Below are 72,089 nucleotides of genomic sequence, written 5' to 3'. Positions count from 1 at the left end.
TCCGGCGCAGTTTCACCCGCTCTGCTCAACTCCTATAGATTGCCGCGTGATGTTTTATAACCTATAACCTCTTTCGATAAACGGCCTATTCAACATATTCATAATTTATTCATTTCGGACCAGTAGTTCCGAAGATAAGAGCATCCAAACAAGCAAACAAACTCTTAGGTTTATTGATAAGTACCTACCTATATTATAAGATAAATGATAACGTTAAACTTAATTCAATCATTGAATGGAACCAAAAGGCCCAACAAAACCTAGACAACATTGCATCCCTAAAAATTCCTAACAGAACGTAAACGCCTTTATTTTACTAACTTCCAAGCTTTACGCTGATACCTACTTACATAAAACCTACACAAAATCTTGTCAGGGGAGAGGAAATTTTCTAATAAACGTGTCATGCACTCAACTCACGAGCTACGACCGAAAATACACGAAGATACGACGGTCCTGTGGAATTTTTAATAGTCTCACCCCTTCTTGCGTCACCGCCTAATGTATTTGAAATCTGTCTCGAAGCTTTATCTATTGGAAATGGCTGTTTCGAACTACTGTTGGCCTTACGAACTACTTTTAACTACGAGTAATAAATCCAGTGTAAGGCTGGGTACCAGCTCTGCAACTCTGCATAGCGGGGAGAACGGTGTGAAATAGCCACTTTGATTTACTGGATATTTTTCTGTTATTGTTGTTTATTGGCGTTGTGTGGATATTACAGTTCGGTGGACGCTGTTTTGTTGGTGTGAGGGCTATCTATTGATTTTAAAATCATACGGATTTCAGCTATAAATAATACTAAACTATTTCTTTTATTAATTATTATTATGTTATCGGACCTCGACTAGTTTCAAGTGCGCGACAATCGCCGCGTTGTGTGTCGCGGAATGCTGCACATGAATATGAGCATGGCTTGAAACTAGTCGAGTTCCTCATCAAACAGTTACATGAATAAGCCAATATGTAGTATAATAATTAATTAGTATGTCTCACGAAAGTTATTTCTTTTATTTTAATCAACAGCTGGTATTGAGACTCAGTCTGTGTCAAACGTATTTCGTTTAACGCTTTCTTTGAATCTTTTTTGCTTACATCACTAAACTCTCTTTATAAAGTTAATAACGTTTTACATCAAGTTTAATGTAAAACTAACTCAGACAACAAAGAAGTACTACAAAAAGTAATTTGCATACAAAATGTAATTCTCTTAGAGACCAGACACATAATTAAAAGAAAAAAAAACGACGGACGAACTAAAAACATCATAAAAATAAACTTGCCAGCTAATTCTTATTTCAGCCATAAAAGGAAAATTGTTTCCTTCAAGTGCTTGCATAATTAAAATTTAAACGTATTGTCCATTCTAGCCCGACTTCCCCATAGTAGTGTATCGCAGACTGGGGCTTTATACGAATCTCTCCTCTCCACGAAAATGCACATTAATATTAAATGGCTTGGAAATGCTGCGTTGTGGAGGAAGAGGGTGGTAGGGGGGGAGAGGTAGCTGCAATAAAAAAGCAAACGGGCGTCGATGATACACCGAAGGTGGTTCGAAACTCACTTGTTTCTTATTGTTGAAGACAATGATTCAGATTTCTTGAGCTTCCTTATTCATTAATGCGATCAAAAATTATTGCGTATTGAGTTGATAATAGGAAATGTATAGAGTAGTTACATAACGTAACACTAGATAAGTACATCGTGTAAGTATTCAAATAAAAACGTTATTTTTCAAGTACCGGAAAAAACTGATACCGGCATCCATTTATCTTCCATCCCCGTGTTTTATATCGTTATTCTCATGTCACATACCAACAAACGATTTAACTCAGAAGCGTGCAACTATCAACTCTGAAAATGTCAACCGAGCCATTTCCCTTACAAAGCTTGCCGTACGTGTTTTCCTTATATTAACTACGTAACACTATTCCCCCTTTCTCCCTACCCCCCACTAGTTACAGCATCCAATAAGAGATGGCGCCTGAACAAAACTAGCGTCAGTGCTCTCTTTCGCAAGCAATTTACTCCTTACACTAATTAAAAGAGCGAGCGAGAGATGCCACGCCCACAGCTGAGAACAAACAGAAGAGGGGATTCTACCCGCCAATGGGGAAGCTTGATTATTTGTAATTAGAACGACCCGCTCTTCCTTTTGCCAAGATGACCAATGGGATTTTGTATTTAGCGGCATTATTCTGTCGTCAAAAGGAATTTCTGTAAATAATTTAATTAAAATTTTCCACGATTGTGAAACGTTCTCATTTGTTGCGAGCAATCAGAGTTGCGAAATGGGCGTTATGTTTTTAGATTCGACCAAATTACTTTTTACGGTCCGTTGCTCCGGCGTTTTCTTTAATTGATGTCGGTCGGTACAGTCATTTACAGCGGTAATTTAAAATTCTGCTTTTATTACTTTTTCCCAAGATTACTTTTTGTTATTGTGGATGAGTGATTATAGCGTGTATAAATAGGATCTTGAAACGTTCAAATGTAAGTCAGTAACAGAAGGTTTTCATTTAAAATTTTACTTAGTAACGAACTTAGTCCTTGGCTACATTGTCGAGAATCGCTTTAATATTAAAAACTACCCCGCAATCAAAACTGAACTTTTCCCGAGCTCATAATGAAACAAGAAAATCAAACCTACAAAAGAATTCTGCAGAGCTGTAGCTGAACAAAAACTTTCTCATTCCGTAGACCATTGGAACAGCACAATCATTCAACTAGGAAGAATCAACCGGTCACAATGAACGGACCAACTTTTAGCTGCCAGTTTGCATATAGAGATAAAAGTGGGGAATATTAATGTGAATCGCCCCGGCTCCCTCCCCCCTTTTCTTGGGGAGGTAGTGGGATGGGAGGGAGGCACTTTCTTCCACGGAGGACCACGGGACAGTCGTGATTTTAATTATATTGCGACGTGAGACGAGAGTTATGGCTCCTACAGAACTTAGCAATAATTTTAGATGTTATGTTTATGCGACTGTTATTTGAGTGGATGGCGAGACTTGTTTTGCTAATAAATTAGTGTTATCATTAATTTGGTTTACTTTTTTATACATTTGCTTTTAGTGATATATTATAATTAATCTTATATACGAAATAATTTTCAGTGTGAGCCAGTTTGACTAGATAGCTAAGATGAACATTAATTTAATGTCGACAGTCTGGAATTAATCAACCATTAAATAAATAATACAAGAGTCCTTTGAAATCTAATCACACAAACATGATAGGTATTTGTTATAAGGAAAATAGCGACAAATGTAACAACAAAAAAAAAATATACTTTCCTTAATACGAAATGTATTTATGACAATGCCTTTATTCGGTGCGCCATCAATCCTGCAGATTCAATACATCACACGATTTATCTCATAAAATACGTAGATAAGCAACGAAAAAACTAGAAAAGTTACAACAATGGGGGCCCATAAACTTAACCCCTTATTCAACTAAACATTCAACTCACATAAATATCTTTCGACAAACTAATGTCAATGTAAGAACGCCATTACTTGAGTTAAACAAATTCCAAGATCTCTGCACGTATGTGTGCGAATGTGTAGAATTGCGCATGTGTGCTGTACGGTGCATATACGTCATAGTGGTAGACGCAGGGTTGGCAGACAAAAGAAAATTAAGAATAAGATTTTCTTTTTTGTTTTATGAATTGTGTTTTTTTTAATGAATCATTATATTATATTGACAAGATGTACAATCAGGAAACATTTCAATTTACATAGACAGGTTAAATCATATAGCTCTTCAAAGTAAATTTAAAATAGCATTGTTTATTTTGTCACCATTGACATGGTCACTACTGGACTATGAGCGTCCTACATAAGATACCACAATGTCCATACTTGGAAGTGCCTACTATGTTTCGGTTGCTGAGTTAATGTCGCAGTTTAAAAACTTAAGGTTTTGCAGAGAACGTTGCTACCTGGTTTCTATCAAATATTCAGTTGAATAATTACAGGTGATACAGATTGTAGATAGACGTGAACTAAACCTTGGACGTGACTGTACTAACACACAACCAAAGAAACTGGTACTGGTACAACCCTAGTTATAGGGTGAATATGCATATGTGGGAGAGTATGTAAATACGTAAACGTTAAATTGTGAGGATGTGTGATGTTGAGGCTCCAGAGCGAGAGGTCTCCCTCATTATCGACCTCGGGTCACGGCGCATGCTCCAACTTTAGTTTCAACCCTGCTAACGAACGCCTTATTGCGACAGCGGTTCATCGGCGTAATTGAGTTACGACTTTTTACGTAGCAATTTCGTTTTTCTCTTAGAACCGGGTCGCACGTTAATTGGGGCGAATTTTTTTTTTCTCTTGCTTTCTTCTTGAACAAATATTGGATTAGGCGCGTAATTCGCTTCAAATAGGTTAGTCTTTGAAGGTACAAGTATTTCGTTTAATAATGAAAGTTTTTTTTTATAATACATTTTTTTGTTACTACGTTAACTTATTATAATGTAATGAGTTGTTCTAGTCGATTTTTATGTTAATTTTTCTTTCGGTATTTTTTTTTATGAATGGGAAAGTTAAATAGCTAATTATGTACGGTTGGTATCGACGTCTGAAGCTCGTAGCGTCTCGTTTTCGTCTCGAGAGGTTTTCTCATTTGCGATCTGCTTTTATAAGCGTTTTTCTTTCTTTGTTGTGTGTCTGTAAGGATCGGAGACGAATGCAGACAAGTTTAGAATTGCGGGAAGGAGGAAAGAGCATTTTCTACGTCATGAAAATAAATGTTTTATTGTTTGTTTACGTTTTTGTAATTATTTGGCGGTACACAAACTTATTTTTATGGTTTATACCATATTCTTATTGCTTATAGCTGTATATATAAGACCATGATGTCAAAATGATTTACCAAGGGAATGACAATACATTAATGTAAATTTTCTTGAACCTAATTAATTGTCTATGAATTTTAAAACTTCTTTTAATGAAAATAGAATAAAAAAACCCTACATTATTCATAATTTATCCCAATAAGACGCCATTTTTTAATATTCCGTCCGTATGTTGTTTGAACCGTGTACAATTGATTCGAATGTGTCCAAGCAAGCGACCAGTGCAATAGGGATCAAATATTCATTAAATGACTACTGTTGGCTGTGCTCCGGGTTCATATTCAGCAGACGTAGTTGTTAATAGTTCGCCCAGCCTGCCTTATCTTCGACACTCAGACTTTAGTCTGATTTGAGAGTTTTAATACTTGTTTTGGTACTCTTTGTTGCTAAAAATGTTAAGTATTTAGTATTTTCTCTTCACTACATGTCATTGTGCTACCAATTGTATCCATAAAAACCAATTTATTACCTTTTTTCTCGTTCTATTCTACTTTTACGCAAACATTTGTAAACAATAATATTGATTAACAATTTATCTTATTATGCATGAAAGTGCGTGAATGGTACCAATGCACCATTTTCCGTATTATAGGTACTTTCTAAGATTATTTAGACACCACTGACAAACGGTGAACGTAAACCTCCTGAGGAAACCTGAAATCACCAACCACACCCACCGCAAGCGTAGTGATTAATGCTCAAACCTTCTCCACGTAAGAAGAGGCCTCTGGCCAACAGTGACCACTTAATATGATGATACATAAAATAGGTATTGGCAAATAAAACTGAACAACCATTTAAAATGAATAACATTGCTATATCGAACTATTCCAGGTAATAATGAAGTAGCTCATCAAAATTAAAATATAATAATTAAATCAAAAATATTTTTACTAAAGTATCAAGTGTAGTCGGTCGTAGTAAATTACTCCGTTCCTTACCTTATATACCTACCAAGACTGCTACAAGGGTAGCGAGGGATGGGGTTGTTCGTTTGTTAACCAACTACGCTGGCCTAATGTGGACATGACGGTTTTAGAAAATATTTAGCGATTTTTTTTTATACTTGATGGGTTGATTGTTGGCTGCTATCTCGCCTAGTGGTAAGTGATGATGCGGCCTACAATGGAGCACGTCTGTCCATGAGCAACCTAATCACTCAGGCATTGAAGACACCCAGTTTATATCAGGATATGTACAGATGTTTTGAATATTTATTTAGCTATTCAAGTTAAACAGACACTTTCTGCGTAATTTCTTTGTTACGGTCAACAGATATTATTCCACTAAGGAGCATCTTCGCATATATCGCGTAGACAATCTCAGATTTAAAAAAACGTTAGAGCTTAACGCTTTAATTAAAACAACTTTTCTTATTTAATATTTTCATACTGAATCTGTCTTTAGAGCATTTAATTTTAGCTTATCACATCCCTCCTTTGTGCATACTTGCAATCTTACCATCATGATTAAATTAACCACTATCTACACAGAATTAGAACTTTTCCTATTAATTAATCAAATACACGTTTCAACAACAAGTAACTAACATTCACCCACTTTAAACAACAATAAAAACATTACTCACAGTACAAAGTATCGCAGGAATATCCCCACAATGCTTTCGGCGTGGGAGGCTGTGGCGCGGTCAGTGGGGGCGTCGAGCGCAAATTAATCTCCATACGTTGCGCGCGCGCCGCCGCCCGCTCGTTACTTTTGTATTACAAATACTATTTGAATCATTTTTACAATTCAATTGTTATTTTTAAATCTTTCGTTTCTCTGTGTTTGGTAAGGATTTCTTTTGTTTTTAAGATTTTAATGTTTTTTTCTTTATAATGGTTGTTTTTGATTATGTTTTTTTAAAGGGATGATGTTATTAGTACCTACCTAACTTCTTGTCCTGTTGTAAGGTCTTTCTGAGTCTGTCCTGTTTTAATCTTGTACTTGCTTTTGAAATATGGTACAAATAAGAGTAAAATACTGACCTCAAACAATATCAAATGTGAGTACTGCATTCGATATCGGAGAACTTGTGGAGAAAAATGTAGAAGACATCTGTTGGTACCACCAGTCGTCTCGCGGGTAGCGTAAATACTGACTGAGGCTACACTCATCATTTTTATTTTGTAAGTAACCAAGTGCCGCACTCAGAAACAATTAATGATTACCTAAACTATTCCTTAGTAACGATTTTGTATCGAAAACAATTGCTAGGGACTGGTTTAAGTAACCTTACATTAAAAGGATGCCACATAATTCACATAATTCAAGTAAATACTGTCACAACATCAATAACTTTAAAAGAAAAAAACTCAGACACGTGTTCCTGTACCTCAAAAGAAAAAAAATATCATCGTAATCTGTTTATAAATAATCTTGTAATATCAACACAATGTATAAGTACGTATAATAGGTACCAACCCTACCGGCTACTGTCAAAACTTAAGTCTCAAGTACCATTTATTTGAACAATATCCACGACCATAATGTATGGAGATTAGGCGGAGGACAGACGCGCTTACCCGTCCGTTGATCCGACATGATACATCAACGTCGCACTGGACAGTGGACACTCCCCCTTACGCTCGTGTTGGACCTTCAAAAGGATTTTTGGATGCGGTATAAAGATTGTTGTGCTTGCAATTTAATGATATCGTCATTGGATAGATTACGCTATTGTTGTTTATAAATTGGGGCATATAGCTAGTTAATTGTGAAAATATTTAATATTTTTTTTTACAGAAAAACATCCTAATTTTTTGTAATAAAATAGAATTTCTAATGAATAGGTACCTACTCAAAATTCGACCATTCAGTATAATGTATGTTAATTAAATTAAAATTTAAAGAGTATAAGTAGAAGTTGTCTGCTAATGAATAACAAATAACAGTATATTTTTTATACAGATTCTACTAACAGTGAACAATTTATAGAGTCATCACCCTTATACATCTCATTCTACAGATTCATTTACCACATCCAAAACTTCAAAGCTCAATGTACAAGACTAATAGCAAAGTAGAGGTTTGTCTGTCAGCTTTGCATACTGGCCGCTGCTTGTTAACCGGAGAATTAGCGTCGGAACAATGATTAGTGATGCACATTACCCGGTAATGCAAAACGTGCTGACGTGTTAAATACGTTGCATAATGGGAGATGTCATTTAAAATATTAATTGCTTTGTTTGCGTATTTTTTGTTGGAAAAGCAGATTATGCTGTTGTGTGAGTGAGGTTACCGGAGACTCAGTAAGCTAGCTTACCGGGTTATACCATAAAAAATATTATGTTGAAAAATTTGGGAGTTGCCTTTGTTTTAGTAATCTTTGTTTTAGCAATTATTTCCGTACTTTTTGATAATCGACATAACGAGAGACTCAGGCAAGAGAATCTTTAGCGTTTCTAGTAAAAAAAAAAAAACAGTTAATCGTTTAAAATATGATTTACACATTAGATTAGATTTGGATATCAGCCATGATCGTCCCATCCTCCTTCCACTCTTCTCTGTATCTGTATATAATAATTGAAATGGAAAACTGCCTTATACCCAGAGCTATACTTAATTCCAAAGTATTGGACAACTCAAATTTCACAGTTATACTTGCCATAATTTATCAATCCTATAATCATTTTGTCAATAAAATTTCATTTGAACATTACATTGCCTTCATGTGACCTATAGAATTAGTTTTCCTGTTAACCTTCCAGCAAAAAGCATACATGTATGTATGTATGTATGTATGTATGTATGTATGTATGTATGTATGTATGTATGTATGTATGTATGTGTGTATGTATATATTGTAATATTTATTGTATATATAACCTGTTAACCTTCCAGCAAACAGCAAAAAAGCGCTTTATTTCTACAAGCCATAATTCCTTTACATTTGTAGCGACGTAATATTAACATTTGTTTATCAAAAACACATTGAAAACGTTCGCTGAACGCTGAAGCGCTTAAAAGCTTTCGCTGAAGAGGCGTTCAGTATAAGCTCTTTATTAATAAAAATACACCTCCAGCCTGCATGTTAGAAAATCGTGAGGGACATAGATGTACGCAGAATGGAATCGGTTTGGTTAAGTACAAAGGAAAGTAAGTACTGTACTGAGTAACCTGTAAAGTCAAAATATTACTTTGAAACTTTTGTTTTCTTGTAATTCCTGTAAAGAATATTCCTTCCTTAATAATTGTTTCCCACCCAAAATTGTTACTCAGGAATAGTTTAACTAATCATTAAATGATATTGAGTACGACAGTTAAAGTGCTTTTTGAAATTAGTAAAAAGGGTAAAAATCCGTTTTTAATTTCAATGACTTTTCAAAATCTTAAACCCAATTTGTAATATAAGGAACATATTCTCCGTCAATGACCCAGAATTCATTATGTAACAGACGCCTCAGTGATCAATGACGAGTTAAACCAACCAAAAACAAAATTATGGTCTTCAAATAGACCCATTTGCTACACTAGCGCCTCCACCGCCACCTCTAGCAACAGCCAGTCTATTCCAGTACATACACGGTAATGATAAGGGCACACAACAATGTTTTCGTTCGATCAGGAGCTCGTGCCTCTGAAATGAAGTTGGGTATTAGGAACGCTGCTATCTCCCGGACTATTTCCAATTTGTTTGTTAACATTTTCCTCAGTGAGCATACTACAAGTTTCTACGATAGTTACAGCTAGTTTGTCGTGTGTAGTGAGTTCGTGCGCGAAATTATGACGCTGATTTGTAAACTTGTTGCAGTTTTATTTATATTGTTATTATAGAAAAGTTTTGGGCTCGGTGGAGACGAAGATTTAGTTAAAAATGTTTATAATTAGAAATGATGAATTGTTACGGACAAAAATACTACGACAAGGATTGAACAAATCATCTAATAAAATTATACCCATTTCTATTATCATAGTACTAAATTACCTTTTTAATAATGATCAAAACCCTTAACCTGCTCACAGACAACGCAATAAACAACAATAACACCCAAACCAAATCCTGACAACTCAATTTCTATCAGACAAAGTCATAGGCACAAAGTGTCACAAATAATCGAAATTAGAATTTATTAGTGCTGCGTAGGGGTTGAATTTTGGTTCCGTGTGTAGCAATAATGCGTAAAAAACTCATCTCCGTCACCCTGCCCCCCTTCCCACTCCCATTCCCACCCCCGGGTCCCGGTGAAATATGATGTTTTCCCGGCCCGTGTGGACACGATTAGAAAATTCGTCGCGATGCGTTGTAGGCACTCAACACTACGCTGATAGTTTTCTTATGTGTATGTACATAGAGTTTCATTTGAATATTACTTTCGTGGAGACCTTTTTACCGAGTAAGGTTAAGTAAAGATAGGTGGAGTTGATATCTCGTGTCTGAGTATGTGGAGATAGACACTTTGAGGTTTTAGGAGACATTCAATCATTGGATTGCATTAGCTTGTAAGACTTGTAAAAATTACCCAATGTTACAATTTAAAAATTAGACATTCAATTTAATCACACCCAAACAAAATTTCCATCTCCGAAATGACGTCACGAAAATTCCATTACTTAACATCCTGACATCCTTACAAAAATAAACACAATATTTTCTAGTAATATGACGTCACCTATTCCTTTGCAATGCGCTAATGTAGGCATAAATCACACAGGGCTGCCCTGAGTCCAAGGAAGGATCAAAGCCTATATATCAAGCTAATGCTGATATGATATGTTAAATAAATATCGACGCCAGGATATTGGGTTTGGGTAACAAATCGAAAATGAATGTGACATGTGTACAAAGTGAAATACGTTATGAAATGTTTTCTAGTTGAGGAGACAATGGATTTTAGAATATTAATCTAATTGTTGTCAGATTGACGGCAATCGGCCAGCATATTGATGATTATGGCAAACCCTGTTTTGTGAAAGAGGTGCAAAGTCCATTCTATTTATGCAGATGGTAAGATTTTAAAGGCATCTCTATTTTTCCAAGCTACGAACTATCAAAATTGAAAGGAATTTGAAATACTGGACTCCTAAGCAACTATCAGGTTTGAGATACATTTTCAAGTCGGTATTTAAAATGTAGATCAGTCTTTAGAATACCATTTAAGAAAGCGTATGTCAATATCATATTTTATAATGTTATGCAGGATTATACTCTATCGATAATTTGTTAAACTATCATAACCCTAAAAGCTTCACAACAATTTAAACAATCTCCATACACCCTTTACATACATACTTTAATAGTATTATTGGAAAATTGGCTCCACGTCCCTACTGTTGACGAAATTTTGCTATCACTACACCGCATCACAGCCAATAGGGTGTGTCGGTTCACACTATCTACAAAAGAAATTACATGTTCCTCTCTATCAGAGGGGGGAGAGGGGGTGACGTCAGAGCAACGCCTCGAATAAATGTGATGGAAATTGGAGGATTTGTTTACCCATATTCTCACACTTTTGACACTAAAAGGTGGAGCGAGAGTGTCCCTGTGTGCGAGTGTGCCTATTGTTTTTCTTTGTTGGTGTGCGTGATTGTATTCGGTGGAGTGTTTCTGGGGACTTTCATGATGGTTAGTTAGTAAGATGTTTAGGACTCGTGCATACTGTCGCGTTTTAGAGGAATTTTGAAAAACGGTAATTAAACATCTAAATCTAATTTAAATGCGACTTAACAACGATAAAGTTAAGAAATAAAATTATAAAGTTATGATTCACAAGTTCACTTCATTCTGTTTATTTTCTGCTTTATGTTAAATAATCAATTTCTAATATCAATAAGTGTTAATTTAGAGAGGCCAGCAACGATTTTAGTATTTATTTATTTATCCTTACTAGGAATTTTACTAATTAACACTCATCAATCTCAGCTTTTGATAAGAGTGATCAAGAAAACATTTCAATTAAAACTTGCAGTAAGATCTGGAATTACCACTATTTATAGGTTTTCAAGCCTTTTGTCTTAGTAATTTAATGCTTTGTAAATATTTACGTGCTTATTCTAAACTTGTGAGGTGCATGGGAAAACCTATATAAAATCACCGTCTCCAAGAGAAAACAAAGGACATCTAAACTTCCTTATGTAAATAGAATTTCTTCCCCATCAACACCAATCTATATCAGTGAATAAATAGTTACATTGAACTTCCAAAACATATACGTCATAAGCCCATTGTAAGTTAACACCACGACACTCGGCACCCAAAGTCGTGCCCAATTCAATTTATTTAGCGATTTTCAGAACAAAAATATTTTTGGGCAAGCTATTTATCAGACTTCGGAGTCGTCGCACTACCAACACATTTATCCGTTACCTCACATACAAAACTAGAGTGCGATTACGTAATATATTCCGGTGTCGTGTGCCTCCAGCCATTTTTCTATTCGTTCCCGACTTTTGAAGGCGTGCAAGAGACGTGGTATTACGATGCCTAATTCAAACGAAATGTGTGGTATGAAAATTGTTATGTGTTTGAGGTAATCGGAGTAGTTTTGCCGTGTGAGTACAAGGATGGAAAAACAAAGGATGGTTGAGCTAGTGAAGTTGTATTAAAACGCGTGAAAATGTAATCTCCATCGTAGGATGGCGAACTTTTGGTAGGATTTTATCTGTGACCACAGATGGCCATTGATCTATTAGGCACTAGTAATGTATAAAATAATGCTCCTAATGTATCTATTGCTTTATAATTAAAATACAATTAAATATGAGTAGTAGGTACTTAAGAGATCACAGCAATTCAAAATATCCAGAAGACACTTTTATTTTTATGAGTAATAAAACCTATATATCACACTACTGCCTCATAACATATAATAATATCGCGTAAATCTAGTCGAAAGAAAGGACTTAATAGGGGGCTGGGCAGCAGTCCAAGCTTATCTTGGAACGCGTGAAATTTATGTTAATGACACTCCATAGAAAGGGAAGCGAGGCAAGAAGAAGGCATGTCGTGATAACACGTCCTCTTTAAATGAAGGAAAATGAAGGAATGGGGTGATAGTGAGCCGCTTGATTTGCTTAAGAATCATTTTTAGGTCTATTGTTTCAGTTAAAGACAATGGATCACAAATGCTATATTATTATGAAAGAAGAGGATCGTGGAGAACGTATGTATGTATTAATAAGAATGATAAATTGTTAATAATTGTTTCCTTCCCAAATATGAGAGGAAACCATTATTTCTAGTAGCTATAAACACAATTATAAGATTGGAAATATACCTCGTTACAAGTCACTTCAGATCACAAATAAACAAAACAAGTGTAACGTAACAGTGACATCACGGAACACTTCAATAACTTCCAAACCGTCGATTAAGAATTGCCTCCCAAACATAACCATCGGTTGAGACATGATAATCGTCATTCGTACATCTCCGCCCCATGCCACTGCCACAAAGATGGCCTCCTAAAAACTACAGAAGCACGCAAAAAACGTAGCTGGAAGCGGGCAATTCATTCGTTCATTCCTTCTCATATCCGGTTATCGCCGGTTTATCATACGCCCGGGGCCCAGTGTAACTTCTCCCGAGATTATTTTAAGCTTCAACCCTAAACGTTTGATTAAAGTACTATTCTTTGTTAGAATTGCCCCCAATTCGGATAGTTTGGCAATAGAGTGGATATTGCTAATGTCATTAAATCTCCTAAGGGACTGGGATAGGGAACTGGACAGTTGATAGTGCAAGTGCGAAACTGAAATTAGTTTTTTTGTAGGCTTGATAAAACATTATTGAATTTTAGATTTTTTAAATTTTCAATGATAGTCAAATGATGTTCAATCTATAACAACAAATTGACTTCTAAAATAATGGGACAAAAGATATTGCGTAAGAAAACGAGTTCCTTGTAATGTAGGTAAAATATAATTGAAACGCCTTATACATACATAATCTCATGTTAATCATACGACTTCAAAGGACCGAACGAAAAAACTGAAGGAAAGTCCCATTTTAAATAGAGGCTCGATAAAATTAATAGCATCACTCCGTCTGCCCTTTGGAAAGTGCAATCACGCGTGTAGAGCCTATGTCGCTTTGTCCCATCCTCCCCTTTTCTTTTATAATTTTCTCGCCTGAGGCAAAAACTCGGACCGCGGAAAAAATGCAAAGCCGAGAAAGGTTTTCCTACCCTAGTGTTGCAATTCGGTGTCCCGAGATGGATGTACTTACCGCCCCTAAGTTTCAAATACGTGGATAGGGTTTTAAACGTTTGAAGATATGGCAATAATGAGTTACTTTGAATATTTTATGGAACTTTTTTTCTAAAAGTAGTTTTTATTGAGTATGTCTGAAGTTTCGTAGGTTTAGTTATCAAACATTAGTAATTTAGAATTTGACTGACTGGTCTGGTCAAATTCTGTAATAACAACGGCACTGATAAAGGAACTAAAAATGAATGTGTATTTATTTATTATGCCTTCACTTAAAAACAATAAAAGGAATGGTAGGAAATGTAACGGATTGCTGATTAAGCTTTGTCAATTATTCTAATTATTACTCAAGAATAAAAGGAATTATAAAAGTTAAAATGAATACAATCACCAAAAGAAAAGCTATTTGTAATTACTAAATAGATCATAAATCCTCACATATATGTTTTTCTCCAAAGTAAAGTAACAACCGGGGAGATTTATTTACAAAACTAAGGTTTATTAAGGTATAATGATCCCAAACGTCCCATAAAGTACAGCCATTGATTTACAGCTCCAACACATTTCAACTGAATCCATTTGCAATCCGCTCCCACAACTATTCCAAATAAAAGGAATTCCTCGTACAAAAGGGAAACCTGGGAAAAAGAAATAAAAAATATAATAATTCAAAATGGCGTCTGGCCACTTAATAACTGGCTGACACCATTGGGAAATATAATTTAATTTTTCTTTAGCGCCGTACTGTTCGTTCGTAATTCAAATGTGTATTTCTGTCCTTGTCTGGCGTTTCCTCGGTTGTGTCCCCCTCTAGCGGCCGCCCCCTCAAACTTCCGTTTGTTCGGGCGCCCCGTGTCACCCAGTGTTCTGGACAAGAAATATTTGCGATATTGTGTTTAGATGATTTGTGTATTCGCATGTACGTGGTGGGAATTTATAGAACGTACAGTCATGTACAAATTGTTCGATGGTTACTTATAGTTAATGGTACACTCATCAAAAGTTTTTAACAAGCTCCAGGGCAATGTTGTCTGTTTATTCAGCCTCTGATGTATTCCATATTATTAGTATAAGTTTGTGATACGTACAAAGGGAATTTATTTTGCTTCTATGCTTGTTTGTAATAAAGAGTCACAGAAAATCATTATTGTCAGCTACTTATAATAATGTTACTATTTATTTTTTCAATGAATATGAAATGGAAGGTTCTGAGAAATTCTAATCAGAGGAATTTCGTAATAAGCATTGGTACAAAGTTATTGTTTATTATGAATTCTGTTATCATTAAGCTTGAAATTATGCTTAGTATTTGGTGACAAATATGGAGTGGCACTGTTGCGTAACATAAGTATCTAATATCTATTATATCATAATGAGTCCTACTAATAATATAGTTAGTTAGATTAGTTCTTTAAAAATCATACCATCACGTTTAATTGATTCGAAAATTAAAAACAGTAGGTACTGACGAAAGCATACACAAACATTTTTATGACCTACAAAACGTCACATATGTATACCCAACTACATACCACAACAAATAAATAATAATAACACATAGCTCACATAATCATAAATTACTTCGTAAAATCAGCATGTTAAAGCTCTCTAGTTGGCTATAAAACTATGCAAAAACTGTAGTGACGTCACTAGGGAACAGGTGTGAAAGTAATATTCTAATGTTGGTAAGAGCGTCCCCCCATCCATAATAATATAACCCCTCCCACACGTTTTTACATAAAACTAGATAATGTAGATCATATGTAAGGTAGATAAGTGGGCCGATCTTTAAACTGAGTTAGATAAACGAAGGTAAGGGAACTATTAGTATTCATTGTGAAAAGAGTCATGTCTATCTTTTATAGTATTTTTTTATGGTATAGGCCGGTAAACGAGCATACGGATCACCTGATGGTAAGCAATCGCCAACGCCCAAGGACACCCGAAACATCAGAGACATTAGAATTGCGTTGCCGGCCTTTAGCTGGTAAGGAATTTAAGGGTTGATTGGGGAATCGGGGATTGGGAAGATTGGGCCTCCGGTAACCTCACGCAACGCAACTCCGGTCCAGCCGACCTATTCGTGCCCAGGCATGGCTCTCCCATACATTATGGAATACTTTTAGGTAATTAGATTTAGGTTAACAACGACGCGACGGCTGCATGGAATACGTTTGTACTATTCTTTCTGCAACTTTCACTGTCAAATAAGAGATTACCTACTTATTAATTGACAGGAAACAGTCACCAGCACTCTCTAATTAACCTGAACCTTTTAATTTGCGATTTCCATTTCATAATAAAATTACACTATCAGGTATCACCTTCTTACTTCAAAAATGGTGTAGCGATTTTGTTGCCTATTTTGTCATAACTGAATAATTATTTTTTATGGTTAATTTAACACCTAACGCGCTGGTAATAGTTGTAACTTGTACACCAAGTAATTAAAAAATCTTCTGTAAAAAAAGTTTGCACATAACATTCGATGTGAAACTGTTAATATTGAAAAGCGCCATCTCGAAAATCCTACTCTAACTATTTTTGTTTGTAGCGGTTCGTAGAGTTCGTAGGCTAGCTACGTAGTTGTCTCGTAGCATTACTAAACGATCGCGCTGCCCTATGATTAAAGGATGACGCAACCTATTCCCTTCAGTAGTTCAGCTACAAGTTAACAGATGGCGTTATTAATAAAAACGTATTGATGATCGAGTTGATGTATTATAAAATTACGAATTAATAATACTATAATAGTTAACACGGCACTGTACTTGATTGTTTAAGCGAATCGTTTATATTTTTATATTTAAAATAATACAGAACATTGAGAACTCGAATCACAGTTACTTATTCGAATCTGTAAAAATAATCGAAAATTTCGATAGATCCAATACATCTAAACTAATAATTACAATTAAATGTCACACGTGATGTTAGGTACACTGAAAAATATGACTTTTATCAAGAGTTATTGAGCTATTGTTCGCTGACTATTTGTTTTACTTACGGTACTGTTTGATCTTCGTATTTACTGAGATAAGGTCTGCGGGCAATTGAACATCTGTACATGCTGTCATTGCGAAGTACTGGGAGATAGTAGAATTATTGCTTCGTCAACTACTATCGACAAAATGTATTGGTGTTAAGGATCGTATTTTTTATTTTTTTGAGTACATACTGAATTATTATTAATACTGATAGCTTTGATTGATATATTTTATTAGGAAAGTTGTATTGATGGTTGGCAGAAGATAGAGTTAAATAAATGTACTTTTACATTATAGTTTTCACCATTATATTTTTTGTAAAAGCATGTGACACTCCAAAAATAACTGAAGATTCGATTATATAGGGTGTCCCAAAATTAACGCAAGATTTGAATTAAATAGAAAACGCCATTTTTAGTCTTTTGATAGTTATATTTTTATTGACTCGTAAAGTACATAGGATAGGGTTATGTATGGAATAACACATCGGACAAATGGCCTCACGGCTTTGCATGCACATGCGCACTCTTTTGTTGAAATTTTCCATGACCATTCTGCATAAATGTGGCTGAATTTCGTTGATGCAGCGTTGAATCTCCCCCTTTAATGCACAGGTGGTTGTGGGCTTGTTGACATAGACTTGTGATTTCAAATAACCCCATAAAAGAAGTCTAATGGTGTTAAATCACTCGATCTAGGAGGCCAATTTTGATCACCGAAACGAGAGAGTACACGACCTGGAAATGTCTTTAAAATATTCTTTAATAATGAAGACACGTTGATCTATCGTGTAACGCTCCATTTTTAATAACCCTATACTGTTAGCTGTCAAATTGCTCTTTTTTCAGGGTTGCCAACACTTCACTGCACAAATGGCGGCAAATTCAAATCTTGCGTTAATTTTGGGACACCCATTATAAGGCCATTTGGCAAATTAAAACCGTAAGGCAAATAAATTAAAACAGTTGTTTGCTTAATTTATTTATTCAGTAATGTTAAACTTGTGGCTACCTGTAATTTGTTCGACTGTACATTGATGAGATACTGACATAATACGGCATAATACTATGTAATATTTTAATGTCAGTGTATTTTTCGTCATTTACGAAAGACGGACTTAAATGTTCACTGACACTAAGCTTACTTTTATTTTTAGTACTAAATAGATTGGGATGAATGTGGAAAGTATTAGAACCGCCTAAAAGTTTAACCTTTGCCTTTTTTTTGTATTAATTCACCGAAATTAATCATTTGTTTTTTTTTAAGAAGTAGGGAAAAACTGACATTACATCGACAACTCGTGCACCTCTGCGTAGTTCGTTTTAAGAGATTATAAGGCAATACGTGCTCATATTTATGACATGCAGTGAAAAACTACAGGTCGTTAAAAGATTACAACGAAATAATTAAATCTAAAAATAAAGATGTTTTATCTAAAAATGTAAAGAGTTATTATAGCCTAAATATAGTATACTTTATACTTGGAGCTGCGGACCTAAGGGGTTTAACGGGGCTCCGGAGAAACAGGAGTAGGAACAGGGGGGTTTTTAGTCAGTAAGAGTCTGACACTCCCTTTCTCCTCGCCTGCGGTAAGAAAAGTCATAATTTTCCCCCATGAAACAAAAAAAGTATACTTTATACTTAATAACGTCACTTATTTAACATTAACAGTACTATATAAATATAACCTATCAGAACAAAATCAAACACCCATTAAAATAGACCTTCACACAATTGGCGTTTAAACAGTTCGTCCTAGTATTTGCAAAAAGATTGAATACAAATCCTGCTTTTATCTTTAATATCTCTTATTATTGTTAGAAGACACATTGAGATAGGAACTGCTATTTGCGACACGTAATTAGCACTTGAAAGACGTCTATAATGTTGAAAGTCACTACCGTACCACCTGTTTCACCGATTTATTTCAATGTGGCTGAATATTGCTTGTTTGGGATCATATTAGGTGTTATAATAGGAATTATTGTGTATTATAATGTTATCAATAGAAAGTATGTTACGGTTGCTGGGTTCCTGTTCGGTGGGAAGAATATGTCTGTTATACCTATTACTTTGGCTCTTATTGCGAGGTAAGGCGTTTTCGTTAATTTTAATCTCCTGTGTTATACTTTAAAAGAGGTCAGGAGAAGACTTAGAATTTCATGTATCACATCATCAGTTTATAAGTGACCACTGCTGGCCAAAGGTTTGAACATTAATCCCCAAGCTTGTGATTTTAAACTTATAATTAATTAGAATTATAGGTTCAGGTTTCCTCACGATGTTTTCCTTCACCGTTTGTCAGTGGTATCTAAATAATCTTAGAAATTACATATAACTCGAAACAAGTCATATTGGTACTTGCCATTAGTAAGTTTTGAACCCAACTTGTACTCTTATGCATGAGAAGCGGCTGTATCAAACCTTCGGGCCACCACGACACACGTTTTTATGTAAACGTAAATGTAATTCTCAAGATGTTCCATGACAGCAAGTCTTTCGATTCTTGGGTAAAGGAATTTTGTTGCTTTATATAAAAAAAACAAGCTTTTACAATAATAAGTAAACTTCATTCCTTTTATGTCGTAAAATGTACAAATACTGATTATTTGCACATTGCAGATGTTTATCATCAATATTGTACTGTACTGCAAGAGATAAATAATGTAATCTCATTATAATCATAAACAATATTATCACGTCTCTAGTGCATCTTTCCATTATTTGTTTACTACTGTTACCTATGTTTGATGGATTATCGGGTTACCAAAGGAGTCTGTTACATATAATATATGAGACTCACCTTTTAGATTCGTGATTCATGGTCTGAATACTTGAACATTTAATTTCATAGACCGAGTTAGAAAAGTAACTTGAATTGCTAATACTTTTGAATTCTAGTCACTTGACAAGCATCACCCTTCTTGGTGTTCCCGTGGAAATATACCTGAGAGGCACGCAGTATTGGGCGTCAGCACTCTCGCTGGTCATCGTCACCTTCTTAACAGCTGTCATTTATTTACCTGGTAAGTTTAATACACTTACATAATATGTATAATATGATTTGCTAGTTGTGAGTGTAAAATTTTCTACGTAATATTATGTTAGACTGCATGGTTGGCGCGGTGGCTAGGCCATTGTCTGCTGCGTAACGTGTAGCGGGTTCGATTCCCGCACGGAGTAATCCACAAATTGTTGTTTCGGGTCTGGGTGTCATTATTTTGTATGTGAACCTGTATTTTCGTAAACGCACGCACGACACGACGACTCGAAAAAATGTGATGATTCCAGCTAAACAGTTAACTAAATAGTACTTTTTAGTCCTTAAAATTAAATTTATGATCTAATGTTTTTACACCATTCATTATTACTTTTATTGCAGTGTTCCACAAGCTCCAACTGTCATCAAGTTTCGAGTATTTAGAAATAAGGTTCTCAACACACACACGGACGATAGGTGCAGTGTTGTTCGTCGTTAGCAAACTGATGTTGCTTCCCATTGTGCCTTATGTACCACTCATGGCTTTTAGGCTAGGTAAGCAATCTAAGATTTCCTTTACGTTATTTTTGTGTAGACCTGCCAATTTACCATACATTATCATCATAATCAATTAGATCTTATTTCTGTGTGTATTGTGTTGAGTACTAACAGGAGTTTCTCTGTTATAAATGTACTTATCAGTTCAATGGATATAAAAATCGATAACAGGCAGAAACAACGGGGTTCAATGCATCCCTCGTTCGTACATACATATCATTTCATTGATAATACATAAAATTGTGTTCAAGCTTAACTTCAGTATTTTACAATAATATGCTTTATCAAGCAAACTTCAATTAGAGACACAGACATGATAAAGCCTTTTGCAGTGATTGTTCTTCTACTCTACTCTTTGTTATCACACCTTTTTCTTTCTTTTAGTAACAAACCAGTTAGCAGGACGTGTGACTGCAGTTCTATGTGTCGCATGCGCAACATTCAGTGCTGTTGGTGGTTTAAGAGCAATAGTCGCCATTGGCATCATGACAACCTTCTTGGCACTAGCTGGTACTGCGTTACCTAGTGGACTGGCTCTGTTACCCATGGGCTTTAAGAGGATGTGGGAAATCGCCAACCATGGTGGACGATTAGTTCTTTATGAGTAAGTACTATTACATCACTCTTCTTATCTAAAGGACACAGGAAAGACGTAAATAAAGACTTTGCAACCTTTAAATTGTCTATACTGAAAGAAACTTTTTGGTACTCATTCTCTAGGCACTAGAAGAAAATAAATTACAGATACGGATCAAATTAAAATGAATTATTGACAAGACTAAGTAACAGAAACGCTTATGGTTCCAAAATTACAGGAGTAGATACATGTTCTAAATTCTATTGAATATCAGTTTTAACAATAACTGCTGGACTAGTTTTCAAAAATCTATCTTATTTATTTACACTAACACATTAAAATAAAAATATTTACTTACCAATTTTTTCTTTTGATGGCAACCAAATCTCCAATGTTGTCAACTACACAGCCAGTGATATTTACTTTTCAGTCCAGACCCCGAAATGGCACACCACACATCATTCTTTGCAGTCACATTAGCTCTATCCACAAACTGGCTATGGAAGATTGCATTGAGTCAAGCAACACTGCAGAAACTGTTGGCTGTGCCTACAATCAGCCAGGCTAGAATCTGCCTCGCTATATCGTGCGTTGGTGTGATATTTATGAAGCTGCTGTCCTGTTTCCTGGGTTTGGCGCTTTATGCATGGTTTGCAGGCTGTGATCCCCTACTTACGGGGCAGATAAAGAAACATGAACAGGTTGGTGAAGATGGTTGCTATGATTTTTATTAAGAGAGGAATATTAATGTAGTTTTAGGCATTGAAACTTTATTCTGGAATTTTACAAAATATTTAACGTTCTGCTTAAAATTTTCAACATCTATTACTATACGTTTGTGGTAAAAAGAAGCGTTTTTTTATGGTATAAGCCGGTAAACATGCGGATGGATCACCTGGTGGTAAGCAATCGGCGTCGCCCATGGACACTCGAAACACAAGAGGCGTTACAAGTGCAATGCCAGTCTTTTGGGGTTGGGGAAATTGGGAAGAGGGGTAATTAGGCCTCCAGTAACCTCACTCACACAACGAAACACAACGCAGCTTGCAAGCGTTGCCTCACGTCGGTTTTCTGTGAGACCGTGGTGTCACACCGGTCGAGCCGGCCAATTTGTGCCGAAGCAAATGATAAATGATAAATGATATTTATTTTGCAAATAGGTTATAAAATAACACTTTTACACGTCAATCTCTTAAATAACTAGATGAGGCCGGCATTTCCTATCTGACTACTCTGAGAAGAAATGCCGAAACAAACTCAGAGGTCATAGTCTCTTTTAAAGTCCAGACAAAATCAATTAAAGATGTCGGAGAACATGGCTCCCTTATACTTAAAATAAAGTTAATAATATATTTCAAGTTATATTAAGTTTAATATTAAAATACCAATTTTGTTTTTATTTCAGCTCGTCCCTTTATTTCTCAACAATCTATCATTGATGTTTCCGGGTATTTGTGGGATTTTTATCATCTCAATTTTCAGTGCAACTACTGGGTGAGACATAATTTTTTATTCATTCTAATATAATCTTTATATTAATAGGATTAAAGTTTATATTAATTTACCGATTAGATGTATAATGTTACAGCTGCATAGCATCGTTGATTAATTCTGTGGCTGGAGTGCTGTTTGAAGAGTTCATTAGGCCGTGGATGCCTCAGAGTACCAATGAGAGTGCTTGCTGTCGGATTATGAAGGTATTTTTCAATATGTTCTTATTACTTAGAGGTCGCATGTGGGACTGCCGGGCAAGGAGTCCTGGATGTGATTAAAAGTAATGCAAATCAAAATAATGATGAACTATTAGGTTTTTCAAAAATTATGCCATGGTATCTCTCGAGTCGAGCCGAGTCGAGATGATGGTTATTTTTTATCAGAAATACAGATTCAAAAAAGATGGTTTATTTGTTTTAAAAAATATAAAAAAAATAACTCATCTTTATTTTTTTTAAGATGTTTTTCAAATAACTATGTATTTGTTTTTTAGTGCCTTTGCGTGTTGGTTGGCTTATACTGCGGTTCAGTAGTATGGTTCGCGAAGGAGACTTACAACACAATCGTTACTGTGAAACAGCTGGTACACTGCTCGGCTTGTTCACACTTGGTATTGTGTGTTCCAGGGCAAATTGTTCTGTAAGAAATACATTATTATATTTATTTCAACAACAACACAACTTCACGCCTTATATCCCCGAAGGGGTAGGCAGTGCACATTACGGCATTGAGAAAAACTCCACTAGTTTCGATTCACAGAAGAATTCTACATTACGAGCGTGATTTTTAGTTAATATATGTATCTTTATTGATTGGTAATTTCTGTCAGAAATGTAGCTTCACAAGAAAGATTTAAATTTAATTTTTTTAAGAAGTATTGTTGAGTACGATCAGCATTTTTTTAAAGAATTACTGCATTTGAAATAACTATGTGTATATTTTCAGTGCCTTTGCGTGTTGGTTGGCTTATACTGTGGTTCAGTAGTATGGTTCGCGAAGGAGCTGGATCGCTTGCAGCACGTCGCGTCTGGAGTTACTGGTGTCACAGCTGGTACACTGCTCGGCTTATTCACACTTGGTATCGTGTGTTCCAGGGCTAATTGTTCTGTAAGTAAAATTAGCATTATTATAATTTATTTACCCATTATTTACCTACTAAAATATTAAATACCCACCTTAAATAGATACCACGCAAGTCAATAAAAGCGACAGTCATAAGTGCTCATAATTATCTCACTGGGTAATATTTATTTAATCAATTATTTAATTTACATTTATTTACCGATAAACTGCAATTAATAACTCTAGTTTTTAAATTGATTTATTAGTTTTAGTGACATCTATCCATTACTACGTGAAACTCTTTTATCTACGAGTTCACCCTTATCTTGGGTTGTCGAGTTCATAGTTATATTTTGTCTCTCTCCATCCGCTAGATGGCAGTGATCGAAATAGTTCTTGTTCTTTGAACAGAGATGGCGTTGTAATATAATTTGTAGTTTAAAATATCTAACTTGATAAAATTGTTTATTTTTTCTTTTAATTACATTTCAGGGAGCTCTAAGCGGTTGCTTATTAAGTCTGATACTGTGTGGGTGGTTACTTATTGGTGCAGAAAATGCTTTAGCTACGGGAGCATTGACCTTCCAGGGAAAACCACTGACCATTTCAGGTTGTGGGAAAGCTAATTTCACACATGTACTGGCGAATATAACCACTGTTGTTCCTAACGCTGCGTAAGTATTAAACTTTGACGATTTTAGTTAATTTTTTATTTGTTAATAGCCTATCTGTTTAGGTAGCTAACGTAACCTACCTATTGCTTAGTGTTTACTTATTTCATCATTTTATTTACTTACACCTCTTATCCCCGAATGGGTTGGCAGAGGTGTACATTACGGCTCATAATGCCACTGTAAAATATAACTACACCCACTTTTTACCATTTGTAAATTGCTTAACCTATCGTAATTTATTTTGATAAGTACAAAGGTAAGTAGATGGGGAGAGTCTATTCCATGAGCAAAGTAACAGGCAAAACCTAGTAGTTTCTGATAATATATTATTCTCTGTTGCATTCATCAATCCATCTCAAGGACCTTAGCAATTCCCTCTATGGTTCACAGATTAGTACATTATACTGATTGCATGTAAATTAGAAACGTCTCTAAACTGCATTTCAACTAGACTAGTCTAGCTAGTGTAGACATGCGGAGGTGGTGTTAGTACTTATAACCAGTGCATTCACTCGACTTGTTAATGACCAAACGCCCACGTACTAAACATATAAAGATAGTCTATTATAATTAAATCAAGCTTCTCCTACACTAATACTAACTTTGAATTTTCAAAACACTTGAAAAAACTATAACTGTAGGATTGAATCTTTGCAACTTAGCAGAAATTACGATTTTTCAATCTAGCTACGTTAGATTTCTTTATAGATAAATTGTATGTACTGGCCGTACACCGTGGCCAAACGCAGGCTTATCAAAGCTAAAAATAAAATATACAAAAATCAATTACTTAAACATATTTACGTTTTGGCGTAATTAATGGAACATCAGTGCCAAAGAAAATATACATAGTTAAATAAATGAAAAAATATGAATATGCACTAGATTCGAAGCTGGTAGGTATTTTATACCGTTCTTCGTAAAGTACAGTTCAAAAAACACTAGTTCTAGTTCATAATTTGCTGAGCCAAAGCCAAAGCCAATTAAGCTTTGAAACAAAGACCGTATCAGCGACTTTATGACATAAGAAAACGTTTTTATTACAACTAACTTCACACTCGGTTTGGCTCCTAAGTCTGAGTTTTAATCTTTATCCGTGGTCGGATGCTGACTCACTTTTATTTTCCCCTTATTAAAACTTCGCCCATATTACTATTAGGTACTTACTCGATTTCCTAGTTCTTTTATTACTTTTGTCTTAGTGTGCATTTTCATTATCTTTTAAGATGATTTGCAAAAATCGTAGATTGGTTTTGATTATGAAATTATTATTGCATCAATACAATTTTCTTTAAGATTATAAAAAAATGCAATCTTGTTATGATTCATTAATCATCTTAGGATTACGATGCTTTTCTACCAGAGATATGTTATGTAGCTATGCTACGAACGTGACCGTTTCCACTGATACTAAAATATATAGATGTGCAACGAAGATGCGCAGCTCGAGTATACGATGTATCGATAGTAGGAAGCCATCCAAAGCACGCATCTTTACATATAAAAAAAAAACATAACCTAGCTGAGCCTGTTCCCACCAGTACTAAGCTATGTGTACCAACGAATATGATTGGTGAAAGCCAAACGAATCGATAGCAACGTAGTATAGCACATATCTGGTGGCACACTTAGACAGATTTGCATCTTCTTCCTTACTTCTTTCTATCAAAGGTAATAACCTACCTTTATCGTACAAAGAGCTTGGTTCATATTATTATATTTGTGAACATAATTTAGAATAGGCTGACTGAATAGAATAGACTGCGACTGCGGGACAAGGGGTGTCAGGTTCGATTCCCGGGCCGGGCAAAGTAATACTGGGTAATTTTCGGTTAAAAAATTCAGTAGTAGCACGAAGTCTGGAATTGTGCCTATAAGGCAATAGGCTCACCCTTAGACAGATTTGTATCTTATTCCTTACTTATTTCTAGCACACAAAGAGCTTGGTTAATATATTATATTTATGAACATAATTTAGTATAGGCTATTATAGTAACACAAGCTAACACGAACGTTTGCAATTATCAATTATTTGTTTGCAATTTACAATTTAATTTGCTGTAATAATTACTGTATTGGTTTGCCCTAAACCGCCCATAACCAGCTGCATCGTTTATTAAATGTAGCGTTTAGAATATTCTCATTATATTCTAATTTAATTATGTTGTTTAGTATCATTGATAAATAATTAACGTAGCCAGCAATTTGATATCAATTATGAAGTTTGTAAAGTACCTATTAATATTGTATTAATTAATGGATGCGTTATAGTTATCTTGTTCGTAAAGTAGTAGTGTATCTGAGTGCAATTGATCAAGGTAGCCGAATTTATAGTGTCGACTTTTTGTTTAGAAAAATATAATTAGTTATTGAATTTTTCGATTGCATATATTTTTTTCTAACTATACAGTGGAATGGATTCGTTTAGGTATCTTGTCTATTATTATAAGCTCATTTTATGTTTATACTTGTAATGTAACACATATCGTCTTATTATTTTTTGATTGACTAACACAGTATACAGCAATTACATTCATTAAATTACACACTAAAATGATGAAACATATAAAATTAATGTATAATATTAAATGTAAGACATACTTAATTAATGTTAATACGTAAATGAACCGTGATGTTTAGTTAAAATTAAAAGTGTCAAAAATAAACGAGAAAAAAGAACATACAAAGTATTAAACACACACAGTACATATATAACAAACACAACTGCAATACATTTGAAAAATATAATATCGCAAAGCTATTATATTTAGGCCATTACACATTATAATAAGATCGTCACATGCATTTCATAGACCTATAAGTAAAACATCTTACTCTTCTCCCAAACTAAACCGTCACTCTTTATTCCACAGCAACCAGCTACCGAAGAAGCCATTGCAGTCACTATTCCGAATATCCTTCACTTACTGTCCATTCGCCGGAGCAGTATCAGTACTCCTAATTGGACTCCTAATGAGTTATCTCACGGGAAAGTCCAAGTCTGACTCAATGAATCCCGACGTGTTCTGCCCATTAACCCAGAGTATTCTTCACAAATCCGCGATTAGAAGTCCCACGGCATCTTTGGAAACTAGGCCGAATAATACCCAAGAAGTTTATGTGGCATTGGACGAAGCTCTCAAGCATCTGAAAGAGATTATTGACCGATAAATATATTTTTGGATTGGTGTTTTTGTTTTATTTAATTTACTTAACATACATTTTGTTCTTTAATGTACATAATACAATTAAATAGTTGTTCATAAGGCGAACTTAATGTCATAAGCGCTCTTTACTAGTCAAGCTGATAATATGTCAATTAATAAGAGATTACAAAAGAGATTGATATATAACATAAAAGAGTTATATACTTTTAGTATATTATTAATTCTATACATTGTTAAAGTTATATTATTTCAAAAGTTAACTTTTGAAGTAAGTATATTCAGTATATTCTGTTAGTTCTACAGTGAAGCTAGATTACAAGCTAAATGATCAAAGGTAAAAACTAAATAATTAGTTAACTATCTCGATTTTCGCAATGGAATTTATATTCTTTTTGATTTTTTGAAATTAAACTTAAAATAACTAAGATCAATGTGGTTGAATAAAATTCACAATTAATTTGTTTCAAGTGATTTTCAATAAGAACTACAGAGCCATGAATGACCTACATAATGAAATAAGTACAGTCATAAAGCAATTCAAGTCAAAAGCCTAATACCTAACAATTGACAGAAAGATGTCGACAATCGTTGAAACATTTCGAAGACATGTTCGATTAATGGGCGAAATGTGAATGCGATTTCACGTGCCGGTGCTCACGGCAAATTTTCACCATTATCTTTTATTATTTATTCATGATGTTACGATAACATATTGAATGTCATTATGTCAATGAAAATTCTGTGAATAATTCCTATTTGATTTCGATTGCGATTGTTCTGCGTTAATGCGAATATTTTAAGGTGTTTACGGATGCCAATTGGTTTCTTTTGTCTAGTTAAATCAGCGTGAAGTGTATAAGTTTAGTAACATATTGAATGAATTCCATGGCATCATGACGCTCGAACCTGATGACGCATTTTAGTTTTGAATAGTGGACACGTCAATCTAGTGAGGCTTCGTTTGAATATCCCATTGTTTTCAAATTTGTCAATTTCTTTTTCCCCACACTAGGATGTTTTCCTGAATCGTGGGTGCGTTTACAAACACACAAGTTCATATACACATCACAATCTGTGTGTAACACAAGCAGTTGCTCTGTGCGAGTATCAAATCTGCTAAACGTTGTAAATTGCTAAATTTACATGCCTTTTTAATGAAATTTCATGCCTTGAATGTTATTATATACATAACATATCAACAAAATATTTTTAAGAATTTTCTACTAAACAATTTAGACTTCATATTTTATTGTTTGTCAATAGTCAAATTAAGTATTTATACATTTCCTGAGACAGATAACACACGTAAACCTGAACAACTTGGAAGAAACAGCTTTAAAGGATAAGACAGTACACCATAGCCTTTTAGTCCCGAAACCATATCACGAGCTATTTGCACCGTCATCCACAAAGCAAGTCCCGTCTCTTCACCGCCGCAGACATTGTTTTCTATAAGACAAAGGGAAAACATGCACGGTGGAGGTGCGTGCTACGTTTTAGACACGCCACATTAATTCCTAGACCGCAACGCAGACTGAGAGCCTACTGTCTCGAGTACCATGCTCATCGTCATAACGACACAACTCCATCAAGGTGAACAAGGGAAATTGAAACCACTGAGTATAAGGGTAGAGTTTGAAATCGTCTGCATCGAAAATCAAGGATGTAACTTTATAGGTCTCATTTGTTGCTTTTTAGACTAGAAAATTGAGAGTGCCTTCGAGTGACTACTAAAAGAAAACGTATGTAACTGTAATGAAGTACGATTTTTTCATGTTCAACCCGTGTCCGCGATTTGTATTCTCTTTTTTTGCGTTTTGTTAATTAAGTAAACGTCTGTTTCCCCTTTTTCCATTATACTGGATGTAAGTTCCATTATATTAGTGAAGAGGTTGTAGCTTTCTCTTTTGTTTTTAATTCATTTTCAATTTCATTCTGAGCGAATGTTTGCTCACTATCGACATCAGATCTTGTGTTTATTTTATTTTATTTTATGAAATGTCGGGAAATGTTAATTATTCTGAGTCTTCTTCGAGATTTGCTTGAAGTACTTCGACGTATAATATGACACTTTTCATAACCAACTTTAAAAAAACTGACCATTTTGTCACACCGCAAAATCCAGATAAACCGAATAGTAAAATAATTTCTTTTTGACAACCGTTCAACAATGCAATGCATATAGGTTTATGTAGGTATAAACCTATATCTGCGGTTGACTGTACGTATACGTGCAAAAATACCGCAGGCGCTATAACGAACGACGGACATGTCGGTGGAAAATCATAACAAAGCTAAATTAAGCCTTATTGACGATGACACCACACTATCACGTTACATTGAAGGATCGAAGCGGCTAGACGCATACGTCACTCTGTTGTGGCCAGGAATTAATGTCCCATACCATTGCAACCCCAATAAAAGGCTTACTGCTGCGCTAATCGTCCATTATCATTTATGAATTATTACGAATGAACTGTGAACATCCTTTGTTTCAGCATGGAACGTAAAGCTGTGATGTATGGTGGTTTATTTAAGCGTTTTAGTGGTGCCTTTTTGGCTCCGACTTGTGATTTTTTGGTTATTTTTTTCTGTGCTTTTAATTCTACGTGCCATTCTCGTGAAAGGAAAACAAGTTCTTTGGTTATGATACTTAAAAGTCTTATTTATGATTTCTTGAAGTGATTTTAGATAATTTTTTATCCGCAGGTAATAAAATTACATATAAAACTGTATTTAAAAGTAGTACCGTATCTTCATTCTTTTTTCATTTTCGCATTGCATAATAAATGGAAGGTTATGAATTATCACTTCAAAGTTAAAATATTTTTTCTGTTTTATTATTGTATTACAATACTCTCCCTTTCCGAGAAGGTGACAAAGAAAGCAATAAAAATATTCATATTTCATGCACAAAGGGAAAAGATGGGAGCCTTTTTAAAATCAGACTCGAAAATGTTAATAGAAAAATGAACCTTAAACGAGCTGATTGTTAGATACTTGACGCAAAAAATTGAAACACGAGTAAAAACGTAAAAGGAAGTCAACAAAATTAGTCTCGAGTCACTTCTGAACACTGTTCTCTCGCTTACTGCTACATTTTGACTTATTTTGACGGATAAAATGCCACTTATTAAACAACCTTTATAAACGGAGATTCCACGGCACTCGAAAGTAACTCAGAGTACCAAATGGGTATATCAGCTGTATAAATTCCACTAAATATTTACATAAAATTTTACTGCGACGAAACCTGTGTTTGGACTATTTCATCTAATGTCGTGCTGATAGTAGAAATTGGGCGTTATGCTAAAAGTTTTAGAATATAAAGTTGTTTGAAAGTTTCTGGAGTTGTCGTCGCTATTAAAATGTATGAAGCTCGCGTGGTTTACACGAGTTAGTCTTGTAAGAAATCAATTTCGGTGTTGATATCGTCTTATATTTTTATGATAGGAGAGTATTTGCTTGAGAGCGTATTGAAATTCTACAGTAAATCTTATATTATTTTGAAAAGCTTAGCTCCTAAATGTAGCGAGGAGTGTGTGTAATGTGTCTCTGCCGGTAACGACATTAAAATAAATACGTCTGCTCCACTCTGAATAGCCAACTTGGTACAATTTGTTTTCTTAAAATGTATGAAAAAGTGTGTTTCGTATGCATGATAAATACAAATTTAAAGACACTTAAAATTTAATCACAGTGTGTCCTATCATGCCACAGATGTAAGGTTACATTTGCTTAATTGCTGATTGGATTAAAAAGTACTTTTCGTAAAACTATCTAGAAAACAATGTATGAGTAAAGTGACTGACACATATATTTGGTTATCGAAATTAGGTAAACAATAAAAAATTCGCCATTACTTTTACCGAAAACAAAACGAAATCTAAAATGAATTAGATTTCCAAGGAAAATATATCAGACGGGGACCGCTGAGATAAAATCGGAGGAAGGACATAGCTCTAACTAAATCAATTATATTACTAGGATCAATTCGATTCCTTTAGTCTCACGAAACGAATCCCATTCGAATGGAAGCATTTCCTTGGAAAACTTTTAAAAGGTTTTCTTTTTGTAAGCAAACAGAATAATGGGTTTTATTTACGAAAATAATTTACCTGTTGGTTATTTGTGAAATAGATTAAGGTAATTTTATGATTTTTCATAATTTTAAGTTGTGTGCTTTTAAACTATCTATTAAAACGGCAATGCACTTATGACTCCACTGGTTGCGCCCATGGACACCCGTCCATGTCTGTATACCTAATTTTATCAAAATCCGATCTGTAGTTTCCGACGGACTAACGTTCAAACATCCAAAATAACATAATTTTACATTTAATTTTATAATAGTAATCAGGTAATCAAGTATGTGTTGATTGATTATTGTGATCAATAATGTACACGTAGGTAGTGAAAATGTGAAAATAAAATATAAAATCCCAATTACGGGCTCTGTCAGTTACAGCAAATTAAATAATATTAGTTTTATTTTCTAGCAAATTATAAAATATTAGTGTGTTGTGTATTTTTCATAAAACTAGTACCAATGTTTCGAAATACTTAAATATCTTTTAACCTTTGTTAACTGGCCAGAAGAAAGGTTTCACTTTCCACCTTCTGCCCTTTCTTTATTGTACGGACTTTCCAATTTATTTAAACCCTCAAGCCTCCAGGGTAATAAATAAAGGTTAATGACAGAAACAGTTCGGACGATAACAAGGGTAACAATTAGAAATAACAACTGTTTTAAACAATAACAAGAGAAAAGCTGATTTTAAGACTAAGAATCTTTGATTTAAAGATAAAAAAGATATACATTTTTACCCTATTTTCTACGTAGAAGGTTAAATGCTGTGTAAAACTACTCCCACTTCCCAAGATGCTATACAATACTTAATTTTTATTTTTTTATATTCTGTGTACAATGGTGGTCACATACGCCTGACCACCACCCCACGATCTTAAATTGATGAATGAAGTGTGTGATTACGCGTGTTGCGTCACTACGCTGCGACATTATCAATTTTTATTAGAAGAGATATTTATGGCATATGACTTAAGGTTTTTGCTAGGTTCAAGCAATAGATTTTTAAAATGATCACGCGGATCTGTCCTCGACTGTACCTACTAATAAAATCATCAACCTGGTAGTGCCCAATGCCTAATTAAGGTCTCACATAAAAAAATAATGAACATTAATCACTGCGGTTGCCCAAAGCGAATTAGCGATTTCAAACTTATATATAGGTAAGTAATTAGAAATACAAATTTTCAGTCCGGCTTTTCTTTTCCTTGCGATGTTTTCCTTACACGTATATTAATTATTGATGTCTTAATAATTCGGAAAATGTCACGCATTTTCATGTAAGAAAAGTGCGTTACCTTTCAAATTACCATGAAAACTAACAAAACTAAAGAAATAGGGCCATAAAATAAGTTGTTATGCAACTATAATTCATTTACTCATTCACATTACAATTTTTTCTACATCCATAGCAAAATATACATTATCAAGGCAATTTTCTCGGGGAAATGAAGTGGGCTGACAGTCGTATAGTTAACAAGATTGGTTCGTGTTTAGAATTCAAGATTCGTAGCTCGTTCCCCGATGTGTTTCATTAAGTTTACCCGTGACGAGTAACACAATGTTTTTCAGAAACGTTTTATTGCGTCCAAAGTTATATTATGTTCAAGGGAGAAGTCATTGGATGATTGTCCCCCTTAAAAAGCTTATATTATGTTTTAATGTTAACAACCTTTTTTTTTATTTTGGCAGTTAATTTGAAAGAGGAATAAAAATGGTTCCTTAAAATTCTAGGTCGAACATTAAAAGTTGAGTGCGTTTCTGTCATGATACGTCTTTTTTATTGCTGCTGACCAAGTAGATGACTCTTTGGTCTTTTTTAGAGCTCTTAATTTTATACTAGTCCTGTGTACTTAATTTATTCATATCTGTGAAAAAATATTTGATGCGTTGGCCTTAGTCTTCATGACGCTGTCTTTTATGCTGAACATAAACGTTTACGATTTAGTATATATTTTTGACTGTAGCTTAATTTCGCTGGGTAGGTAGCACAAGAGTGTGTGAATATGATTAATAAAATTCAATGTTCTAAAAATATTATTCCTTAACCTGGTGACCGTAAATAGTCCTGGTGGCCTGGAGGCTTAAGACGCCCGCTTCTCATGCGAGAGAGTGCGGGTCCGAAACCTACCAACGGTAAAGTAACAATGTGACTTTTTCCTAGTTATATGTATCTTCTAAGCATATTTAGACACCATGGTTTATAATTTCTAATTATAAGTATGAAATCGCCAACCCGCATTGAGGAATGCGAGAAGATGCTTTTGGTCAACAATGGCCACTTATAGGCTGTGGATGTAGAACCCAGAAACCAAACTCATGGTACTCAATAGAAAGCGTAGTTGTAATGATTCTATCATTTTCAGTTTGAATTTATTCAACTACAAAAAAATTCATCTGCCACGTAAAAGCTACTAAATTAAAGTTAAAAAAAAAATATATGTTTCCATTTAAATTACGTGAACACTTTATAGCCACGATAGCTGTTAGGTCCTGAGAAATTGAATTTCGTTGGCGTGGTTCGCCTGCTGATTGCTTTCCACTGAATCAGCCATATTTCTTGGACCTGACTTGTCATATCAGAGAAACTATTCCATATTTGATAAACCCTGATTCGATTTTAAGTTTATATAATGACTTAGTGAGGCATTCAAATACAATATTACTTATACGAGTATCATTTTGAATATTATATGTAGTAAAGGGTTAGATATCTTATTTATTTTGTAACACATTTCTTGATTATATGTACCTATAGGATACCTATACATGTTAAATATTATAAAATTTAATGTTGTTTTACTGTTATACAAGGAAATCTGTAAACCTACTATTGTCACAAGTACGTAATTTTGTATGTTTGTTTGTTACTCCTTCACTTAAAAACTACTAAAGGGATCCGGATGAAATTTGGAACAGGGGTAGATTATAGTCTAGAATAACACAGGCTATTTTTTATCCCACGGGAATGTGGGCAAAGCCGCTGGCAGAAGCTAGTGTTAACATAAAATAATTAAGTAAAAGTCAAGTTTTTCTAAGTAACAAGGGTATCCCTTTACAAAGTTAATTCATGGCTATTTTGATTCTGCTAAATATAGCCTTAGAATTTTATGTTTTATTTTTAAACAGTGTCGAGAAATAGGAGAACTTAACCAAGACTTATTTTAAACTTTGATTTTTCCCTCACCTTTTTTTGGAAGCCGGAAACATTTTTAATCGACTTCGATAAGGTTCCAATTTGAGTGTATTTTTCTAAACACAATCCCCAAATCGTACTTATGAAGTCATTATTAAAAATAATAATTTCACGACGAAAGCTGATTATATTCATGAAAGAATAATCAGCCTTCGGTGTTTTTGAATTGAGCTCATATTTTTATGTACATTTTGCTCCCTGATATCTTTGCGTTTGATATTTTCATCTTATTTTCTTTTGTATTTTAGAAAATTAATCGGCCGTGTATTAAATAAGTTGTCAGAAACAGAGATTATGATTAAACGAGACAACATTTATTTATTCTAGTTCGGGATAAATTCATAAAATGGATCAAATTGTGTTTTAAGATTTTCTCGCGTTACTTTAAACTAAATTTCTATTTAGGTCTTAATGATGTCATATTTTAGAACTTATGTTGTAATGTACACCCTTTTTATTACACGTTTATTATAATTCATACGATATTTCAATCAAATAAACATTAATAAAATACAAACACCATTTTTTCTGCAATATACATTAGTTAGACTGCCTCGTTGGTCGAGAGGTTGTAAGTGCGACTACCAGACAAGAGGTCTCGGGTTCGATTCCCGGGTCAGGCAAAGTAAAACTGGGCATTTTTTCGATTTTTCGAAAATTTCTCAGTAGTAGCACGGAGTCTGGAATAGTACCCATTGTATAGCAATAAGATCACCCCCTATTACATGGGACTTAAAATACAAATGGTGAAAAGTGGGTGTACATTGTATAGCAGTATAACGTGCCGTAATGTGCACTTCTGCCTACCACATGAGAAAAGGCTGTCTGTACATATAATAAAAATAAAAAAAATAGCAGGGGTTATTGTTATGTCGATGTCGAACCCAAAAAGTAATTAACTTTTTTTTTGTCTGTTTGTCTGTTTGTCTGTTTGTCTGTTCGTCTGTGCGCGCTAATCTCAAAACGGCTGAATGCGGTTTTCACGAATATATTGTGGGATGCTTAAATTTACATTTAGTTTTGTTTCATGTCAATCGGTTCATAAATAAAAAAGTTATGTCAAATTAAGTCACGTCGAACATTCTTTAAATTAATCTCCGCAACTATTTGACGGATTTGGTTGAAATTTGGTACAGATATAGTTTAGAACCTTAGAAAGGACAGTATATTTTTATTTCAAAAATCAAAAAATAAAAATAAGAAATAAATTATTTATAAATAATTCTATGTGATCGTTACACGACTTCTTCATGTTATCATAAATAAATAGTAAAAAGGTATGAAAAAAATAATATCAATATAATAAAACATTTAGTACAAAGAAAATGCTCTAACGGAGTAAGATAATTCTGTCGATCGTTACACGACTTCGGTTCATGTTATTGTTTTAATTCATCGAAAAAAAGTAAATTAATAGTAAAAAGGTTATGAAAAAAATAATATCAATATAATTAAACTTTTAGTACAAAGAAAATGCCCGAACGGAGTATAAATAAATAATCCAAGTTGTCTTTATCCTCGATAGATCGAAATAGATCGCGCTATGGTTTCGTTACATTCATTTGGTTGGGTATCGGCCGAGCGCTTCGGTACTATTTAGAAAAAGTGTATTATCAGTGTATGATTATTTGTCTGTAGTGGTCCTGCTTTTCGTATATTCTAAATTGGTTTCGTTGTATTTGTCAATTAATAAGTTTATTTGTTGGGTTTTCCTGGTTTTTTGGTTAAACTATTTAACGTAGGTTTATTTGATATCGATTATTAGTAGTTACTGTAGTTAGTTTTAAATAAAATTGTAAGTAATTTATAAATTAATTAGATTAGATTTAATCGTTTCTTTTAAATTATTTAGTTTAAGCTTGGTTATTATAGCATAGAGGATAGGTTGTAATTAGTTTTTTTTTAATTGTTATAATTCGTATTCGTAGCTTTCTTTAGTTTTAAGTTAGTTTAAGTCCGTAAAATTTTTTCAATGCCCTAAGTGAGTATACATCTATTAAATTCAAACGCAGAGCTCATTATGTTATTTTTGAAGAGTCTGGAATATCTTCCACATCTCATTTTTGAAGAGATCCCGCGAGATCGGGAACTATGTGGTTAAAACCAAAAATTTGCCGGAAGTCACTATTCCACGCGAACGAAGTCGCGGGCAAAAGCTAGTCAGGAATAAAAGGCGTGAAGTTACAAAAAAAAAACCACAAAACATTAGTTATCCGATAAAGGTCATAAAGTCATACACTTTAAACAGGACAGTAACCCAGTTCACTGACAGTGACGTCTTGTCTCATGCAACACAAAAACGTAACTGACAATATTGTGAGTGTCAGATTATAGCGTTAGTTGATTACACAGTCGCTGCGCGAACGCACGTATTTGTGCATCCAGTAACATTTTTTAGTATTTTTTTTGTAATTGTGTTGTTGTTTTGAAAAATGGAGTGGCTTGTCACGGATGATGGTTAGTATTTATTTGATTATCTCTAATTTTAATATAGTTATGTATCGAAGAGGAACAGTGTTGTTTTTTTTTCTTTGTAAATATTTCTTTTGTTGTCATTAGAAAACCGGTTCCGATAATAATGATTGTTAGCGTTGCTCTGTTGACAAGTTGACGGTAATGGGTAATTTATAAGTATGTAGTGCTGCATTTTGTTAAATGTTATAATGTAATATAAAGAGTGTTCTTATCCTTCGTTAATCGTTGTTTAAAATCATGTATTTCAACTAGAATCGCTGTCAATTGACACTATACGGTCAACGAGTTCATTTAGGTTCATTGGTGTGGTGTGAATGTGAATGCTCTCTGTTTATGAGTCGATGTTAGGGTTTTTTTTTGATGGGGGAAAATTATCCAATGGCTTCTCCCGCCTTGCATGAGGCGAGAGGGAATGTCAGACTCTTACTGACTAAACACCCCATCCCTACTCCTGCTTTTTGGGTCGTAATCCTGGTAACCCGTTAGACAGTCAAATACTGTATGTACTGACATGTTAACAAAGAAATACCGCTTTACGTGTTAAATAGTAGTAGTTATTTCATTACTGATAATCATCTTTGCATTTCCGTTCACGTCTGTTGCTTTACGATTTCTTTGATACGTTTTCAACTTATTGTTTTTGTAATAGAATTGATAATCTATTGTATCAGTATGAAGTCAAAGAATAAAAATAATTTGGTCTTGTAGTACTTATACTGGATATTTTATTTACTTACTGACACATTTTTTATCTAAATAAACTCTGATAATATTATTTGCATAATTAAAGTAATCCAACCAAACCGATAATGTGAATACATGAAATTTATCATTTGATAGTCATGTTTGATTGCGTTAGTTGGGTAGCAACAAGCGTACCTAATTATCAAACAATTGGTTTCGAGTTCATTTCCCTGTAATTTGTAAATTGTGTATTGAAGTTTCGATTACTTATTTCTCATTACTGGGAGGCTCAAGAATTATTACGAGTATTTCTAATGAGTAATGCGTTTTTCTACGTAACATTACGCCTTTTTATCCCCGAAGGTGTAAGCAGAGGTGCACATTACAGCACTAATTCCACTGTACAATGTACACCTACTTTTCACCACTTATGTTATAAATAAGTCCCGTGTAATATGAGGTGGAGTCTATTAAATCCTCCATATTTTTTGTTAACTTTCTGTGTTAATCAATTGGAATCCGGTCTGAATATTGGGTAGGTGTGTATCCTCAATACTACCACCTCTTTTTTGAAAAATAAAAGCACAAGTTCATTCAGAATTCCCATGGTTTTTGAACAAGAGGAACAAAACTCCACAAAGCGGGGAATCTCACTTGCTTTTCTCTTTTTGCGGGTACTAGAAACGACAATGTTACAGTTTTCAGATTTGGAAACTATCCGTTCAAAGCGTATAGAGCCTTTGAGGTACTGTACGTGCCAATACCGATAGTCCTGTTATGTAGAAACATTTTCGGGTATCCGGATTTTAGGACTGAGTAGTTCATTCAATTTTGAATTCTATGGTTATTAAATTAAAGAGTATTGTATTATAGACAGAAATATATCGTAATTTCAAAGTATATAGAGGCAACACAACATAATATCAGGTATTTTATTCCCAGTACAAAGCAAAGTACTGTTCTCGAGAATCGAGACAACTCTCAAAAATTATATAATCAGATTTTAATTTTTCGCTACTAAAACCTAACAAAAGTTACACAAAAACAAAAATGCTTTGTCTAATTAAATTGCAGTTATGTTACTGACCCATTATTTTATACCATTTTCTACATAAAATTATTGACATTATTGAAAATACTGACATTATCTGATAAGCTTCAAATAAACAAAAGTACCTATACGTATTTAATAAATAATTATTATTATTCTGCTTTTTATTACAGGAAAGTACAGCATAGAATCTCTGTCAGCTACTACTTTCCCCGGGGCATTACGAGTGAGTATTTTCGTAAATACAATAACTGCCATTACACAGACATTTAATGATGAGATTAGTAACGTTTTTGTATCGAAAACAATTGCTAAAGACTGGGTTAAGTAATCATTAGATAACTCTAAGTGCAGCAGTAAGACTATTCAGTTTCGTCTTATCTTGTATAATTTTCTGTCTGTACATATTTTTCATTTTATAGTATTTTTTATGTATAAAAAATGCGTGATTCATATACTTTGTTCAACGATGGTTTTAAAAACAAATATCTGAATGTTTTAGGTTATAACAGAATCCTTCTTTCAAGATGAAACTGTGTGTATAGGAACAGAAGTTAACAAGAATCCTGTGGCAGCAGAAGAGTTGTTAGAACTGTGCGCAGACGTAGCACTGGATGGCGTATCATTGGTAGCTATTGCTATCGACAGCGGAGAAGTTGTATCTGTGGCTTTCAATAAGATACAGGTTGGTAATTATTTAGATTTGCCAGAATAGACAGGTAGACAGACAGACAAAAAAATATAATTGTATTATTTTGTTGTATGTATCTTATGTACTAATTTTAAATATATTTAAACTACACACATGTGTAGTAAAAAGTAGGTAATGGTATTAGACATATTGTCGTATATAAAAATAATGCTTAGATAAACCGAATCAAAGTTTAGAAGTGGTAGCTAATCATGTCATTCCTACAACTAGAAGTGAGGTCACGCAATATTACAAATCAATATATCGTCAAAACTATTTGTTTTCGTAAGAAAAAAATATATGTGTCTAATGTTTAAAATAATCTACTAGACAGACATTAAAAAAATACAGATTCTAACTAATTGCGTCAGTAATGAATACTAAACTACTACTTTGTTATTTTAATTCGTTTCTGTAACACTCAGAATATCGACATGTAAATGGGACAGTACTTTAACTAAGAAAAACATTAAAAGATAAAGAAAAAAATGTTCTTAAAATAAATTGTAATTAAGTCGAGGCTTAGTTCTCTTTTTTGTTAATACTACCGAATAATTTAGTAAGGTTTCGGGTTGGTTTTCGTCCCACTATATACCTAAGTCCGTCGTAACGGAGGATTTTTATAATAATTATGTGAATTTGTAAGATGGTTAAAAGAATGGAGAGTGGAGAGTGGTATACGCTGCTTTATCCCTTTGAATGTTTGAGTAAACCGAAGGCGTATTTCTAGCTAGTTTTAATAATTTCATTATTGTACTACAAATAAGAATATGTATGTTAATATGGATAATTTTATTGTTCCAGGTGGCAACACCAGATCCTTCAGAAAAACCCTTCTTTGAAATATTCGCAGAAGAACGCTGTACCCAACCATCATCGCGCGCACTTATTGAGTGGATGGCAGAAATCGACGGCAAATGTAACTTTTTTGAAAAGTGAGTAGTATTTGTTTTTATATCCCAACGAAATCTTTATTCTACATCGAATGACAATAGAATTTAGAACATTCACTTAGAAAATTGGGAAATAAGAACCTATTTTAATCTGAGAATCATTATCTACAAGCATAATTAATAATAACGTTATTAGTAGTTTGTATAGTAGTTAGTGTATTTGAATACATGACAGACATGGAAACAAACGAGCAGACAGAATACTTGATGGTAAACAATCTTCGCCTCCGCCTTCGCCGGACACATGCAGTGTCCATGAGTGACGTTGATTGCTTGTGGCGACACCAGAGGAATTGCAAGTGCATTTTCAGCTTACAGGTGAAGAGAGGAGGAAATGGACTCTGGTAGCTTTTTATTAAACTAGTAATTCATAAAACAAATAACTTTATTCACACAGCGAAACACAATGCTAGCGTTGTTTCACGCCAGTTTCCTATGACAGCGAAATTATCGCTGACGATCTCCCAAAAACTGTACCCTTAGTACGAGTATGCTTTACGTCGAACGAAAACGAAACGAGAGCGTGTTCGGTGCTGTGATTGGTTGGTTCATTCACGCCGGCCAATCAGCTCGCTTCGTTTTAGCCGAACGCGTGTTCGTGCCGTTATCCTTTAACGTAAAACAAATTCATACTAAGGGTACAGAATCCCTATCCTCAAAATTTGTACTTTTACGAGAGAACGTAAAACTGTGATGCATAATATACTTGGCATATTCATCTCCGTACAGAGCCGCCATAATGGTGCAAGTCTCATTAATTCTGGTAATCTCGTTTACATGATGGAACTGCCAAGTTAATACGTCTTATGAATAATGTGGTTTTATGAGCGACAATAGGAACCTTGTTTGATGTTTTGTGTGGGTTGGTTTTGATTTGGAACCTTTTTGTCTTTGCTGTAAGGTATTTTATATAATATCACCCTTATAGTAAATGTTAATTAAAAATTATATAAAAATCCCTAGACCAGATATACATATATCTACCACGAAGGGACACATAAACATAACTGATACCATTGATATTTAAAAAACAAGATTTACATATTAAGCCATCACTCGGTTGTCATACAAATATCTTAGCCATTTTTTATCGTGACTAAAAAAGCTTTACAAATCTAGTAAGGCGTTTAACTAAGAATAACCGATATCACCCAGAGTGAGTTGTGGTGAACCATCACCAAAATCTGGTTAACACATTAACCACCAATAGAGGACAAAAAATACCGGCGCTAGGATTTGCCTCCAACCGATTTTTGTTGGCAGTCAAAATATTAAGAGTAATGTCACACCGGACCATCAAAAATCACTAAAAAGAGGCCAAGAGTAAAAATTAACACGATGTACCTAATATAGAACGCAAACATGACAGTATCAACAGCCAGTCATTGTCAATGTTAAGTTAATAGCCCTTAATATAATATGTGTACGATAGCACACACGTAGGTACCTATTACATAACACAAAGTGTAGGTACTTGATCACGCAAGCCTATGATGAACAGTAGGAAGGTTGGCAGACATACTAATTGATGTACTCAGGATATTTATAGAATTAATATACGCTAGATCGATTAAATCAGGCTGTGCATTGAGTACATATTGTGTACTTGTCCAGTTAATATACCTATAGATAAAAGGGATTGTTTTTTATTAAAGCTATGTTAGACGTGTTATCATATTCCTTAACTGGTGTTTCGGCAGTTTTTTTATGAGATAAGCTGGTAGACGCGCAGACGGACCACCTGATAGTAAGCAATCAGCGCCACACGTTGTCTGTGTGAACCAAAACACCAAAAACGTTGCAAATGCGTTGCCGGCCTTTAGGAGGGTTAGGAATTTGTGGATTATTGTGAATCTGGGGATTGAAGATAGGGGGTAATTGAGCGGTTTTGTATTTAAGGCTTTGGGACAACCAATTCTTCTATGATTTTCTAAATGTTTATCCTTTGTGTTTTTGTTGTGCACAATAAAGAGTTTTCTAATTTAATTTTATCTTAAGCAGTCACATGTGAAAATAACTAAACTATTAGATATAGCCTATATGTTTTGTATTTAACAGTTCAAATAGCAGATACATTAATATTGTCCATACAATGGCCATACAACTATAGGACAACGGCAACAAAGAACATCCCGGCTGATTGCCAGTTGAGATCCATTAGGAACTTGCTATTGTCTTACCGAAACCATCTCGGAACTATTCTGAGAAATTGGCTTTTATTCTTTACCTTCTTATATATGAATCTGTGTTTCATAGTCTGTCTGTTCGTGGAAAGAAATTTAAGTAAGCACTTTGATAAGGAGAAGATTTGCTTCAATCGGATTTTAAAGTAACATGGTTTTAATTATTATGTTATCGGCTTACTCACGTATTGATTTGACGAGGAACTCGACTAGTTTCAAGCCATGCTAGAGGCTCATATTCATGAGCAGCATTCCGCGACACACGACGCGGCGATTGTCATGAATATGAGCCTCTAGCATGGCTTGAAACTAGTCGAGTTCCTCGTCAAATCAATACGTGAGTAAGCCGATAACATAATAATTAATTTAGTATGTCTCACGAAAGTTACAATAAAATAATAACATGGTTTTTTTAATGTACTAGCTGGCCCGGGATACTTCGTACCGCCCCGAACATTTTTTCTTAACCTTCCCTAGTCCCTAGCAGGAGTAGGAACGGGTGGGTTTAGTCAGTAAGAGGCTGACACGCCCTCTCGCTTCGCCCAAGGCGGGAGAAGATATTGGATGATTTTCTCCTCTTAAAAAAATATATTACTTATTCAACTAAAAATGTTTGGCTAACACCTAATTGATGATTTCTAAACTAATAGATTCTATATTATTGTTCCAGATACAACATCGACTGCAGTCTCGAAATAATGTTCCTAGCTACACTGCGAGAGCACAGACATCAGAGACTTGGCAGAGACCTGTGCAGCGCCTCAATAGAACTGGCAAAGAAACTGAAGAATGGACCCGTTTCTCAAATGTCGGTGCAAGATTTAGGGCCGAATTATTCCCATATGCCCGCTAGAAAGCCAATAACCAGAGTTCCTAAGATCTGTCAAGCTTTATGGACTGCGGAGCCAACACAGAAAATTGGCAAGGCCTTAAATTTCGAAGTCGGGATGCGTGTATCGTTTAATGAATTTTACTACGATGGGAAATCTTATGGAGAAAGGTTAGGGAGAGAAGTCTTTGCTGAAGCTGCTGCTATTCGACTTGATTGATGTTTGAGGATTGATTGTGTAGATTAATACATATGATAGCTAATTAACGTTTACCGAATTGGTATAAATAAGAAAACATTCCAAAAAAAATCCAAATAATACAACAATGTGCATTTAATATTTAAACGCTATCTTATTAAGTATTAAAAAAAAGTGTTGATTCTATGTGTATTATATATATTTATATACATCTATAAACATAATAATGTTGTCAATTATGTATGAATTAAACACATTGAATGTAAATAGCTATTTTTATTGCATTCTGTCCTTTTTGAAGGAGGATCATCCGTAGTTGCTTTAAACATCAAACAAAAATAAAAATGTATGTTTTACTTCTTCCTTTCTTAGAAACAGTCAAGCTACAATATTTACCGTAAACACCCGACAAACTACAATTGATAAAATTAATTGCAATAAATCATTTTTTCTAGTAAGAACGTGGCGTACTTATTCCATGATGGAATAGTAACCTTAAATATTTTTTCTAGTTTTATTTCAATTATCTACTTAGTAGTAAATATACAAAGTAATTATCTAAACTGAAGAATAATAAGTTGAAGTCACGCGGAATCATTAAGATGACAAAGTAATGCCTACAGTTACATTTTTGTTAGACATAGTTATCATAATATTCTATGTACATACGGTACATATATCTTGTCATTAGAAGTAGGTAATTGAAGTTTTAATGAGTTAATTACCGACAATAATGAAAATGTATGGAATTCTGGAGTTTATTGTATATTTAAAATTAACTAATTTTTTCTACGTATGGTTTTGTTCATACATACATACATATGTAAAACTAGCTTTTGCCCGCGACTTCGTTCGCGTGGAATAGTGACTTCCGGCAAATTTTTGGTTTTAACCACATAGTTCCCGATCTCGCGGGATCTCTTCAAAAATGAGATGTGGAAGATATTCCAGGGAACTCTTCAAAAATCAACATAATGAGCTCTGCGTTTGAATTTAATAGATGTATACTCACTTAGGGCATTGAAAAAATAGTTTAAAAACGGACTTAAACTAACTTAAAACTAAAGAAAGCTACGAATTACGAATTTATAACAATTAAAAAAGAAACTATATTACAACCTATCCTCTATGCTATAATAACCAAGCTTAAACTAAATAATTTAAAAGAAACGACTTAAATCTAATCTAATTAATTTATAAATTAGACTTACAATTTTATTAAAAAAACTAACTACAGTAACTACTAATAATCGATATCAAACTAAACCTACGTTAAATAGTTTAACCAAAAAACCAGGAAAACCCAACAAATAAACTTATTAATTGACAAATACAACGAAACCAATTTAGAATATACGAAACAGCAGGACCACTACAGACAAATAATCATACGACTGATAATACACTTTTTCTACGATAGTACCGAAGCGCTCGGCCGATACCCAACCAAATGAATGTTCGATCTATCGAGGATAAAGACAACTTGGATTATTTATTTATACTCCGTTCGGGCATTTTCTTTGTACTAAAAGTTTAATTATATTGATATTATTTTTTTCATACCTTTTTACTATTTATTTACTTTTTTCGATGAATTAAAACAATAACATGAACCGAAGTCGTGTAACGATCGACATAGAATTATTTATAAATAATTTATTTCTTATTTTTATTTTTTGATTTTTGAAATAAAAATATATCTATGTCCTTTCTAAGGTTCTAAACTATATCTGTACCAAATTTCAACCAAATCCGTCAAATATTTGCGGAGATTAATGGTTTAAGCATAGAATGTTCGACGTGATTCTTTAATTTGACATAACTTTTTTATTTATAAACCGATTGACATGAAACAAACATTAAATGTAAATTTAAGCATCCCACAATATATTCGTGAAAACCGCATCCAACTCGGATCAGCCGTTACTGAGATTAGCGCGCACAGACGAACAGACAAACAGACAAACAGACAAACAGACAAAAAAAAAGTTAATTACATTTTTGGGTTCGACATCGACATAACAATAACCCTTGCTATTTTTTTAATTTTTATTTTCAATGTACAGACAGCACTTTTCTACGATTTTATTATATGTATAGATAGAAGATCTATACAAAATGTAATTAACTTTTTTTTGTCTGTTTGTCTGTTTGTCTGTTTGTCTGTTTGTCTGTTTGTCTGTTCGTCTGTGCGCGCTAATCTCAGTAACGGCTGATCCGAGTTGGATGCGGTTTTCACGAATATATTGTGGGATGCTTAAATTTACATTTAGTGTTTGTTTCATGTCAATCGGTTTATAAATAAAAAAGTTATGTCAAATTAAAGAATCACGTCGAACATTCTATGCTTATACCATTAATCTCCGCAACTATTTGACGGATTTGGTTGAAATTTGGTACAGATATAGTTTAGAACCTTAGAAAGGACATAGATATATTTTTATTTCAAAAATCAAAAAATAAAAATAAGAAATAAATTATTTATAAATAATTCTATGTCGATCGTTACACGACTTCGGTTCATGTTATTGTTTTAATTCATCGAAAAAAAGTAAATAAATAGTAAAAAGGTATGAAAAAAATAATATCAATATAATAAAACATTTAGTACAAAGAAAATGCTCTAACGGAGTATAGATAATTCTATGTCGATCGTTACACGACTTCGGTTCATGTTATTGTTTTAATTCATCGAAAAAAAGTAAATAAATAGTAAAAAGGTATGAAAAAAATAATATCAATATAATAAAACATTTAGTACAAAGAAAATGCTCTAACGGAGTATAGATAATTCTATGTCGATCGTTACACGACTTCGGTTCATGTTATTGTTTTAATTCATCGAAAAAAGTAAATAAATAGTAAAAAGGTATGAAAAAAATAATATCAATATAATTAAACTTTTAGTACAAAGAAAATGCCCGAACGGAGTATAAATAAATAATCCAAGTTGTCTTTATCCTCGATAGATGGCGTTGGGATCGAAATAGATCGCGCTATGGTTTCGTTACATTCATTTGGTTGGGTATCGGCCGAGCGCTTCGGTACTATCGTAGAAAAAGTGTATTATCAGTCGTATGATTATTTGTCTGTAGTGGTCCTGCTGTTTCGTATATTCTAAATTGGTTTCGTTGTATTTGTCAATTAATAAGTTTATTTGTTGGGTTTTCCTGGTTTTTTGGTTAAACTATTTAACGTAGGTTTAGTTTGATATCGATTATTAGTAGTTACTGTAGTTAGTTTTTTTAATAAAATTGTAAGTCTAATTTATAAATTAATTAGATTAGATTTAAGTCGTTTCTTTTAAATTATTTAGTTTAAGCTTGGTTATTATAGCATAGAGGATAGGTTGTAATATAGTTTCTTTTTTAATTGTTATAAATTCGTAATTCGTAGCTTTCTTTAGTTTTAAGTTAGTTTAAGTCCGTTTTTAAACTATTTTTTCAATGCCCTAAGTGAGTATACATCTATTAAATTCAAACGCAGAGCTCATTATGTTGATTTTTGAAGAGTTCCCTGGAATATCTTCCACATCTCATTTTTGAAGAGATCCCGCGAGATCGGGAACTATGTGGTTAAAACCAAAAATTTGCCGGAAGTCACTATTCCACGCGAACGAAGTCGCGGGCAAAAGCTAGTAATAAATATTTTCAATTAAGAAGACGTCCACTACTAAATAAAAATGTGTCACTTTAAACAAATATGCTTACAATGATCTTTTCGCTTCACACACTTTGACTGCACGGTTGGTGCGGTGGCTGGGCAACTGACTGCCGCGCAACGGGTAGTGGGTTCGATTCCCCCACGGAGCAACTCTTTGTGTGATCCACAAATTGTTGTTTCGGGTCTGGGTGTCATGTGTATGTGAACTTGTATGTTTGTAAACGCATCCACGACACAGGAGAAAATCCTAATGTGGGGCAACGTTTTTTAAAAAGAACTTTTTAAAAAGAACACACAAACGCGCGGGGCGTGTAGGTAGCCATTAAATAATTAGCAGATCTGCATGTATATACGTCTGTTAGTGGCTATAACTGTAGGACCAAATATTACTATCATGTATCGTAAATATAACAAACAAAATAAAAATTGATTGCAAAGTACATTGACCCTTTTATCTTTGGTAGGGTATGAAGTTTGGCTACACATATAAGAGACGAGTTAATAATATCATCTTGAATGAAACTGTGAATGTGTGTGTGAACATAAACAAGAACTCGCTTAGCTGAGTAATAAATATACATGTATACATAGCTAGGTAGGTAGTAAATGTTTGTTAGTATTCGCAGTCCTTCGACGCGGTCACCGCAAGACCACCTGTTTGTAGTTATTTTAATACTTGATATTTTTGCCGGCTCTGTGTTTTGAAAATGGAGTTACTGACCACGGACGATGGTAGGTGATATTTTTTTTATTATTAAAGGAATAAAATGAGATAATTTATTATTTAATAATTTATGCATGCATGATGTATTTATTGTATACAAATTTTTTGCTTGTCTTAGGGATTTAACACGAGAACACAAATAAAATAAATGTTGTGGAATATGATTTCTGTGGAATTGTGTAATATAATATGAAACGTATAGACTACGCTGTAACGAATGGCCTTGAGTTTAATTGCAGTACGTTAGATAAAGTTAGTTATATAGCTAATGAGAGAACTGTAAACCTTTTTATGTGATATATTGTAGTATTTTTTAAAGAAAATAATCGATAAAATTACACGAATTTAAGAATCAATATAAAAAAAATATTACTAGCGTGAATATATCTCTTGTTTTATGGTTGCTATATACTTATTAATTGTATAGGTATATGTAATTGATAAGGAAAACTATTATACTGCGCTTGATTTAAAGATAAGAGCCGTACAAATACATAATTATGATGATCATAGAAATTCCGCTAGCATCTAGTTAGGGTCTTATGAGGAAAATGGACTTTATCGTGAACTTATGTGGGTTTTACCCGATTGCTTATTTCAGTTGCTATAGGTAGATAGATTATCCCTTTACCATGTCGAGTGTCTATGTATGTTCTCAAGTCATTACTGTTCTAATATTATATCTAAAGATTAAATTATCGCTATTAATAAATGGAATAAAAATATTTTGCTACACATTGATTTTCATTTTAGGTAAATACAGGATCGAGTCCATGAGTCCTGCTACGTTAGAAGGTGCTCTGAATGTAAGTATAAAACACATACAATATCTGTTAATAATTAAAATATAAGGATCATTTATAAAATCTTTGATTGAATTTTAATAAAGCAATAAAATATACATCGGAATGATTAGTTAATAAGGAAAAAATATCTGTCATGAGAGCAAAATATATGTGCCTTTTACAATATGCACCAATGCGTCTATATTGAGTCAGCCTAAAATAAACATCCGCTTGTCGACCATATGCCGTAAAACGACGACACATTCTATCCTATTTCGGCCACATAGTGCGCAGAGATGATGAAAGTCTGGAAAAAACTGATTGTCGTTAGGACTAACACCCAGGTCAAATGATCTCGTAGACGTTCACTATCTAGATGGACTGAAGCGAGAAAGAGAAGAGAAAAAGACAGAGAGTGAAAGGGGGAGATAAAGAGACAGAGAGCAAAGAGTGAGAGAGAGAGAGAGAGAGAGAGAGAGAGAGAAAAATAGAGGAAAAATGACAGAGAGAAAGGGCGGAGAGAAAGGGCGGAGAGAGAGAGAGAAAGAGAAAGATAATTTTCTTACGTTTATTTTATCGTTGACAGGTAGTAAGAGAAGATTTCTTCCAAGATGAAGCCGTTAGTATTGGTGCTGGAATAGACAAAGATCCGGAAGCCGGAGAAGAGTTAATAGAACTTTGCGTAGATGCAGTGTTAGACGGACTATCATTGGTGGCCGTTGAAATCGCGAGTGGAAAAGTGGTGTCAGTTGTTTTTAATAAACTGCAGGTTGGTAGATATTCTTTCATCGTGAGCATCATTTTCAGCGTCTGTTTCACCACCTTCTAATAATTATTATAACATTAATGACTCAAGTTCCACAAAACTTCTTAGTGTTATCTTGAGCGATGTTGGTCAATTGCCATTAAATGGTTCACTTGCTTTATTTGTCCTATCACATAAAAAACATTCTTAAATGTTAGAATCTGCGCATGATCTGAATCACACAACATAGATACTTTAATAAAAAAAAAAAATGTACAATTTTAAGTTCATTAATCTTTTCTTGTTTTGTTCTGGTTCATAGTTCAGTCATTCTCATAAAAATAAATGCCGACTGTTTCCACTTCTTATATCAGCATCATTGACCTATCATAAGTTAAATGTGTTATTGATTAATGAAACAATACCTTTGTTGGTATATTAAAAGACAATACTTATCTAACTTCTATAGCTATGTGTTTAAATATCGATATAAATATTAATGCACTAAGAGAACGGCAAATGAACTTCTATTTCATTTTCATAAACAAACATACAGATATACCTTTTTCAAGTCTTCTTAGAATGCACACTTTGTTTGGTTAGTACCTTAAACCTCGTTTTCGTAATTAAGAAATACTTTAAATCCGTTTCACAATTTCAATCTACAAAGTCAAAGTCAAAATTATTTATTTCAAGTAGACCAAGAAGGCACTTTTGAACGAAGTGTTTCTACAAATACCAACTTACACTTTGTCCCATAAGTTTAAACATACTTGTATTTATAATATATCTGTCTATTAACAGGAAGCACCATCTGCATCTTCGGGAAAGACATTTTTCGAAACGTTTGCTGAGGAGCGCTGCAAGCGACCAGCCGCTATTTCCCTGATCGATTTCATGGTAGATCTTGATGCGAAGTGCAATTATTTTGAGAGGTAAGAAAACTTCCTGATGCTGAACATCAGGAAGTTTAGTTATAAGTTCAAAACATTCATTAGTTGGTTGTTACACTTTTTATAGAATAACTAGTGTCCTACCCCAGCTTTGCATGGGTGCAATGTGATATATTATGCATTTATAATACATATAAAACTTCCTCTTGAATCACTCTATCTATTAAAAAAACTGCAACAAAATCAGTTTTAAAGATTTAAGCATACAAATGGACATAGGGACAGAGAAAGCGACTTCGTTTTATACTATGTAGTGATAGATAATAATTATCGATTTCACAATGATATTATTGACGATTATAAATAAATATTGCAACGTTAACAGAATATTTACGAGCATGTTTGTGTAAAATATACCTTTACAGACACTAAACAAAAAATAATTTATTTTACTTACTTTCATTCAGGTACGGGGTTGACTGCCTCTGTGAACTGATGTTTCTTGGCACTCTTCGCGAACACAGACGTAAAGGACTAGCTAAACTTCTCTGCAAAACCTCAGTAGAACAAGCGAAGAAGTTGAAAGATAAACCTGCTACTCCACTGACAATTGAGGATCTTGGACCAAAATATGCTTTTATGAAACCGAGGAAGCCAGTTACGAGGGTACCACAGCTGTGTACCGGGCTATGGTCAGCGGTTGGTTCTAAGAAGATAGGAAAGGATTTGGGTTTCGAAGTGTTGCTCGTTGTGTCCTTGAAAGATTATAGTTTTGAAGGAATACCTTATTCAGACAGGGTAGGTGTTGTCACCACTTGTGAAGGAGCCGCACTGAAGATTTGATGAGTTATTGTTGCGCAAGACAGTTTTGTGATACACAAAAATATTATAAATATTTTAATTGTTGTTTATAATTAAAAATGTTGTATGAACATTCACTCTCGCGTTTTATTTGTTCCTTTTTCAGGTAATATTAAATTAAGCTATCAACGTTACTTAGTTTGAATACCACCAAACTGAAATACTCAATGAATGTAAGCTAGGGGAATATATCATTGACTAAAATTAGCGTTGTTATTGTTACAGAAACATCTTAAGAGCAAATATAAAATGTTTGCCGTTCTAAAAATTTAAAGTAATATTAATACATTGGGATAGGGCTCACGTCACGTAGGCTCACTAGTAATACAAAAGGTATTACTTATAGTAGTGGGTTATTAAACCCACTACTTACAATGATGATCCAAAAACAAAAGGTATTGACTCCGTAAATGCTTTTGACGTTTCCAATTTAATTCACAATGTTCGTAAGAGATGGCACTATTCACGATGTTTGATATTTTGATTAATTCCTGATTTCGTTAAGAGATAGCGCTAAAATACAGATAGTCCGACAAAAATATAATTATATTTTTGTATATAGTAGATAGATTATCTAGATTGCAAAGTATAAAAAAATTAATACTTTGTTTTAGTATTCAGTCTTTTAGTGCAATCACAGTAAGCTTGTTATAGTTTTTTTTTTTTACTAATATTTTTGGTGCCTCAAAGTACTTGTTAAAAATGGAGTCCCTGATCACGGATGATGGTAGGTGATCTTTTGTTTAATTTTTGGACATCTGAATAAGTCTATATAATCTTTTGCAAGATTTATTTACCTTTATAATATTTAAATTATCTATAAATGTAATTTGTACGGTACTAAATCGGATATTTTTGAAAAAGAGTGGTTAAAAAAATGTGAAGTGTGAAAAATGCATAGTAGTGGTTTGCACCGGAGCGAAATCTGGCGTACCGGTGAATATGATAACGATCCCGCGACTAACTGGTGTATTAGTATGTTGCTAAAAGTTGTGTAAATTAAAAAATATATATATTTGCAAAAGCGTACCTAATTACATAATTTCAAATGCGACAAATGGCCATGATTTCGATTAGAATAGATAATTAGATAAAATTTGTTGATGAATATCGGTACATGAGTGGAATAATACGCACTTTTATTTAATGCATTGGTGACATAATAATTATGTATGTTGTATATGTACATTCGTATGTATGTATTGGTTATTTTTAATTTTAATAGCATTGATAAGTGCTTTATTCAAGTTATTTGTTGCAGTTAGGTAAAATTTTAATGAATCTCAGTGCAGATTAATAAGGTGCCTACCAGAAAGATGAATATTCTAATATTAGTTATAAATATATTTTTTTTATTTTTAACGGTTTAATATGGCTTATATTGTATAGTCATCAAGATTAAAAGTGTGTACCAAATATCAGATCGATGAGACGTCAGGAAGGGTATTAAATGCCAATGACTTAATTTGACCCAAACAAACAAATAAATTCAGATGAAATTAACTACTTAAAAAAAAATATCCGTAGAAATTGACGTGACACTTGAGTCGAATGGCCTAAAAGTGCCAATGTATATTTTTGATGAATTTCCAATCGTGTTATTTTCCGTTTAATATTTATCATATAAATATTTTTATTTTAGGTAAATACAGAATCGAATCATTATCCGCAGCGACATTGGAAGGTAGCCTAAAAGTGAGTATATTTATTAAAAAATCTAGATAAAAATGTATTATATTTAATCAATCTAAATTACCTATGTTCATCAATTTTATTACCTATCGTTGCATTTGATTGCAAAGATAACAACAGCTACAATAATCACTGCGATTATGATATATTATGTCTGGTGTTATTTTAAAATAATGTACATATTATGCATTACATCATTCGTCTGACACAGTCTACTGCTGGACTATGAGCGTCCTTTAAAATATATATTTATCAGACAGACACTAATGCTCAGTTTTTGTTGAATATGTTGTCATTTAGTTGACTCTTATGATACTCATGATCAGAATAAGAGTAATATCGTGTATTATATTATGTATAATGATACTACCACATGGCAAGATCAGAAAATAATAAAATTGATATGCTAACTCAAAATGTTATGATTTATGTTTATTGTGTAATTATTAGGTAATGAGAGACGATTTCTTCCAAGACGAAAACGTATGTACTGGTGTCGGACTGGGCAAGGATCCGGTAGCTATAGAAGAAATGATAGAACTCTCTGCAGACGCAGCTTTGGATGGACTATCATAGGTGGCTGTTGAAATAGCGAGTGGAGAAGTAGTCGCAGTTGCTTTTAATAAACTGCAAGTAAGTAGATTTTATTTTTACTATGTATAAACACACTCATCGTTAAAAAATTCTCCGGTAATGCGCCGAAGGCATTTTAAAGATTAAGTTTAAAGTCAGATAAACGTTTTGCCTATACTTACAAAAAACATCCTCAAAGTCCCAATACTTTTGATCCGATGCATATTATGTGTTAAATTTATTTATTTTATAATTGCTTCCATGGTAAACCAAATATTTTTGAAATCTTTTTTTTGGCAGATAGCACCATCAGAGTCATCAGGAAAGTCATTTTTCGAAACGTTTATCGAAGAGCGTTGTAAACGACCAAAGGCTCGTGCTGTTATTGATTTCATGGTAGATGTCGATACTAAGTGCAATCATTTTGAAAGGTAAGAAACTTCATAATGTGGAAATGGTAAGTTTCAAACGTTAGTTCTATGTGTTTATTGGTTACATTACATATTCATAAATTACGAGACAATATCCACACATTATGATGAAACATGCAAAAATATCACAATTTTGATGGAATGATCAGAATCATAATTACTTTTTTCATAAAAGGTAAAGATCTCAAAGATGTAGGTACTACACTCATTCAACGAAACAAATACGTAATAATAATTGTTTTCATTCAGGTACGGAATCGATAGCCTCGTTGAACTATTATTTCTTGGGACTTGTCGAGAACACCGACAAAAAGGGCTTGCCAAACTGCTCTGCAAAACTTCAATAGAAGTAGCGAAGAAGTTGAAAGATGGACCAATTACCCCCTTGAAGGTCGAGGATCTTGGACCAAAATACGCTTTCATGAAACCTAGAAAGCCAATTACGAAAGTACCAAAGTTGTTCACCTCGATGTGGACAGCGGATGGTACTAAAAAGATAGGAAAAGATTTGGGTTTTGAAGTGCTGGTCACTGTGTCCTTGAAAGATTACTTTTTCGAAGGGAAACGTTTTTCGGACGGACTAGGTTTTGTGACAACCTGTGAAGGGGCTGCAATTAAGATTTAAGAACCAAATGATACTGAATACAGAATTTTGTGATACAAATAAATCTTATCTAAAGTATCCTGCGTAATTTGTTGTATCTAACTTTATAAATGGTAAACTAAGTTTGTTGGTTGAAGCCCACATTAAATGATAGGAAACTCAGTCGGTTGTGATGGGTAAACAGTTTTACGAAAGTAAAATAGATCTTGAAGGGCTCTAGTTACCGCTTCTTTGAAGGATAATTTCCTGGAAAGGAATCGTTACTCACATAGAGTAGGCGTTGAAACAATTTGAAAAGGCACCGGCGAGAACTGATTGAAATTGGAAATCATTCATTAATAGGCTGATAGTTTGCAACCCACACAGGATTTTAAAATAAATAAGCTACTTGAAATGTATACACTTGTACAACTCGTTAAATTTTACTATGTACTTTTTGCGGTTATTGTTTGTTTTTTGAATTATCACCTACTAAAGTTTGTATAATTATATATAGAACATTATGAATAACCTAGTTTAATCTAGTGATTAAAATATTTAACTAACAAAAATATTGAAGAATTTCTTTTCAAGAATTTTTACGACTTGTATGAAACCAGATTAATCCGAAGGTGACGAATATCAAACATAGGCTTTTAGATAAAATCTTAAATCAAACAAACTGTTACAGTTTATAACATCTGAGATGTATTTCATTGGCACTTGGTAGTGTACCGAGTATTCTGGAACCAGTTGATAAATGAAAATCATTACGAACAGTCTGTACGTCGTTAGCATGGAACCTAAGTTCGGTCAGATAGCCAGACATCTCTAATTGCATCGTCCAACTTCGCCCAAATTGGTCCTAGTTAATTGATTTGGATTCGACATTGAATTTGTCGCTTTGTCGCTTCGTGTCGCGCGACGATTAATCTATTAGTAGACTATTGTCGGTAAGTTGCTGGTCATTTGCATATTGTAGTGTTGCTATAATGGATATTGAAGTGGTATTACTGTAGCGGTAGACTGTAGATTTCGTTGCTATAATTATAGTGTCTGCTACTTTAGTTTCTGTATATTTAGTCTTAGGATGATGTAGCGCAACATAGGCACATGTTGTTCTCATTGGCTAGATCAATGTTTGTAGGTTGATTCAGAAGAACTAAAAATAAGTACTTCGTAAATAGTTACAGCATCAACACAAGACAAACGCGACAGTTCGTAGAACAATAAGTAGACACAAGAAAAGAAAATAACTTCAGGTATCTCTCTTCCAATATTTTACCTTACACATGAACGAAAGCAAACTACATGGTCGGTTGAAGACACTATTAATATTTAAACGGACAGAGCTTATTTCATACGTCAACGAGTCAGAAAATTAGAAAAAGAAAGAATTCCTTTCGTACTTTTATTTCGACGTTTGACATAAGTTACATTTTTGTTTTAGCTAGTAATTTTGGGAAAACATGCTTGCTCAGTTACGAAACTACTATTTGTTTAGGTCCAAATATACCTCTATATTGTTTTCCTACCCCTGAAATCTTGTTACATTTTTCTTTTGAATTAAACTGTAAGTAAATATAACTATTTTAGGGGTTTTGGCACAATGAGTAGCTTGAGGCTTATTTACACTAGCCTAGACTGACCGTTTTGAAGTTGAGCAATACTTAGATACCTACTTTTTTCACCTTAGGTCTCTCATACTCCTCTGATAGCGGAGTTAAAAGAGTAAGTACAATATAAAACTTGAAAGTCTGACAGCAAACGAATCAAATAGATGAATAGTGGATGGCAGTTGAAATAATGATGTTGAAGAAATAAAAACCATAAACACTACATAATAGAGACAAAAATAATACAACTGCGGAAACAAGGATGGAAACCCGCGATTCATTCTTCTGTGTCTGTTTGTGCCACAGTAGTGTTGTGAAACGGATCCTTTTCCAATTGTTTGTGAAGCGCTCGCGACGTAATGATCAATTACAGAGGGAATTTGCATACTGAGGTATAGTTTTACTTCATATTGTTTACTCAGTACTTTTTGTGCTTACCAATTAGTTGCGTTTGGTTAAATGATTTTATATGGAATATACAGTATTGATAAATATTTTTTTCTAAGAAATTAATAGCTTTAATAAACAGAATTAGGTGGAAAGAAAATTATCAAATTTGAATAAAAGATGCAAGCTGAACGTCATCGATTTCTAAACTAAAATAATTTATATGACGATTTCAGATAACTTACAAAGGGAAAAATGAAGAATGTATAAAGAAATCTTGCAATTTCCATTCGCAAATTTTCTGTAGTCATATTTGCAGATTAAGACCTTTTTTCTTGTTATCCTTTGTATTTTAATTAGTTCCCTCTGTCCACAAAGGGACCTACTTGAAGCCACAAAGAACAATTGGTATTCGAGTGAGACAATAATATCCGTGTTTACTAAAGCACATTTAAAGCGATCTCAACGGGTCCTCAGATCGGATTCGCTTTGCATAGCACTTGAAATTCAAATGGTGCAGTTCATATTGAGCCTCCCCCTGTCTAAGTGCCTACGGTTGTCATGGCAACGGTGTCTGCAGTCCTTTACTCATCCCGTATACAGTTACAATTGGAATTTTAACCGAAGTGTGAGGATTCCATTACGACTGTGACATGTAAGTGTTTATGGACAAATGGTGTTTGAAATGAAAAAGAAAAAAAGCTTGAATATTGTCTTCTAGTTCTAATACTGATTCTCATATTGAATGTAAGGAATAATTTTATTGTAATAATAAAGAAACTAATGAGGTTTTAAATTAATTGCAGCAAAAATCTGCAAATATAAAAACTCCTGACCTATTAGTAGAGTAAATAATTCTAACTAAAATAAAATTAGGCGTTAACCTAACTCTAGCGACGCGGAAAACATTTCAGCTCGGTATATTATTTTAACCCATTTTCTGCGGTGGCGGTGCAAAAAATCCCAAATGCTTTTATTCCATTAAAAGCCGCTAAAACTACTCCACGAATGTTAAAATTATTATCCCAGTTTCCCAAAGGGGACAGGTTAACTTTTGAACAAAAAACCTGCAGATGGTGTGTTTACTCGGTTAAAACTTTTAGCTGCCTTATGCAGATTAGTGAAATATTATCTTTGTAAATAAACTGATAGTGATAGAATTAGTCTTCTCTAAATGTAGCGTTTGATTATTTGTACATTACAATAGTTATTAGTTGCCTGAATTGTATCTCTTAAATCTTTGTTTAGTTAGGTTGTTAATTATTGATTGATCAAGTTCGGTTGCTATCACATAATATTATTGGTTTTAACGTTGTTATTTTAAATGTATAAAGATATAATAACAACAACTAGTATAAATATTTAATAATATTCTGAACGTTCAAATTCAATTGCTTGTGTATGAAGTTGTATTCAAAAGCCCATACATTATAATACTTATGTTTGTATCTCGAACCCTCTTTATTCGCACGCGTCGAATAAAGTGGTATCTATGACTTAGGTAAAATACCTTCAATCCCTCAATGCGGTGCAGGTAAGCCAGTAAATTGTGTTTTCAATTGTTTTCCTCCCTTATCATTGCAAATAGCGCCTTTTTCCTATACCCGTGCTATATTTTTGGGCCGTGAATACCCCATCCTGCCAATTTAGGGTTGAATTTATGTTGAGGGAATTTAAAAGTGTTATTTTAAAATTGAAGGTTGGTACTTGGAAGATTTATATTTATTGATTGTATTGAAAATATACAGGCATAGTATATTTCCATACTCAGAAAAATAAAAGGTAACTGACGACAATAAAAGCAAGACATAGTTCAAAACCACAACAGAATTTAGTCCTAACCTGAACCGAAAATAGAGCCTAAAACTCAAGGGCACATATTTGTTATAGTAAGTCCAACGAATCGTCAAGGCAGTTCCATACGTTTTGTTCCGAAGCGTGACCCGTCATACGTCACTATAAAACACGCTAAGGACACAGTGGGGCCGATGAAATTTGCCTTTTACGACTCTCTCGTAAAGTAAATATCACTGATGTCGACCAAAAAAGATGTCCGCAACGTAAATGCGTGCTTATTAAACCACTTTATTGGCTTATTTAGGTTTTTACGTCGGAATTTATTTTGTGTATGTTTTTATGAGACCTTGTTTTATGTACGGTGTCATGATAAAAGTAATACGAAGCTATTGAGTTTTTATTATCTTAGTTCTTGAGAGCGTAATACAGAAGATATTGGATTGTATTCTCTTATATCAAATTGATATATTATAACACATGAGGTATTTTAGCTAATTGAATTATGCATAAGAAATAACGTATGAAAGTTCCAAGATCATAAAGTACCCGAAATTGCGGACTGCCTAGCAGGTTACCGAGGCTCCGGTTCGCAAACCAGGAGTAGGAACGGGGTGGTTTAGTCGGTAAGAGTCTGTCACTCCCTTTCGCCTCGTCTACGGCGGAGAAGACATTGGATGATTTGTTCCTCTAAAAAAAGTTCATAAAGTAAGATAGAACTAACAGGAAGGAATTGTAAAAAATAAATTTTCTATCTCTCATGGCTAAATATGGTAAAGAAAGTAAAGTTGACTATCTGATGTCGTAACCCATGGTAAGCACAACTATCCCTTCATATAAAATACGGTAATTTTTACGAATTAGGTCAAACGGGTAAGGAAAGGTCCGTAGAAGGAGTGCCAACGACGGTATATTGAAAAAGATTAATAATGGAAAATATTAAATAAATTTAATGTCAGGAAACTATTGCAACATGTGGTGTGAGTGGAGCAGATGATGAAAGTCAGAATCACATACAAATAAAAAAAGCTATTCTAGCTTACCTATAACAATATTACGAGCTTCTGCTGCGCTTTCGTTCGTAAAAAGTAGCCTGTCATACTGCCGTTCAACCGTTTTGACGTGATTGAGTAACAAATAAACACTCACAAACTTTTTCATTTATAATATGAGTAAGATTCCAACGACCTTCAAGACAAACATTACAAGTTCTTCAGATCAAACCAAACGCTTTTCAATACCGAACCCAATTCCATCACAAATATGTTTCGAAAAACAACATATTATACGTTTCCTAGTACCGTATAAATATTCCATCGTAAACAAAGAAACTATTTGAAAAGAAATAAATAAACACAATTCTTTCGCGCGTACCCGAACTGGTTAAATAAAAGGACGAAAGTTTTTTTGCAATGGGATGTAAATAACAGTCCCATCTGACAACCTCAAGGGCTTGAAAGCAATCTAGGGGCCTACTATTTTTCTTTTGATAGCAACACAAAGCAATTGTCGGTCGGTATTGCCATCAGCGAAAAATAGGTGTAGCCTTTCATGGCCTGTATTGAATAGCTTTTTTCTATTCACAAAGGATGATAGTAAAAGTGTTACGTATGGAAAATGAGTATGCTTGCTTACTCTGTGTAGGGATTGAGAGAGTATGTGAGGGTATTCTCATTTATGTTAATATTTTTCTATTTTATTTAAACGTAAAACGTTAGTTTTGTACTTGGATGAGTATTAAACAAATATTTTGTTCTGTTATAACTATTTCACTTAAGTTTGAATGAATATCAATAATTTAGGAATAAAACCGAAATAGTCTCGTAGTAATTCCTTTTTAGAACTGACCCATTACTCTCTTCAAAACCAAATGAAAGTCGAAAGCAAAGCAGACTTTCAACGAAATCTAATTTATATCTAAACCAGGGGATTTCAATTTATAGCCATACTAAACCTGAGCTGGCACTACTTACCAATAAACCGTCAAAATAAAATCACCCGAAGCCTGCGATACGACCAACTAAGCGCTTTAACCCTCGCCAGCTAATGCATGGCCGTCCATTTTTCTAGACAGCCGGTCGATGTGGCCCAAACATCAGTAAATCGCTATAAAGTACCCCACGGGTAGTTTGGTGAATATAAAGTTGGCAATTCGGTGAAAACTGTTATTTATGTATTAAAGAGTCAGATACTGAGATGTTAGATTAGGTTTGAGTATAAAATAAAAATGTGTTTATGGGATTATTGGGTTGTTTCGTTGAGGTGTTAGTTTTTCGAATAAAGGCAATGATTTCAATAATTTTGGGCTTCAGAATAAAATGGTAAACAGTCAGTAACGAGTCATAGGTATTAATTTTCATTTTGGAGAAACACATAAAAACAAAAAAGAAATCTTTTATAAATAATTGACAATTATTTGTGCAGTTCAAATTAAAAAAAGGATTTTTTAATGAACCAATTTTAGTAGCACTTTCAGATAGGTAGGAATTTATGACAATCCCACATCTTTTTGAAAGCCTCAATGTAGGTAATGATAAATTTTAATGCGATGGTTTTCCGACATTACAGCTGCGGCATATTAGGGTTGAAGATGGCATAATAAAAAACTTCACTGCTCGTTAGGTAGCACTCACACAAAGTACCACTTAAAGAGACCCAATTATTTAATATCAATAAATATAAAAGCCTTTTCTCAGCTTTATTGGCAGTTATTTCTAGAAAGAATATAATGATGAAATAATAGAGGTGGATCGATGGAAATGTGTTTTCTTAGAATAAGTCTGGTAAGTGTCAGTAGATAGCTACTGAAAAATAAGAATACTGGTATTTTAGGATGAAGAATGATGAAGTTATAGTTTTTGTTGATGAAGCGAAAGATGTATGTAAAATTCGTAGCAATTGGCATGCCATTGTCTCTGCTTACCCTCATGGGAGATAGTTGTGAGGTTATGTGTGTATGTATGTATGAAGTAACATTATATAAATTCACAATCCCCGGTCTGACATTAGCATAGCTGATCAAAAATTTGATGATACCATACCTAGGTAGATACTTTCGACAACTTTCATGGAATCTGGAAACGGTTTGATGTTATGGAAAAAATAAGATATTTTCTGCCTCCAAGGTCAAAAACATGATACAGATATAAGGATTATTCCAGGGAACTGAGGGCAAAAAATAATATTGTTGCAAAAAAAATTATGGTAAGAGAAAGCGGCTTCAGCAGGCTGTCCATCTTGAGCTGACGAGGGTAACTCGTTTATATGCAAACGGAAAATTTCTCGTATTATGTAGGTCAAAACCTGAGGAAGATAAAGCTACCTATACAAAATTAATCGTCGGGAATCTGTACACGTTTTGCTTTTCTTTGTGTTGCGGTTTGTGCAATCACTTTTTTCGTTTTTTTTTTTTGTACAAGGTGATAAAATTTATATTATCAGTGTTGGGAAGAAAGTGAGTGAGGTTACCGAAATATCATCTCTCTCTTTACCTCCCTCCGCCTCCCAATCTTCTCGATCCCTGATTTCCCAACAATCCTTAAATTCTTACGGCAATGCACTTGTAACGCCTCTGGTGTTTCGGGTGTTTATAGCCGACGGCCATCAGGTGATATGTCTGTTTGTTTACCGGTTTATACCATATAAAATTTAAATATTATTCTGATAATGCTTCGTATATATCAAGTAATGCTAGTACTAGACTGTGAATTCAGTTTCGAGTCCTAATGTAGTTTCCTATCCCGAACAAAAAGGAGGTTAAAAATGTACTGATGATAGTATACCAAGAACTGCAATCAACCCGTAAACATCGAACTTAGAAGTTCTCGATCTTATATTCCAGCTACAAAACAAAACTGAATTCAACTTTATCCATTTCAACACAGCTGTATAGAACGATTTAGCTCGAACAGACGGACAAAAACGACTAAGCTCCTAATGACGCTTGGTGTTTGAAGAGGCAAAACATATGTAATGGTGTCTACAACGTGTTAGTAATGATAGTTTGTGGAAGTGTGTGACAAAGTTAAGCTTTAGTTCTATGAGTTAGTAGAATTAATTCAATAATAGATTAGAGAAATTATTACCAAAGTCAAATATGAAGTTTGAAATTGTTCTCGATAACCGACAGTATATCTAGTATTGCGCTCCTCAAAGAGCCATCAGACCACCACTGATGCACATATGGGGCCCAGCAGGGCTGATGTCAAATCAGGAGCTGCGGACAACTTAAGAAGTTACCGGGGCTCCTGATCAATGCAGAAGTAGGAACAGGGCGGTTTTTAATCGGCAGACGTCAAGGCGGCAAAAGTCATGGGATGATTTTTACTCTTCAATCAAAAACAAGGAACTCAAGTACCTAATAAACTCTACATAACATAAAGTATTAAAAAATAAATATCAGGAAAAGAAACCTACATAGACTAACAACAAAGAAAAACTTGTGAACGTAAATAAGTCCGTGAGAAAAATAAAAGTTAACATTATGGTAGAACTTTAAGCGCCTTATTTTCGAGCCGTCTCATAAATTTCGAGCCACTCCTTACCTGAGGAGGGACACTAATTATTTTCACTTTTTTTTTCTTTTTCTACTTAATTGCATTTGCCACAGTGCTCTCAATTATTAAAAAACGCGGTGAAGTGTTGGTCGTCCGACGTTTTGTGTAGAATTCTTTTGGAGCTGTTTTAAATGTTAAATTTAATTTTAAAATTATGAGAGGTTAGGAAAAATTGTGTTAAAATGTGTCAACTATTTTTATGGGGGCTTTTAATAACCTTTTTCTAACTATGGCACGACCTTTTTTATGTACTATGATATGTGTGTATCTATCCATTATACTGTAAAACCCAATTATCATCGATCTTTTACCACCAACTACATGAACTACACACTTAACTGAACTTCAAAGTCAGACTAGTATTAATACTCCTACATACTGACCTTTCTAGAAACATGTTTAGTTTCATTAAAACCCTCGTAAAACATTTTATACAGACTTTTGATGAGGTCAATCGTAAAAAGACGCAATTTGATACAACTTTATAAACTATCTAATACTTCGTCGAATTCCTAAGAAATTCTGATTAACTTAACTCATAATAATAGACTATAATAGTTCCAATATACAAAACAATTCAATTATAACAACACAAGGGGCGGATAATGAGATGTATTAGAACTTGCGTATCACCAAACCCCAATGGTTACTTCTACTAAACAATTTAACAGCAATCAAGGAAGTCCCTACTCCCTATACGAAACTCCACGTATTTATCACATACAAATCAGTCATAAATCCTTAGAAATGAACAATAGTTCCAATCAAGATACGACTGCAAGGCGACCAGTGTAATCTTGCACTTGCATGGGGGCGCCTCTCGTAAAGGAACACGTCGATATCACAATCGACATCGGTACATTGAAATTTAGTTCCGTATTCCACCACCTGTCAACGTAAATTGGTTCTGTAGAGGTATTCAGGCTAGGGGATCAAGTATCCAGCGATCATATCTAAGGCGGGCTAATGACGGCAATTTTGCCATTTCAATCAAACAACTGCACTATCTCAGTATTCCTGATGCTGTAACGAGTAACGTGGTAACTTACATTTTATTAAAATTAATAATAATTTATTTTCAATGTAACAAATTACGAACGAAGTGAAGAAAATTGAAAAGCTCATTTTCAAAAGATATTTTAATTGGAACGCGAGATTTGTTTAATTTGTTTTGCAAAAGTGTTACTCTCGTAACTGGCAACTCTTTTATGTAACAGTAAAGACATTGATGGAATTTTCTCTTTACATTTTGCTACCGTTTCAAATAGGACTGAAAGTTGTTTAATTATAAATGTACGAGTATATTAAATTTAATTATTTTATTATGATAATTATAATACAAATTTTGTGTGAAAAGAGCAAGCGTTTTGCTATGAAGAACAATTTACCAAACTCTAAATTCTGATGGTTGAAGTATTCAATGCAAGAATTAATCAATATCTCTTACTCATCAGTCACAACCACTACTTGCCGAAATTGATAACCAAAATCTGTATCGATTTATATTGTTGGTCCATACAAAAATCAATCTTAATCCACGGAATTTAGATTCAGATCAGTTTATTAATTACGGTTGTAAATCAATGACACGATACTACTAATATTAAAATATTAATAAATATTAATATTGTGTGATTTATAAATGCGAATGTTTATTTCTTGCTCCTTCATGTCAAAATGGTTGAAAGGATCTAGATACACATGCCATTTTTCCTACGAGAACAAGGGTGAAGCCGCTGGCAAAAGCCAATGAATCAATCAGCTTTAACCCGTACTCACACACCACAAACAACTAATGAATAAATCTAGAACACCCACACAAAAAAATGTATCGGTCTCGAAAATAATATATGCGTAGTCACGCCACATGTCAGATACTTATTTTTTCTTTTCACCAACCTCGCAAAGCTGGGTTCCCTTCCTGCCAGTGCGTAAGGGATAATCAACCCCTTTGCTAGGGGAGTGTGGGATGTGAATAATTCAAATGCTATTTTAAATACACACTGTCTGTTTTACCCCATAGAGTATCGGATTTTGGTGAAGTGCTATATTTTATGTAGGTGTTAATTTGTTGACTTGTTCGTGTGATGGTTTGTTACTGTCATTGGGTAGGAACGTTGATTATGGTGTAAATATTTGATAATGTGTGTGTAGTTAGTAATGTTAAATTGGTTTTATTTGTTTCAATAATTTTCTCATACACTCGTTATACGCAGAAATACGACGTCCATCGAGATAAAAAAAATCTTATACAAACGAAAAACACTAAAACTTCACAATTGATTCGCATTCACGTCGTACGCACCGTATCATCAGCAATATCTACATGCGATGCGTACTAATGATGTCATACGGAATGCGTACGAAGCGGGCCTGTGGACGCTTACCTTAAGACGTCGATAAGAAATGATGACGACTAAAAAACCTAGATATAGTGACCTATCAACTTCAGCGATCGTGTTCAAGACAGTTCGAGTGACTATAGAGATAAATCAAACTTTTTTAATAATTGTCATAATACATTGATCTACTAAAGATAATAAATTCATATAGAAAAAAAAAAGAAAATAAACCAATTTTCATATCCGACTATTCTCTTTATTCCTTATTTATTTTTCCTTATTAATTAATATACATACGTAAACATTAGAGATCTTATAATTATTTAACTTACATCTTCTTTGAAACTGATTAAACAATCAAATGTTTAAATGAGCCGCTGAAATCAAATGCCTACAAAGCCATTAATTCACCTTTCACGAAATAAATTTTACCAAGCAGAATCTTTATCGAATTTTTGTATAAATAGACGTGGATCCTTTGATTTTTGGCTTTCATTTCAATCTATTGAGTCCCCAAAATAAAGGGTGGAATTTTAATCTCGGATTCTTCGCGAACAATCTTTTGGTTTCATTGTGAATCTCAATGAATCTCCCTTAGAGAATTTATTTATAATACGTTTTCATGGTTCTAATCAGTCTTTGTGGAGTAATCACGCGACCACGTGCGATTGTTCAAGCGAGTTACAAAGGAACCATTACTTCCTCGCTGTGGGTTTTTCATAACAACAAAACGTTAGGCATTACAATCTTATTCGCTTATTTATTTTCCCGTTTGTAAATTTTAACGCTTTATGAACATCTGGGTTGGTTTGTTAGGCTTTGTATTATAACCCAAAAGCATTTCTCTTTGATTTAAGGAGATAAGTTTCTTTGGAAATGAGATAATGCTAATTTGTACTTACTTCGGTAAGTTGGCCTCTTAAAGTAAAAAGGGTTGAGGAAATCCATTGTAGAGAGTGATAAAACTTCTCAAATGTCTTGGAACAGTTCCAATATGCAAAAAACGTAACATCTGGTAGTAACGTTCACTTAGACTCCTCTGTCTTTACGTGGCATGTAAAGATAAAACACGTTTTACGTACTTTCATGTATGCGACAGTAAAGCGAGATAGCGAGATAACGTTAAAAAATATATAAATTTTAACAATAGAATTCATCATGTGTACGGTACATTCCAAGATTGATCTTTCAGTGATATCCTCATCTTAACTCTTCTCTTAGTATGATAAGACCTTTCCAACAGAAGATAAATTGTTTCTAGAAAAAAAAATACGGAATACATAAATCTACTAGTACGGACTGACAGAATTCACATCAACTTTCCTCTTGGTACGATAAGAAGAAATAATGCCTACCGTAGAACACACTACAAATTAACACGAATTGAACCAACCAACCCCTTTATGGAAACCAGGCGTTAACCTCCACTCCATAACTGTCATAACCGCCAAAAATTCACACGAAAACTAATTTGCTACTACAAACACTGTTTCAATTTGCAGCCGACGACTTGAAGGAGCCGCATACATCGCATCGCAGGGTCTAACCTCATTACCCTTCGCTGTTTTGCGTCAATTTCTCTAACAGCACCCTTGAGGGCATCTACCGGTGCCCTTTGCGGCAATAAGTATATATATTTGCATATAACTGCGGGATGTTAATCAAGGAAGTTGTATATATTTGAGTTCTCAACCAAATTTAGGTCGAAAATTGAGTTTTCTTAATTAGCGCCCTGTGTCTGTTTGAGCGGTGTGAGCGGATTACGGATTAATATTTTGGTAAGATTTTAGATGACAGTGAAAATAATTAATTGCTTTCATAGCTGTTAATCATAATAATTAAGAGTCACACTGTCTCGTTAGCCCACAACAAGTCGTAAGTACAACTAATAAACTATGAAATAAACTAAGATTTCATGTTTTCTACAATAAGAGAAAGGCAGTTATGAAAATTATATAGACTTATCTTAAAATTTAAAATCTATAAGACACTTAAATTGTGTATAAAAATACATTCATATCTACTTGAAAATATGTAGAAACAGCCAAAAATGTTTCTCCGTTCCATCAGTAAAGAAAAAAACAGACCGACCCATATTTGCCTTTTTGCACCATCTTTCCCGGACATAATAATCATCATAACATCTTCCTAAAACCTCGTTTTTACGATCATTTCATACTGCCTCCAACTTTTCCGACGAAATAAGCACCAACATAAAATTCACGAAATTACGACAACCATTGCACACCGTTTCGTTTACATAATATATAAAATATGCATAATTCAGAATGGGAACATTTTAATTAAATTGAAGATGGGCAACAAAAGGTGTATGGAACACTATTTGTTTTATGACTTAGCTATAGCGCCCATAAAGGTCCTACAATGTTGGTTCACGCACCGTTAGACATGGCCCATACGTTACGATCAACAACTGCCTGTAAACAGGTTTATAGTTCAACAATTAATGCTGGAAATTAACCTAAGTTTTAGGTAAACATTTACTTATTGTTCTGTAGTCCATATTTGGTTTATACGTTTACTAACCAGAAATGTAAATATGTGTAATTTCGTAATGCTTTATGAAATTAGTGCTGTGTTGTGTAAGTTTAGAAGGTCTTAGGGTCATCGAAATAATGTAATATGGAATATTCGTTTCATAAAAGCGAGCTGTTTGACTGCATGGTTGGCGCGGTAGCTAGACAACGTATCGCGAGTTCGATTCCCGCACGGAACAACTCTTTGTGTGATCCACAAATAGTTTTTTCGAGTCTGGGTGTCATGTGTATGTGAACTTGTATGTTTGAAAACGCATTCAGGACAGAGATAAAAATCCTAGGGTGGGACAATGTTGTTATAAAAAACTGTGTCCAATAAGTGTCAAACATTAAAAAGACGTTTCACTAATAGTAATTACCATAATAAATCATAGAATTAATACTTATCATTCACGTAAATATCTTACATTCAGACGTGTTTCAATTAAAATGGTCTCATTTCATATTTATCGTTCCGATAGAAACGAAATTCGATAGAAACTCATTACCCAATTCAATTCAATTATAGCTATAATACGTTTATGAATAATATACACCAATATTCTCACTAAAAATATTATTTTCACTCAATATTATTGTTATCTAATTTTCACTCATCTATTAATTCGGTCGCTAATTGCTTATTAAGTCCACTAACTAACTTAGACTAAGTTTAATTAAGATAAGACTTGTTTAAGACGTAAAGCTTAAATTGAACCTTATTAAACCACAATTTATGACTCAGGTTACTGAAAAGGTCAAGTAGGTATCTTTAAATAAGGAAAATATTTATTACCAGTTATTTTGATTCTGATAACTAGTAGGATGTTATAAGAATAGGGAGTTAGTTTAAACGGCCATTACTTAGGTACAGAGCGCTTTACTATTTATTATAACTTAGAGCGTGCCCCCAGTTGTCAGTTACTTTAAGTTGCATCCCGAAGATCCAACGTAATCACGCATTGTACGCATGTAAAGGCATTGCAGTCCTGATAGGGCATCAGGATTGCAATGACGCAACGCAACGGAAGACAAATGGAGCTAGTCATAAAAAATATATGCAAGACGACAACGCTACAACGATGCAACGCAGCGCAACTGACAAGTGGGGCCATGATCTTACTAAGTATAACCCTCTTTAAGAGTCACTGCTGACTCTAAACTCTAATTGAGGAAAGATAAAGTTAAAAGAGAAGAAGGAAGAAAGAGATAAAATATAAGAATTCACTTTTACAAACATTAAAAAGCTTTGGAGAATAGAATTCTACAAAATCCGTTCGAATTTATACCCAGTTTATTGACGTTACCACGTTCTAAAAGGGATCAAAGATTCGATACTCTCAAGTTAAACACTGGTTTTAAACTTTTTCTTTAAAGCAAACTCCCCTTCTAAATACACCTATCGAGGTGCCGATTCTACAAACAACACGAGACTCCTTGGAATCGGAATGGAGTCATTTCCGTTTCACTATTTCCGTTCCATTTTCAAGTCGTTCCCTAACTTCCTGTCTCACGTACCAACTTTGTTCTCGTCAAAAAATTGTTAATCTTGATAGAGGCTCTTTGAAATCAGACCCTTTTTTCTTGGTACTTATTTTATGTCATGAATAATGAACGAAATAAATAAAATAAATCCTTTATGGCAACGTTTGTTCCTTACCCCTATTACTAGGGTAAGATCAGATATGGAGCCTATAAAATCGCTTAACCCTTTCTGTTAAACATCATAGCTATTAATACTTAATAGGCACGTAATTGCGTTTCTCCTGGGTATTTCAAAAAGGTTTCCATCAGCTTTCATCTGAAGATTAAAAGGGGACAGTTAATCCTAGCTATAAACCCGTCTAATTAAGATGAACGTAACACTATATCTTGGGGGAGCGATGCGGTGATCTCGCCTAATGCAGGTGCATTAAAGGCAAAGAGAATTCTTGAGATCCTACATTTACATTAGTCCCACTTTTAAAGGCAATTTCTTGGTTCGATCGCGGCATAATATAGTCAAATTACGTCTCGATGAGTTCTCGATTTGCTACATTTCGATTCGAGTTTGATGGAAGTGGATACGTATTTAAGTTTCCGATCGCATGCGAAGTGCTATCTCGTGTTGACAGATATGTAATAGTGAGAAGTGGTACGCATATACAACGATTAAGATTGTGAAATGACATCGGAGGCTGGAATGTGTTTTGAAGATTCGTACGAGTATGATCAGATGTTGTATGAAGTAAATATTTTAGTACATTTACTTGTAATTAACATTATGTATGACACACAGAAAGTCATATAATGTCTGAAACTCAATGTATTTTTGTCGTTTTCGTAGATGTTATTCTTTTAGTGGAACGGGGGTAATTTTGTCAATAGCTTGCTGAAATACTTTATTACAATTATAATAATAGATGCAATTCAGTAATCAAAATGAATATTGAAGAAGATGAAACCAGAAAAAAGGTTTCAAAATTCCTTGTTACTTGTCATTTACATCTGTGGCATTTGTATATGTATGTGCTGTTTGACTGAAATAGCATAATAAAAGCGAGGGACCAATTTCATCAACAGTTCCCTCAGTTAAAAATGTAAACAAATAAACATTCGCGAAATTAAAGCGGTCTCGCTAAAATTCCAAAACGATAACCAGATATCGGTCCCAACTTTTGGAAAATACGTGCAGTATCGAGACTGAACGCCACAACATCTGTTTGTAGGAAACAAAACTAAACGAAATCATTCCGCGCTTTTCCTACCAGTTATTTTGAAATCGTCGCCGTTTTTACGCCTCCAGGATTTTTAATTAAAGTTGTCGGCGATACGGACCCCGGGACCGCTTTAAAAATTCATTAAAATCCTTTAGCGGAAAAATTTTGTACACAACTAATTTATTTTACGCTTTACAGCGGAAAGTGAAGCGATTTACGCTTTAGCGCGATGCGTGATGATGGAAAAGTTACTGGTTTTAATTGCTCGGTGCTTGTTTTCGGTGCATTGTGCATGTTGACTTTTTGGTTTGGAGCAACATTAATTTTCTTGCGTTTACTTTGTTCTGTGGTTCGACGTTTAGTGTGATGTTTGTTATCGTTTAGCTAAAGAACATTCTTTAGTAATTAGACTGTCATGATTCTACACAGAATATAAGAAAAAGCCAACGAATATTCTAGTAAAAAAATGTATACAGGAAGATAGTGCTTTAGTGCATTTATACTTAATAGGACTCTAAAACCGTTTGAGATCGAAAGGATATTGATTGAATACGAGATTTTCCAAAATGACACAAAACCATCATATCAAAGTAAGTACCTTACTCCCATTTACTCACAAGCTTTCTCATCGTCCATAAATCTAAAATACCTGTACAAAACGTCTCATCGAAGATTAAATGCGTTTTCAATACCGAACAGCTGGATTATTCGAGTTACTATCGAATAAACAGAATCTTCATTTAGCTAAAACTGGGTAAACTGGGTAACTCATTACCATTTGGACTGAGAACGGGTCGAATATTAAGCGAGGACCGGATTATAAGAGAATAGCTGTGAGGTGCGAATTGAATTAGATAGGGAATTTCTGTTTGTTGTTATTTTGTATTGAATAAAGGCTTCGAGTGGATCCGCTAATTGGTAGGAAAGGCTTGGATAGAGAAATGGCTACATTGCTCCATGTATTGATTACGTTGAAAAAATATTTTTCTTTTAGTTTTTTCGTTGGCCTTTCGTTGGCCAAATGGTTGTAAGTGCGACTGCCGGGAAAGAGTCATCAGGCTCGGGTTCGATTCTGGCGTCGACCAAAGTATTGTAAATTTCTCAAGAGTAGCACGGAGTGTGGAAATGTGCCCTGTATATGACAATAGACTCACCCCTATTATATGGAACTTACACAATTCATTGTGAAAAGTTGGTATACATTGTACAGTGGCATTACGTGCTCTAATGTGCATTTCTGCCTACCCTATCGGGAAAAAAGGGCGTGACCATATAATATTTATTATACGTTTAGATATGTACTTTAAATATGTACACCCTGCGTGCGCTTACGAGGCT

General features: G+C 34.0%; 4 protein-coding genes and 1 long non-coding RNA gene across 5 annotated transcripts; all 5 read left to right on the top strand.

Annotated features, from left to right (window-relative positions):
* The first annotated feature begins 18,822 nt into the window (after nt 1-18,822).
* Nucleotides 18,823-27,543, top strand: LOC118272746 (sodium-coupled monocarboxylate transporter 2). Its single transcript, XM_050707911.1, has 10 exons — nt 18,823-19,100; nt 19,912-20,036; nt 20,393-20,545; nt 20,933-21,152; nt 21,556-21,826; nt 22,531-22,619; nt 22,714-22,822; nt 23,565-23,726; nt 24,174-24,355; nt 27,229-27,543. The coding sequence occupies exons 1-10, from the start codon at nt 18,895-18,897 to the stop codon at nt 27,524-27,526; spliced, it is 1,815 nt and encodes a 604-aa protein (XP_050563868.1). The 5' UTR covers nt 18,823-18,894; the 3' UTR covers nt 27,527-27,543.
* Nucleotides 27,544-37,121: 9,578 nt separating this feature from the next.
* On the top strand, nt 37,122-44,015 carry LOC118272836 (uncharacterized). The gene is made up of 5 exons (XM_035589536.2): nt 37,122-37,262; nt 39,189-39,241; nt 39,518-39,700; nt 40,511-40,641; nt 43,513-44,015. The coding sequence occupies exons 1-5, from the start codon at nt 37,238-37,240 to the stop codon at nt 43,889-43,891; spliced, it is 771 nt and encodes a 256-aa protein (XP_035445429.2). The 5' UTR covers nt 37,122-37,237; the 3' UTR covers nt 43,892-44,015.
* Nucleotides 44,016-46,025: 2,010 nt separating this feature from the next.
* Nucleotides 46,026-47,448, top strand: LOC126913089 (uncharacterized). Its single transcript, XR_007707669.1, has 2 exons — nt 46,026-46,590; nt 46,740-47,448. It is a non-coding gene; the product is annotated as an uncharacterized LOC126913089 (long non-coding RNA).
* A 671-nt stretch (nt 47,449-48,119) lies between these two features.
* On the top strand, nt 48,120-51,618 carry LOC118272704 (uncharacterized). Its single transcript, XM_035589348.2, has 5 exons — nt 48,120-48,265; nt 49,011-49,063; nt 49,629-49,811; nt 50,592-50,722; nt 51,148-51,618. The coding sequence occupies exons 1-5, from the start codon at nt 48,241-48,243 to the stop codon at nt 51,521-51,523; spliced, it is 768 nt and encodes a 255-aa protein (XP_035445241.2). The 5' UTR covers nt 48,120-48,240; the 3' UTR covers nt 51,524-51,618.
* Nucleotides 51,619-53,686: 2,068 nt separating this feature from the next.
* LOC118272705 (uncharacterized) lies at nt 53,687-54,919 on the top strand. The gene is made up of 4 exons (XM_050693552.1): nt 53,687-53,716; nt 53,810-53,866; nt 54,107-54,237; nt 54,487-54,919. Exons 1-4 carry the CDS (start codon nt 53,687-53,689, stop codon nt 54,860-54,862), a joined length of 594 nt encoding a protein of 197 aa, XP_050549509.1. The 3' UTR covers nt 54,863-54,919.
* Nucleotides 54,920-72,089: the final 17,170 nt, after the last annotated feature.

The sequence above is a fragment of the Spodoptera frugiperda genome, chromosome 4 (assembly GCF_023101765.2).
Source record: "Spodoptera frugiperda isolate SF20-4 chromosome 4, AGI-APGP_CSIRO_Sfru_2.0, whole genome shotgun sequence".
NCBI lineage: Eukaryota > Metazoa > Arthropoda > Insecta > Lepidoptera > Noctuidae > Spodoptera > Spodoptera frugiperda.
Note: the sequence above shows the minus strand (reverse complement) of the source record. Positions and strands in the feature narration are given on the sequence as shown.

Excerpts from the sequence above, each read along its gene's own strand:
- LOC118272746 (XM_050707911.1), top strand. The coding sequence starts at position 18,895 with ATGTTGAAAGTCACTACCGTACCACCTGTTTCACCGATTTATTTCAAT. Across the intron at positions 21,827-22,530 it reads AGATAAAGAAACATGAACAG|CTCGTCCCTTTATTTCTCAA; the intron begins GTTGGTGAAGAT and ends TTTTTATTTCAG. Across the intron at positions 24,356-27,228 it reads ACTGTTGTTCCTAACGCTGC|CAACCAGCTACCGAAGAAGC; the intron begins GTAAGTATTAAA and ends TTTATTCCACAG.
- LOC118272836 (XM_035589536.2), top strand. The coding sequence starts at position 37,238 with ATGGAGTGGCTTGTCACGGATGATG. Across the intron at positions 37,263-39,188 it reads GTGGCTTGTCACGGATGATG|GAAAGTACAGCATAGAATCT; the intron begins GTTAGTATTTAT and ends TTTTTATTACAG. Across the intron at positions 39,701-40,510 it reads TGGCTTTCAATAAGATACAG|GTGGCAACACCAGATCCTTC; the intron begins GTTGGTAATTAT and ends TTATTGTTCCAG.
- LOC118272704 (XM_035589348.2), top strand. The coding sequence starts at position 48,241 with ATGGAGTTACTGACCACGGACGATG. Across the intron at positions 49,064-49,628 it reads CGTTAGAAGGTGCTCTGAAT|GTAGTAAGAGAAGATTTCTT; the intron begins GTAAGTATAAAA and ends TATCGTTGACAG. Across the intron at positions 49,812-50,591 it reads TTGTTTTTAATAAACTGCAG|GAAGCACCATCTGCATCTTC; the intron begins GTTGGTAGATAT and ends GTCTATTAACAG.
- LOC118272705 (XM_050693552.1), top strand. The coding sequence starts at position 53,687 with ATGAGAGACGATTTCTTCCAAGACGAAAAC. Across the intron at positions 53,717-53,809 it reads ATTTCTTCCAAGACGAAAAC|GTGGCTGTTGAAATAGCGAG; the intron begins GTATGTACTGGT and ends GGACTATCATAG. Across the intron at positions 54,238-54,486 it reads AAGTGCAATCATTTTGAAAG|GTACGGAATCGATAGCCTCG; the intron begins GTAAGAAACTTC and ends GTTTTCATTCAG.